Genomic DNA, 72,089 nt, shown 5'->3' on the forward strand with positions numbered 1-72,089 from the left:
TGGATTCATGTTACAGCCCACCCAGCTTTGTAACATTTTTAAATAAATCAGTTTGAATTGAGAGAGGGTGATAGGTTATCATTGATTGTATTCCAACTTGTTTGCACTTCTTATAAACTCTTTGACGCCCTGATCCTAAAGGACCCTAAACTTCAAAAGCCCACTGTCCAAACATCAATCCTCAGACATACCTTTGCACTTTCCAGCTAACTTTAACCTCTTTCCATGTGAACATCAAAACCCCTTCCTCTGTTTTTATATCTCTGCTCCCCCCTACTCAAAACACAGGAAACCTGTCCTGGAAAATTCAGCTCACATGTCACACCACTTTAAAGTGAGAGGTGCAAGCAGGAAAATAAATATGGGAAAGGGAAAGTAGCTTCAGAACAAAGTGACTCTAAATTGGTGTGGCTGCATAGCTTGGTCCTGGCTGATGTCCATACTGATAAAGAAGCTTAGGACGCTAGTGTTTCTACAAAGCTACCTCTGATGCTATCAGAGACATGCTATTGCTTAACCATTAGACAATGAAGACTGTGATTGTAGCTTCGATTATGCTGCTTTATGAGGAAGGCAGTCACTCTGAATGTCTGATTCTTCACTGAGTAATCATCTGGAAAGACAACACAGATCAGCATGTGCTCCCAATACAACAGCTGGGTTTCACTGCTTACACTGGTGTCAAGTAAGGCCATTACGCCAGTGTCTGTCTCCTTTATAATTATTAAAAGATGTCCCAATTGTTTGTCAGACATAGACAAATCTAGGTGCTCCTTAAAATTTGTAAAAGTTGTGTGATTTAACCACAGCCTTTAATTTATCTTTTTGAGAATTTTTTAGCCATTTAATGAAGTCCAGTCCTATTTATTTAATTTAGAAGTCATCCGATTTTTCAACAGAATCAACTTGTATGTGTTATTCTTGTATAAATATTGCTGTTCTATGAGACCCTCAGAGATTCATAAAAAACATTGGCTGACAAAGATACTCCGTGAAAGAGGATTAAGCTATTGTTGGAGCCATTTGTTGTTTCATTTTTCACTTGCTTATGTTTTGCTTTAGGTTCACTGCGGATGGCAGTAAAGAGGCACACCAGGTTTATTAAAAGGCAGCCGCAGGTGGTGCGGGGCTCTTAATTATCCTTGCTGTGGGATGACACACAGTTTTTCACTCCTTTTGTTATTTGCACTGATTTGACTTTGTTATTAATGTAACCTGGAAGCTACAATGTTATCAATGATCAGTCAAATGAGATTCTTGTTCAACCGGGCTGCACAGTGGGGCAGTGGGTACCACTGCTGCCTTGCAGCAAGAGGGTTCCACGGTCTTCCTGCATGGAGGTTGCATGTTCATGGAAAGATATATTTTTGGAAGTTTGTGAATTCAAATATCGTGATAATTCATCTTGCTTGCAAGGTAAACCCTTAATAAGAAAAAAAATATAACCCTGCAGCCAGAGATGGAAAAGATAAAGTTTAGACCTCATCTAAAATACAATTAAGAATTTGGAGCAAGGCATAACTTTACAGGTATAAATGTAATCTGACTAAACACAAACTGTTAAGCAAAAAACTAAATAAATACAGTATATCTAGTTGTGCAAAACTGGTAAAGATATAACTAAGAAGAGTTGCAGCTTTTTCTGCAGCAGCAGGTGGTTCTATACTGTGTTGAGCCAGGTAAGCGGAAAACAAATGCATGCCACATTGTTTAGATTTTATTTGTAAAACATTTTGAAATAATTTATCTGTCCTCATTATTACCGTCACATGAGGGTTAATAGCAGAATGAAGAAAAGAGAATTATGAAGGGGTGAGAATAGGCACTGCATCCTCTGAGACCCACAGTTAATCACTGTTAATACCATCAAACATATAAGGCAAAAAGGTGTTAGCCTAAAGAAGTCAGGAAAAGCCACTAAAGGTAAGAATAACCATTTAGGTTTGTCAAGGCGTTCAAAGTGTGGATAAACTTAAAAGCGGCTTCTTTAAATCTTCATTAAAGTTGCCATTGTTGAGGCACGTTCTATCTTATTCTCTTCAAAGACACACATGTGCCACTCTGCTACCTCTGCCAGTGTCTCTGCACAAAAACCACAACACAGAGGCAATTTAAGAGATTAAAAACAACTCTTCAACTATCATCTGAGGGTAAACTGAGGGTAAACTTAAAACACACTCTTTAGCAGGTGCTGTTTTGAAAGGGGGAAGATTTCCCAACAAGTCAGAATGGCTTTGCTCTGAAACGACGCAGAGTTGATATTTATCTGGTGGAATGTGGGGTGAATTCACAGCCTGTATATTAAGCAGCCTGGCAAAGGAAAAATACGATACAGAGGACAGATATGTTTAGGGGAAAGATGAAGGAAGCGTTGGGGAGGGCTTAAGAATTCCTGTAAAGTTGCTGTGGGGACAGTCGAGGCTATGTTCCAGGACCGAGTCCACATGTTGACAGCTTTACGCCTGTGGTCCTGGACGATAACTATAACTGCTGCCACGGATAAACCTAGAAGCCTGCGTCTTTCATTTACTGGTGTGTGTACTGAAAGGAAATTTGGTGTAAACCTTATGGCTCAGTGAAGAGCACTTTAAGGAGGATTACCAAAAATACATTCACATTCCTGGTAATTTATGTTTCGCTTGAATAAGGTGGGGGTAAAAAAAAGAACGAATATTTCTCTGTTTTCAAAAGGTGTTTTGAATAATTTCCAGACAAGTTCAGGAATCATATATCAGGTGGTCATATTATTTAAATTTGTGACCTTTGAACCTTTATAAGTCAATTTTTTTTGCTTAGATTTACAGTAATCTATGAAATCTGAGACTTAACCATTGTTATCTTAGACAGGTTTTTCACCAATGGGTCCCTGTGCTACACAGAAACTAGTGCTCACTAAAGATCAGCGCTTTAACTTTTGTCTACCAAAAGCACTGAAAGACTTTCAGTTGGATCCAAAACAGAAAAACTTTGGTCAAGGAATGGAAACAAGTGCTCTGAAACTCAACCATTTTAAAATTCTTGACTGAGAGGAGTATTACATCTTAAAATGCTCTTTTTATATTTAGCAATTATGCACCAACTTTTTTTTTTTCCTTAAGCAACCAGCAGAATATTTCAGCTATTACTGGAAACATTTGGAGACTCTAACGTTATTGAGTGAGAACTCCTCATTAGTAATATGGGTCTCATCCCAAAGCACACAGGCAGCCCTGTCCATGCACACAGTCCATCCCTGCAGCTGCATTCTGAGCAAATAGGTATCTTCACCCCTCTGCATCCAGGAATTGACTATTCACTATAATTAGTGTTTTATTTTAAATTATTATTTTAAAATCAGTAACATCTGAAAAAATGCATGGTTAAAATGTTGATGTTTTATTATTCTGTTAAACTGGATCATAAAACTAAAACCCAAACCAGACTTCATTTAGAGAGAATTCTCCCCGTATTTCATTCAAACATTTATTTTGACTTATCTTATAGACGTCTAAATAAATATCAAGTCCTGTCATTGTTAACTGGTTTATCAAATCTAACTCTGTACCTATTTTTTCTGGACAAAGATTACAAAGTTAAAGAGCTAGAGAGAAGTTTTTGCTATATTCTTTGACATTGTCATGCAGTAACATTAAAAAGTACGGAAAACACAACTTTTGTGTGAAACATTAAACCCAAACAACATTTTGGATTCACAAAAAATAGAAAAAGAAAAACATTTGAGGGCTCTAATCTAAGATTGAATGAACATTACATGCCTGGTAATTAAAATGCCATTAAATATATGGCTCTTTGTTTGTTTAAGTTTCACCAGAGAACTTGCCACTTGTATGTTTTCATCCATGCATTACATTGTTTTTCATGTATTGCCTTCTTGACCACCATCTGTCTAAATAAACATAATGAACCTTTGTAATAGTGACCTTCTACGCTGATGCTCAATCCCTTCCAGTCCTTCTTGCTGCTGCTGCTGTTATTGTTCTTGTTGTTTGTGCTCAGATTCTTTAAGAGGTACATACATATAGCGAAGGAGTCATGATAGCCCTACATAGGATACAGGACAGTGGCAGATTTTTGCAGTGACCCTAATTAAAGGCGCTGCATATTTCTTCTTTTTTCTGCATACATTGTCATCACATATCCCGTATCTCTTACACAGCATCTCAGAACTTCCTTAGATCAATGTGCTACTGTACATTATAAATGATAATAAAGCCTGACCTCTATACTAATATTAAAATCAGGGTCAGATATAAGGTCGTGGGCCCCTTAGCAATAGTCAGTTTTGGTGCCCTAACTATGGAATATTTTTTGCTCTTACAAATTTGGTTTGTATGTAGAGCAGCATTAAATTTATAAAACAAACCATATAAGCAGAAATATACCCCTTGAAAATTGTAAAAGACAGCCATTCTAAAGGACCATACCCATTATTTTTTATATTTTTTTATATGTGACGTTTCATGAGTAAAGTAGTAACAAGTCAGAGGAGCTCAAACAGTAAAACACAAAATGTCTAATTCTTAGAAAATAGTGATTTTTGTTTAGTGCAAAATTTGCAGGTTTAAGTTATATACTAAACAGTGCTATAAATAACAGTTGCACATGGCTACTTATGCAGATACTGTAGGTAGTTAAAGCCAGTAGTAGAATGGTTACAAATAATAAAATAAAACACAGCATATACAAAGTGGGCTTAAAAAGCTTATAGCTTAATAACTTTCAAATAGATAAATGAAATTACAGCAATATTAAAACACCTGCTATGAGTATAAACATTTTACACAAACATATACTGTAGCATGAGGTATGCAAAACATTAATTAATAAGGATTTAAAAAACGTAAAGTTTTTCCCAGGTTAGGGGAATATGGTACCAAATAAAGTTTGCATTAACCTGAAAATTTCTTATGAAGATAATATGCGAAGTATCTAAATGTTTCCTCTATCATTTTGTATTTGTCAATCATCCTTTCAACATAATTTCCTGCTGTCCAGCCAACAGTATACTCTATCACAGTAAGTTCAGTTTAAATTTAAGATAGAATTTGATCAAAGTATATACTTTTTTTAAGTATATGTGGTGTAAGTGACTAGTTGGACTGGCTTTCTGTAAAGCTGCAGGTGTTAATTTTATACTCATAAAGTTGTTGCTTTCTGGTCTGCTCTTCCTCAAAGGGTGTGGACTATAAAGCAAACATGCCCAAACCAAATACAAACACAAACCTCATAGATGATGTTTTACAAAGTGTCAGCAGATGAATTCAAGTACTTTTGGTGCAGTTTTAATAGGCTGCATTAAAGCTGAGGGGAAACATTTTCTCTTGATTCTGGGTTGAATGATATTTCAGGCAAACTCTCTGTTTAACCAGCTGCTGATGTAAGTTAAATGAAGCTTTGCTGAAGCACACAGAGTTTTTTTCATGCTAAATCTGATGCACTTGTAATATTAGCTCTATCCTACCCTGCACACATAAAAAGAGCTTCCTGAAAAACATAGAACTCAGGAGGTGAAAGTTAATGACTTGATAAATTGTAATATTATGTGATGTGTAATAAAAGTGCAGTAAAAACCAACATTCCTTTCACTGTAATCCAAAATTCCTCTTCAAAATTATTGGCACATGTAGGAAAGATAGAAACAATACTAAATTATTGCTGGGATTTTATGATGTCACATTACATGCAAATATTATTAAATACAAAGTTGTCACAGCTTAAGTTGTTCTGGAGTCTTTGCTCTGTTTAAAGAATTACCATTTGAAGGGTGACTAGGTAGAATAGACCTCTCCATCAGATCTGATTAATAGCCTCAAGAAATAAAAATGTACCCCATGCTTCTAAAACGCAAAGTGTAAGTTAAAAAATTCTTTGAATACATTTATTTAACAAAACGGTTAAGGCTACTAATATTTAGGGCACCAATGATTTTTATCTTGATGATTCATCACTGTTCATCAATTTTAAATTATGTACCAATTTTGGCATTTTAAAGGCTATAATAAAATTGTCAAAACAAGCACAAAAAAAATTAATTAAAAAATAGCTATGCTTCCTACCTATTTAAACCAATTTACCTTTTAACATAAAACTTGAAACCAGTGCCTCCAGTGACAATATTTACTGTATATTAGCTTGACCTCCAAATGTCATGGTAGGTTCAAGTAAGCTTATGTACAAAAAAGAACACCTAGTTTGACATTATCGTTAAATGTGTGTCTTTGTCTAGAGCACTGAAAAAAACATTATTCAGTAATGTAACTCACAATGAAAGACATAGCCAAATATTTTACTCAGGCAGTAAAATGTAAGAGTAGCAATACTTTATGAAGATTTTTCTCAAGTCCAAGAAAAAAGTATGGTGAACTAAAACTACTCGCAAAGGTAGATTTCTGTCAAAAAATGCTTTGGCCATACTACCTTCTGATATTAAGAGCAATTGAAGTTACATGAGTAACTGGACCTAGTAAATGTTACTTTAAATGACGCATTTACTAAGGGAAGAGAAGAAATTGTTTATGTCATGAATCAGACGAAGGAATCCCCCCCCCCCCATCTAAAATAATATTTTCTCAATAGGACTGACAAAAAAAACATCAAATAATAGAGGTAAATATGAACAGCATTGTAAAATTCCACCCCAGGAAGACTGTTTATATTGTAATTTTGTTCTGAGCTTTTGTTCTTGATTGCATGTACAAGCTGAAGCAGTGTTTCCTTTTATTATCACAGGGCAGAACCGACTGGTTGGATCCTTTTCTAGTATCATTGTAGGACTCAGATATTTGAGTATAAATAGCGTGAAAAGAGGAACTGTGCCAGACAGGAATGTCCTTCTCAAGGGCATGCCTTGGACAATGCCCAGAATACTGTGATGGATGTTCAAATTTGCAGGAAGACAGCCAAAAGCAAGAGGCAGAAAAAAGAGACGTGGAAAAAGACATGAAAGATTGACCAAAGACAGGCCTGTGTAATGTTTTCTCTCCTTAATCTATTTAGAAGGGATGAATAAAAAAACATATGAAGATACATATGACAACAGTTTTAGAAAATCTGTTCAGTTCAAACTCAAAGGGCAAAGTAGGTCAATACAATATCTACCAAGAGGAATGCAAAAGATTTACATTTACTGATCTTTACTGGCCTTAGCTTCAAACATGCCTTAGCCAGTTTGTATGAGTGTATGTACAGTATGAGGTACAGTAGAAAAATGCAAGCCAGTCAATCAGAGGCTGCCATGTAGATAAAGTGATCAATAAGTAAAAATGAACACATTTTATCTAAATCTCTTGACTAGCTCTTCTACATTTATCTAAGATTGTACTGTCTTCTAACTCTTAGAGAATTTGATTCTCAAATATTCTGTTCAACACTTTCCCATGTTACATTTACAAATGTCAGTACATTTTAACTTTGACATTTTAAATTAAAAAAACAGTCAGAAGGATGACATTGATATAAAGTGAGATATTTTTTTTTACAAAACATAAAATAAAACAAAATTTAGAGTGTAACACTAAAAAAACAAACTAAATCCTCTAACTGAGAATTGGTCACATAAGAGAAACCTTAAATTATTTATGTTCGACCTCACACTTACAGTATTCTCTCAGGCATGAGTGTGAAATAATTTATCACATAAAACCCCAATGAAATAAAGAATAAAGTTGAAACATGACAATAATTTCAGTAGATATGAATACTTTTACAAAGCGCTGTATGGCATGAACTGGGGACTGATTTTGTGCATATCTCAGAGTGTTCAAGCCCTGTGTGGTTCCACAGCTGTCTATCTATATGCATGCAGCCCCAATACCCTAGTTGCCTTGTTTGTAGCAACAGGAGCTCCTGTCAGTCGCAAAGTGAGCCTCCTATTTTACGGAGGTCAGGGGTGAAAGGTCAATTATGTGACACTGGGATTGTTGGGGGACATGTAGAAAACCAGCTTAGACCTAACATGACAGCATAGGGCTTTGAGCTTACTCTCTGGGGAGGTTTTGAATGTAGGGATGCTGATTTTGATTTGTAATCAAGGAAACAGAAACTGTGATTACTGAGGATGTTTAAACATTTTTCCACCACAGGGAAAAGCCTGAAAGGAAATGACTAGCATCACTGGGGATAGTAGCGTGACAACTTATGAATCACATTGCTGACAATGCATAGACGCCCTGCACGGTCTAGCAACAGCTACATGCTGAAAAATTAGGAAGTTGATGTTTGTAATTGTGAAATGTAGAATTATTCGATTGTGACAGAGACCAAAGAGGTCAGTGACCTGACTGGACGAGGAAGAATCATAACTGCTTTCACTGTTTCTGTTGTATACTATTATGACACATTTTTGTATCATGAGCGAGTGGTTTGCAGACATTTTTGGTGCCCCCTCTTTGATTTTTAAAGAAAGTTTTTGTTTCTCTAAACGTATTTTTTTACATTTGAAAAAAGCAAAGTCAGCCACAAACAAGACGCAGTGGTAATGATTAAGGGCCTGTCCATCCAAAGCCAATATGTTTTGGGAGGATGGTGGGTGCAGATCACAGCACAACTATTAACAGAGGACGAATTATTCTGCCATTCATTGATGCCCCACCTTGCCACCAGTAGTGGTATCACATATGGCTCTTGGAAACGTGCTATGAGGAAGTAAGGAAGTTGCAGGTCAAAATAAATCACACATTGAGTAAGGAAAGCCTGGCACCGATCTGGGTCCCCTTTAAACAACTCTGGAGGGGCTCGCTGGAGGTTCCTTCCTATTAAAAGGGAGTTTTTCCTCTCCACTGTCGTTACAAGCATGCTTGGGGTGAGGGATTGCATTCGAGTCAATGAGTCGATACAATCAACTGGTTTTCCTTAGATAGAAAACTCTGAATCAATTTGACTGTATGGTCTGGTTGAGTTTTAAAGTGCCTTCAGATGACATGAGTTGTGAATTGGCACTATATAATTAAACTGAATTGAAATGAATTCAATTTGTGTCCCTGGATAATATTTTGAATTACTCATCTGGAAACCCATCAACACCATGACCACTCATCTTTCTACATCTAGGCCAAAATCATCTGTATGTTAAAGCTGAAAAATGTGAGTTTTACACCACTTGTATCTCCTTCCTGGGTTTTATCATTTCACCAAATAAAATTCTAATGGATCCCTCTAAAGTTTTCACCTACTCTGAGTTGTCATGGCCAACTGTTAAAAAATCTCACAAATTACGAACAATTTATTATCCCAGACATGGACAAGGGGATGCCAATTTTGGAAGAAGAGAAGAAACCAATTTTGTAGGATCCTGGCCATCCTTATTAAATAAACAAAATGAAACAAAAATGTTTTGGCAGAAGCTGCACATATGCTGCAAGCTGATAGTGAGTTTTAGTAATATCATATTAAATTAAGCGTCCATTACGTTGCTGGTGAAGATGCCCAGTCATCAAGATCATAGTCATTCGAGAAAAGTAAAAAAAAAAACTATCCACTGGATTGTCTTTCCAAGTTTGAAGACGTTTCGCTTCCCGTCCAGGAAACTTTTTCATTTCAAAATGTCAGAAATAGCGTTGAGTTTGAGGCTTTATAGAGTGGACCTAAAACAAAGCCTTGTTTTGGCTTAGAAAACATGCAAATTTAACCGGACGAACCCTTAAGCCGCCCCTTAAGAATGGGAGTCGTTTGGGTCATTTGTTAGCCTGTAATACTTGATACCTGTCTATGTCTCTGAAATGGGGGTTGTTAGAGGGAATTGTTGGCCTGGCTGAACAGGCGAGGTGTTCTGTTCCCCTGAATGCAACAATGCAGCGATACAGTTAATTCCTTCCCGGTATCATCAAATCCTCTTACTTGTGCTGCATCATGTTTATTGAATGTTGTTAGATCAGACACGACTGGCGCAGTGTGTTGACGACCTTACGTTGCACTCAATGATATCAGGAAAATTAGCGGGTTAACCCGGGTCTGATGTTACCACTGTATTCTGATCGGAGCCGAGGCAATTTAAGGCTTCGACACAGGTCAGTGAGTCACTACCACTGCCATTAAAACCTGATTGTTCCCAGGTTTATATATATATTTTATTTACCAATCAGAAAGGGGTATAAGTCATGGGTCAGTCAGTGACTTTCTTAATATGATTGGCAAATGGTCTTGGTCAAGTTTTTTTCTTCAAAGATCTTTAAGTGAACAATAAACTGTTCATTTGTGCTACATATATTAAAACTAATAAAATATATAAAAATACAAAGAAATATTTCGAAGTGCTCAGTGACCAGAGTAATTATTGTTATAACCTGGATCTAATAACAATTAGAATAACTATTTCTTTCTACTATCAAATATCTAAACAACATGCTCACTAAAGGATTAAGTAAAATATCTAATTAGATTATCTGGTTAATTTAGACAGCGCAAATCTTCTTTCAAATATTATGTTAATGCACTTCCTATCCAGTTACAAAAAAATAAACGATAAATAACAGTTCATCAATAACAGTCAATCATATAGACAATAAAAATTCCCTTATTCCCTNAACTTTTTCATTTCAAAATGTCAGAAATAGCGTTGAGTTTGAGGCTTTATAGAGTGGACCTAAAACAAAGCCTTGTTTTGGCTTAGAAAACATGCTAATTTAACTGGACGAACAGGTCCGCCCATTAAGAATGGGGGTCGTTTGGGTCATTTGTTAGCCTGTAATACTTGATACCTGTCTATGTCTCTGAAATGGGGGTTGTTAGAGGGAATTGTTGGCCTGGCTGAACAGGCGAGGTGTTCTGTTCCCCTGAATGCAACAATGCAGCGATACAGTTAATTCCTTCCCGGTATCATCAAATCCTCTTACTTGTGCTGCATCATGTTTATTGAATGTTGTTAGATCAGACACGACTGGCGCAGTGTGTTGACGACCTTACGTTGCACTCAATGATATCAGGAAAATTAGCGGGTTAACCCGGGTCTGATGTTACCACTGTATTCTGATCGGAGCCGAGGCAATTTAAGGCTTCGACACAGGTCAGTGAGTCACTACCACTGCCATTAAAACCTGATTGTTCCCAGGTTTATATATATATTTTATTTACCAATCAGAAAGGGGTATAAGTCATGGGTCAGTCAGTGACTTTCTTAATATGATTGGCAAATGGTCTTGGTCAAGTTTTTTTCTTCAAAGATCTTTAAGTGAACAATAAACTGTTCATTTGTGCTACATATATTAAAACTAATAAAATATATAAAAATACAAAGAAATATTTCGAAGTGCTCAGTGACCAGAGTAATTATTGTTATAACCTGGATCTAATAACAATTAGAATAACTATTTCTTTCTACTATCAAATATCTAAACAACATGCTCACTAAAGGATTAAGTAAAATATCTAATTAGATTATCTGGTTAATTTAGACAGCGCAAATCTTCTTTCAAATATTATGTTAATGCACTTCCTATCCAGTTACAAAAAAATAAACGATAAATAACAGTTCATCAATAACAGTCAATCATATAGACAATAAAAATTCCCTTATTCCCTCCCTCCCACATTCCAGTGTGATCCTAAATGTCATACATGATACTCCAGCTGAGTTTATATCATTTATCAGACAAATAAGTCCATCTATACTGTATAAGAGAAGCCAGCCAAAAGGTTTGACTCTCAATTCTGCACTGATTTATCCTCAGCAGTTGATTTGCAAAAATGTTCCTTTTACTTTAGTAATATTTTATAGCTGTCAAATCTTGAAATTTTGACTTCAGGACATATATTTGTTTAAATTTATAATTTTGCATTTCAATTTTTAAATGCAGACACAAGATACTGTAAGTTTGATATTTCTATTGCCATGACAGAAACTGGACAGTGCAAGATGTATTTTAACATGGAGGAACTAGGAAAGCCTAATGATTACTAATATGACCATTAAAAGTTTAAAAAGAACTTTACAAAACCCTGAAACACTACATTGAAATAAAAAACTAGAAGGAAAATGCCACCCATACTTCAGCCTGGCACCCATAATCCAATCCATTTGCATCTGTCGTGCAAGATGAGTTAGATGGCTCTTAGTGTGAAAAGAAAACAAACAGGAGGAAGATGACAGGATGAAAGAAAAGATACCAGTCACTCAAAGATTCGATTTATGTGTTATCACAGTATGGATGTAAACATAACGAGATGAAGAGGGATGTAAGGGTCGGGGGAAGGTGGGGGCGCAGTAATAAGAATAGTGTGAGCATGTTATTCACTATTATCTCACTTCTTCATCAGCCTTTAAAGCTAAGGGTATTTTTACTGCAGCAAAATAGCTGCATGAACATTTACAACCAGGACATCTTGAAGCCGCTCTTTTCACCCTTGCTCATGGGTGCAGCTAATGCTGGTTTTATTTGATAAAGGTAAGCTTTTATTTGCAGGTGCCCTCTATCCTTTGTTTTGCAGTTCTGTTAATCCCTCTTTGATTTAACTAAAGCTTCCATTCTTTACCTCCTCTCCCTTTTCTCCCCATGTACCCAACTTCTATCTCATCCTGCTCCCCTCTCTTCTTACATGTCATTATACTGTACATTTACCCAGGTGGCACCATGCCAAGCTTTCACATACAGGAGCCATTGTTCCAATCTGCTCTGAGACAAGCGTTTAAAACCTTAGATATCCTCAAATTATATTACATAAACATTTCCCCCATTGAAGTATTGGTTTCTGCTATACAAACATGTTATCAGTGTCTTTTGACTCTCACAAATACACACACAAATAAGCCTTCAAGCATTAGGTGTCTTGGATGAACTTAGCGTTGAAATGCATACTTGTGCCATTGGCATTAGTGCAACAAAGGTCTACACAGGCCCTGTTGTCTTGGGACAGTGAGGTAGTTATCTGTGCCACAGTAGGAACATAAAGCAGTCAATAGATGAATGCTATCTTTATATCTACTGCACCAGAGGTGAATTGAATCGCTGCCACTGGATGTCATGGAGGCCCACTCTGAAGCACTGCCTTTGAAGCACTGACAGCACAGACAGAATCAGGCCAGCTCTTTGATACGGCTGGTTGGGAGAGGGAAAACTAGAACCTTAAGAAGGAGAATGATTTATTTAAAGCCACATTTGGTTTAATATTTCTGGAGGGCCATTTTTATTACCTCCTTTTACAATGAATTGGCTAATTAAATTACTGAATGAGATGAAAAAGCAGAAAGAGAAAGTGAATGTATCTTAAAATAATAATATACAGTACCTTTAAGGAGTATTCGGAATGAATTATACTTTATCACTATTCAACAACACAATTTAACAATCTATTCCTGTTTTATGAGCTAGATTTGGAACATTTGGAAGTTGCAGGACTGTAGTTTCAGACATCTGCTACAGATTTCAAAAACGGTAGAGATGTACCCTAAAGTACATGCAGCTATAGGTGCTTTAAAAGTAATGTAGTAGTAGTTTTATCTCCTAAATTAAATATCCAGGATTAAAGCAGCAATGCCTCAGCAGAACATTGAAATACTAATTGATGCTTGCATCTGTAGAAGAACTGATACTGCAATAGTGTCTTCAAAGGTCTGCCCAAAAAGTTGATCCAGAATGCTGCCGCCTGCATCCTCACCTAATTTAAATCAAAGCACATCACCTCAGTTACCTCCCCTAATCTCAGAGAATAGACTTTAAGATACTTTTGTCTATAAATCACTGAAAAGCTTAGCTCAACCATCTACAGTAGACCTCAGGTCTTCTCTGCAAACCCAGAACCATGAACCAAACATAGAGAAGCAGCTTTTAGTTCATATACTTCACTAATCTGAAATAAACTATATAAACATATTTATCTAGAGTTTCCTTTTAATTTTACTACCTAAACAATATTAGTTAGTTTTATTCCAACTTTACTTTCATATACTCTCAGTGTTTATTTTAATCATATTTTAATTTGTTCTCTTTAATTATTTGTGTTATGATTATGCCATTGAAATGCACTTTTCTTTTTCTTTTTTCCAGTTTACAGCCCGTTTAGTGTCACATTGCTGTAATGTGCTTTAAAAAAAAAAACTGTCCTTGCCTTTTTCTTAAATAAGAACAACATCCCTTAACATGATGCTGTCATTATACTGTTCCAGGAAGCTGATTACACATACTCACCATTCTTTTCTTATGCTTTTATTCATAAACAACTTTTTGAAAATTTGTTTCATTTCCCTTCTAGCTCACAGTCATTCCCTACTTTGTCACTGTCTATCACACAAAAAAACAATAAAATACAGTGAAGCATATTATTGTGATAAAAGAAAAAGAGTGAAAAGGTTATTAGAGGCACCCTATTTGCCCAAAGGAGTTTAATTATCTTAATCGGCTTGTTTTACCCCAACTTCCTGTTTTCCAATCTCACACCATCTAAAGTCTCTTTTTTCACTTCCTGCCAACAGCACTTCAGGTAAACCAAAACATTACATCATTACAAGGAAACTCATGTTTCATCATTTCAGACCCTGAAGGCTTTTTTGAGAAGAAGGATAAACACCATTGCTGGCACTCAGAGACACTTAATTGCGGCCGCTGATTCACTGGCTAATGGCTGGACCACTTCTGCGGGGTGTTTTTAGAGGGCTCCAGGAGTCGTGCAAGCAGCAACATCGATTTAATGGGACCCTGAACATTTAGAGCTGGGAGCAAAAATTGAGCCACTGCTTTTACTTGTGGTGCAAAGAGAATGATCTCATTAGAGGCTGTGCAATAAAAGAATCCTGGAGTGATTAGATCATGAGGAGCAGAAAGAAACTCAAGAACATTATCAACAGTTTTTCACTATTCAACACACCCTGAAGCTTTTCTCTTGCCGCCATCGATTCCAACTGTTCAGTAGCATGTTTGATTTCCACTGTAGTGATTTTATTTAATAATATCTCTCACCTTTGCAGAAACAAGAAACACTGGAGGCTCAAAAATGATACCTCTAGTTTATAAACAAGCTTTTATAGTCTGTAACCTTTACTAACAGAGCCATAAATAACATGAACTAAATAAAAAAAAACATACTAGTTTTTAAAGAGCATACTAAATAGTTTCACACAATTAAGAAAATTTTGTATGAGATGAAAGCAGTCCAGTGTGGAAAAGCCTTTAATTCCACAGCTGTTGCCATAAAGCTATAAAACCTAAATTTGGAAAGATGAAAAATAGACGAAAAATAAGCAGCTATAATATATGAAGGTTGGCTTAACTAAGTCTGGTCTCACAAACGTAAATTTACTTTTTAACGGCAGATTTTGTGGTCGAGGCATGTGATGTGTTAAATTTATGTGCCAGTTCCACAGAAAGGGTTTCCTGTATTCACTCTGTTACCAAAGGGACAGGTCCCAAGTGGAGGCTACATAAAGCTCCTGCTTTAAAAGAAAAGAAAACGAGCAAGTGCGAACTGTTGATAGGAAGGAAATAAATGCTGCGGTTGAGAAAAGGATGTCTTATTTAACAGAAGACATACTAAAGAGTTACTTCACCTAGCATTAAAAAAAAATAGGAAATAAATAAATAAACATGTTTTTAGTCCTGTTGGTAATTTATTTTTAATGATTTTGTTCCTTTACAAATATCTTATAGAAATAAAGTTCATCAATGCATTTTAACATGGTTCTACAAGATAAAAAGTATTTTTCTGCCTCATTTTTAAAACTAATCTTTATTGGTTATTGTTTTTTTTTCTTAACAAAACTTTATATTTTGCTTTATGGTGGTACTTTAAGGCAACAGTTGAACACGCCGTTTATTTTTTCTTATTTCTGTCACAAACACACATACATGAACAGCCTCTAAACATTGTCCAGTAATTTATTCATCTTCCAAACGATATCCTACAGCTGTGAGCTTTCAGAGACGAATCCCGCCATGTGGAACACCAGGAAGTGCAGTTATAAACATTTATACGATTATATTCAAACATAAGTACCATGGAAATATTTAGCAATCGTGTAATTTAGGATCGATTGTATATGCAGGCTATATAATGAGATAAAACAGTGTTTAAATGTTGTGGGTAAGATGATTCTCTTTCATTTTTGAGTTTGATCTGTCTTCCTCTACACCTGTTTATTAAATAAGAACAGCGAAAAACCATATACTGTAGGTTTAGTTCCACGGTAGAATCATTGAAGATAATTATTCAAATACTGAATTAACCCTATTAATGTTCCAAAACCTATTACAGTGCATTTAATGTAATATTCTCAGCCTGACCTCAGCTAATTCAATTTAACATAAAAGACTTTGAATGTGCTTTGAACATAATACTTCCATCAAGTCTAATGTTTATCACAAGTCTCTGTTCTATTGAAGGATTTTGGTCAGCTCAGCTATGGAAAAGACAACACATATATTCAGCTTTAACTTCTCCATCTTTGAGAAAGGAGATATTCATCTTGGATTTACTGAGAGTGATTGTGTCAGGGTTACCAGCAGTGAAAAAAAAATTGTTATGAAAAACACCTGAAGACATTATCAAAGGTGAGGTAATTCCTTCGCATAAGCAACCTGCCTGTGATGTAACAAGAAAAACACCTCTTGTCTCAGTGCATTCAATACAGTAAGCTTGTTTAAGCTGAACACAGCTTTTCTATTTAATGGGAGTATCCTGAAATCTCTCCTGAAGTCATTTGCTGCCTCTCCTCATGACTTACCTGTGAGTCATGAATCTTCACTTTGGACTAAGTAGAGGCTACCTTCCAAGTGGAAAATCACATTAATGTCTGATTGTCAACAAATGCTTGATGTGACAAAAGGAAAATGTTTAACCCCTTTTTGGCAGCTGGGTAGAAAACATTCAAAACTGTCTGTTATGAAAATGAAATTAAACTTAGAAAGTGCATGTCATGTTTGACTCTGATTATTTAGTGAGGGATAAAGTACAACAAGCTAGTAGAATATGTTTATTGCCTCTCACTTTTGAGGAAAGAGAAAAGGAGTCACGTTGATCAACCTGAATTCAACATCTCAGCCTCTTTGACTAAAGGGATTTGCTTACTTACCTCCAAATGACTCCGTCAGTGCTTTGTTGAGTCTTTGTTAAGGCTGAAAGAAGGCCTTAGAGTCGGATCAAACCAAGAAGAAAATAAATGTTTGCTTTGTTTTTTTTATTGAGTGAATTTAAACACTATTACATTTTGCAACTTTAGAGGGAAAAACTAATTGCATCTACTTATGACTAAAGATTTTTTTTTTTTAACAGTCTCCTGTCTGGCAATGTGGCAATAAGAATAATTGTCTTGATGCCAAAAAGAGCCCAACAGATTTTATTTTCACAAGTGGAGCAGTAGGGCTATTGCCATAGATTCATGCATATAAATTGCTTTATTATAATTATGTAGGGAGTTTTACAGATTATATGGACACTGCAATGTAAGTAGAACAGAAGAGGAAAACAGAAAAAAAGGAGAAAAGATGACAGAAAGAAGAGATAAAAGGGAGATAATGATAAAACTTTTTCAGTCTGCTTCATCAGCTGCAACGAGATGTAAAAAGAACAGCGCAGCCAACAGACATGGCATGAGACATACAATAAAGTAACACCTAGATACTATCACTGAAGTAGAATTATTGTATATTGACTAAAGATTTTGCAGTTCTGAAGTGCTTTAAAAAATATCGATCAAAGTGGTATCAATTTTTTTTTTTTTTTTTTTTTTCTAAGAATCAATTAAAAATCAATCAATTAATCAACAAGCTTAAATTCCATAGAGGATGTTTTCTATAGTTTGACAACTATAGACAACATAAAGTTTCTTTTGTTAAAAAATTGCATAAAAATCCCTTATCCTTAACATTGGTCTCAGTTAAACACGGTTTGGTATTTTGAGTTACGTTAAAACCTCAGAGAAGTTGTAATCCTCTATGGACTGCAGTTGATTAAAGCCACTTTTCTTAGTGAAGAGTCCAGAAAGTCAGCGAAAATATAGTTCTCAAACATTTTATCACAGTAATATAGAAGCTGCAGATCATAAAGATGTTTCATATTGTGTCTTTTTGAACTTATTTACGTTTAAACAATGCTTTTGGAAAGGAACTATCTTCTATGCAGGTTTTAAGTACAAGTGATTGCCTGAAACATGTGAAAGCTGCACTGACAATGACTCATAGCAAAACAGAGAGGCTAATGATAACTTTAGCCTTGCACTTTAGGAATCTACTCTACATCAAAACATTTTTTTCCTGGCTAACTAGCAGTGTCTGTGATCCATCTGACAGAAAATTTCCCACTCCTCACTTTCAGCCATGATATAAGGGATTTATTGATTGCTTGAGCCCATTTAAAATTACCTATCAACATGTCAGTGAAATTAAGATGTGGACCTTGTCTTGGCACAGGACTTTCCTTTTTTCTATTTATCACGTGTTCTCGTTCAATTTAATCACATAGGGTTTTATGCTACTAAACTTCAAAGCAGCTGAAGTTTTATGCATTGATTGTATTTACGTTGATGTACTGGATTTCTCATCTTGATGTTAAATAATAATATTAACAAAAAGAAAGACAAGAAAATTAATCTTTCAAAGTTCAAATTACACGTTTTGGGAGATATATTTGCTGCATTTTAAAGCTGCTTATGTTGATTCTTGTTCATTTTTTCTATTTCACAGAGTATCCCAGCAAAAAATAAATAAATAAATAATTCATGAACACTGACTAGAGAAAATATAGCATGTAACGAATGTGTCTACTGTGAGTAGAGCAGAAATAAGAAAGGAATGGAAAGGAATTCCTGGATGCAGAGCACATGCTCTTTTGCTCTACTTTCACTGCTCACAAGGTCAGGGGTGTCAGTCATTTGTGCTGGGGTGCTACACATGGTGACTTTTAATGATTTACACTTCCAACAATGAATATGCCATTTAAAATAGCAGGTGTTCACATGCTGCTTAGTACATGGAAAGCAAATTAAAGAGGAATGGTGGAGAGACAGAAGGGTGTGGGTGTCTGTGAATGTAAGGGAACGAGGACAGGATGGGGCTGATTCCTGAATTAAACCTTTTAAATTGGTGCAGTCAAGCTGGCATGCAGTTCACTGAGTTTCCCAACCACCAACGGGCCTGTTTCTCATCCCGCCACAATAACTTTGCCAGGCGGCTTCCAGCAGCCCTGGTAGCACTTAGGTTGCTGTTATTAGCTCATGGTGAAAGTCATCTCAGAGATATGCAGGTCAGACTAAAACCGCTGAATATAAAACCTTGGGGTTGGTGGGAACTTTGCATGCATGTGTCTGCATGCTTTTGATTTTACTCAAGCAGTGATGACATCACCCTGAATATTTGAAAACAGAAACATTAAAAAGGTGTGATAGAAGCAGATTGGCAGGGTCGGTAGGGCAAGCTTAAGCTTTGAGGGGTTTAAAAGAGAATGTGTGGCAAAGAACTTGAAGCTGGCAAACATGAAAACCTAGATGTTGAAAAAGAAAACAAATATTCCTTTTAAGCCATTATAAAAAAAATTTAAAATTGTGTTTTGTGAAGCCCTCCTTTAAAGCGGCATCCGTCCAGCATTTTCCACACTCCCCTTCCACCAAAAACCGTCATGAGAGCTAAGTAGTAACATTCTAAATAAACTTTTATCTATAAAGGTTTATTTAGAATGACCTAGTTCCTCAGCTGAGCGTCCTGTCTTAGTTCACATCCTTGGATCAAAGAATGAGGATGGATGGATGGATGGATGGATGGATGGATGGATGGATGGATGGATGGATGGATGGATGGATGGATGGATGGATGGATGGATGGGCCTTTCTTTGAGTGGGCTGTTTTGTTGAGAGCTAAATTGGAGGAGTTTTCGGTAGAGATTGTGTCTTTGAATCAAAACTAACTTTATTTGGATGAAAGCACATGACCCAAATGTCTTCCTGTTAAATTACATTGCATCAAAGTACAAGATGTTTATCTAGACTGAAAACTCGTGGGAGAATTTGGTTTATAAGCATTTAAGTAATTGCAAAAGTTAGAAAAAGATTTTTTTAGTATTTGACCTGCATATTAATAATTAGAGAAAAGGGTGTCACCGTTTGTCACATCTGAATTGCAATCCCATGTGTTTTTTACTACATTTTAAGTGATAGACCAAGGCAAATAGTACATGCCAGCAGTAGGAATAAAAATAAGGAATATAGATCAATTTTACTTTTAACCCCTAGCTAGTTTGATCCCTAAATCTAGTTCCACTCAATCCCTTAAAGGTCACTTAATTAGTTGATAATATTCAACAAGTGAATAACAGTTAACTAATTTAGCTATAAATACAGCTAATTGCTAGAGAACATATTTGATAAATTAGATCATAACAACAAAGAAAGACAATAGACAAGTCATGGATAAGACGTGTAGAGGCTAGACGGAGGTAGGTTATAATGTTCCAAACTTTTCAGACCTGAGGAGCACTTAAGATCCTAATCAACAATGGAAAACTGTAATTTAAAATTTTTTTTCCAAAACTTTAAAGGAAAAATCTAATTAAATGAACAGAAAAATATGTTACATAATACATCCAAATAGTAAAACATGGTAGTGGGAACATCATCCTGTGGGGATACTTTTCTTGAAATAAAATCTGTATAAAGCTTGACTTGAGACAAAGGTGGAGGTTTATCTTCCTGCAGGATGGTGATCTACAGTAAAATGCATTTTTATAAATTAGAAATACATTTTTAATATATTTAAATCTGTGGTAGTGGCATGACAAACTATTAAAGTTAAAAGTTCTTGTATTTTGCTTAAAGAATTATTCTTAATACTTACTGTATGTTTTACTGAAACACTTTGATTACACTTTTTAAAAAACCCTTAAATCATTTATAAATCATAGAGACAATTTACTAAGGATTTGCAGATAGTTTATTAATTTTTTCTTCATTTATAAACTGCATCTAAACCATTAATACAATGTAAATAGATAATTTATTAGAAAGTTAAATTAAAAATAGAGGCTAGGTTCAGGTCTTCAGTCCACTGATGTTAGGGTTAGGGATAAACATGACAGGACAATCATTTAGATGTAGTTTATAAATTATTATCAATCATTAATAAACCATCTGTTAATCATTAATAAACAGTCTTTTTACAGTATATACATGAACAACAATTCAAGTGAGAAGAGTTCAGTTCAGTAAAAAAAAAAAAAAAAAACATAATTTAAAAAAATAGTAATCCATAAAGAAAAGTTCTCACAGAGATGTATTTCTGATCTTTTTTTTTTTCGTAAATATAATGGTTGATGCACTCTTTGACACCAGGTGTGTTTGCCACCTGCCAGCTGGGCTGAACAGTGTGAGGTCTGTGATGCTCTCATCATACCCTCATCAGATGGATCAGAGGGCGCCTGCTACCTCACTTCTTCCTCATGCCATTTTTTTCTTCTTTTTGTCAACACACTGAGGTCTATGTGTGCGCCGCTTCCCAATTTACTCACAAGATTTATCCTTGAAGATAAGGGAAGGCTGGGTATCTGTGTGTCCATCTGTGCCAAACCAGGTGGTCTTATCAAACGGTTGAATTAAGAGACTTCAGATTCTGTTCAATGCATGCTTTTACTAGGCCTGCGTCTTTACGGAGCTCAAATTAAAAAAGCAAAGAACATCCTGAAAATCATCATCTAGATGAAGTCAAGCATCTCTGGGAGGCCAAGTTCAGCTGAATGCATTACTCCTCTGATGATGACGGATCAAAGTAAACACTGATAATGGTTACACTGCAATCAATAATACTTTGGGCTCAGGAATGTTGGTTGTGCTGGCTACTCCCGACCTCACACATGCAATCGCAAACATGCACATAAGTCCTTCATTCCTCAACAGCAGTTACACATTCTAAGCTCTCATACTTTCTTCCAACAACCTAACACTTCTCACTGCTTCCCTCTAATTGTAGACTGCTGATTTATTTGAGTGGCAAAGGGAAAACTGTCTTCCCGTTCTGTGCTCTCATCAGAAAACATGCATGCTCACACACTAATCCTCTTCTGAAAACAGCCATTGGGTAGCGGCGCTTCTCCCTTTCTAATTACAACACATGCAAGCGTCCTCTCCCATTAGAGACTGACTTATCGCTCTCAAGAGACTTCTACGCTTTCTTTAGTTCCTGTTCTACACCCACTTTCTCTCCCCTGTTCTCTTGAATCTTCACTCCTTGAGTTTTATTGGAGCTGACACGAGGCCCTACCAGACTCACCTCAGCCAGACAGAAAAAAAAGTCTCTTGTAATAGAGAAGGAGGTAAATTTTCTGCAGGGAAAGTGAACCCTAAATTTAATACTGCTGTGTTAAATGATGATTCCAGTTTAGCTGTGTGTTTTTCATATTTATCAGATAATACGTAATGAATTCACCAAGCTTAGGTCGATCTACAGTTAATCAGCAGCATCTGTTGGCTCTTTTCACTTGATCAGAGTCAAAATCTTATATTGAGAGCTGCTTTTGTTCCTCCTCTAATGCTGTGTCTGACAGATAATGTATAAAGGGTGATATGGCATTACATTACGCCTACAATACAAAGATGCAATGATTGTAGACCAGAGGTGTTTATAGCATTTAAATAGATTGAACTTTTATTCAAAAAGTTTTAATTATTCCTAAAAGTATAAAAAGTAAATGAAAAAAATCCACCATGTCTTCAAGTGCATAGACCTTTGTAAGAATTTTTAAATTTTTACTTCTTAAATGTTAAAGTTTTTACTTTCCTTTTTAGGATTAGTTAGCATATCTATAAACTTTTTATGAGTGATCCATGACTCTCTGTAGCCTCTGTATCAATATCAAATGCACTTAGGCCTGTTTCTTATAGCCACTATTCACGACACTATAGAAAAATCCTTTAGTTACCTCGCTACCATACACAATAGGCAGGAAGATAAGGATTTAAAACTTTATTGCAAAGGTTGCAGCTAGAATACTGCACCAAATACTGGCATCTTTTGGTCTCCAAGTTCTCAAAACAGATATAAAATGCTACAGTATTTAAAAATTGGTGGCTTTTGGTCGTATGTCAAAAAGAAGCTTTTTGTGTCATACAATCACCATCTGTGGTGTTTGCCAAATTGTGCAAAGACAAAGAAAAATTGTAGGATTGAAAGAAAGGGTTTCATATCTGGTACAATAACACACCCCAACTGTTGTGTACGGTATAAGATGATTGATACTTTTTCTGTTTCCTTATCAAAGACCCCTGTTAGATTAAGTGGCATCACAGATATTTTAAGTACTCAAAGCAGAGCCTTTTGTTAACTGGTGTTTATTAAGATGATAATTCAACACATAAGCGCAAGACAATGAAGAAGGAGTTTAACAGACCCCAAATCAACCTTCCTTCATGGCTGTTAATGAATACTTAGATCTGAATAGTGCAGAAAATTTGTAGGGGAAACAGAAGGAAAGATAACCCTCGACCGCACACTAGAATGGTCAAATATCCAACTATCTATATGCTCCAGCCTAACTAATTATTTTATTTAGAGGGTGCTGCTACCCTCCTTATAAAAGAGGGGTTAAAGGTAGTGCGGATTTTCGCAAATTTTTTAAAAGATCCGCCCTCTCCATGCATGCATGAGCCCATTTCTCCTCATGCACCCGCTTTTTAAAACTTGCTGTTCTCATAGCTCATTCACGTTTACTGTGTCCGAACATCCAGGCTATATCTGCCTCTTCTGTGACCTTTCTTTTATTTTCCTACATTTCGTAGACATTTTTTCTCTCACGACCATCGACCATATTCAAAGAACCGCAGTGAGAAAGGTGAGCTTTAATGACTGTCTGAAACCTGCCAGAAAAAGATGACTAACAGAACGAACACGTAGGACAGCTTTACGTAAATATATCACCAGAATGATTGACAATTAGAAGGACCACTAATTTTGATGATCCATCCGGAAATGAAAAATCATCCTTTATACCTTTAATTTAAGTTAATGAATAGGTTTTTTAAAGCATTTTTAACACTGCATCATGCTCTTCGTATTTGACCTTGCACATGACATTTAATCATCTCTATCAGTGGGCTAACAAATGTGCATGCATCTATAATGTTTTATTGAGTTCTTCTTAGACCTCTAAATAAATATGTGAAACATAAGTATCAGATCGCCTTATAATTAGCAAGTCCATAACATTTTGTGGAGTTTGGAGCAATGGTAAAGTGTTTTTTAATTGTTAATGAGAAGGTGAAGATTTTGAATAGAGCCAAGAATATTAGAAAAAAAATGTATATCAAAGCAAATCTTTGATTAATAGTAAAATTTTATTTTTCTATTATAATCAATAGTGCTTTACTAGAATGAGATAAGAGATGTGAGTGTTTCTGAGGGGATTGTCGCCAGGAGGTGAAACCAGAGAGTAAAAACTCCAGAGCACATTCAGAACACATAACCTCAACTATCTGTCACTTGAATAAACCATTCCTGCCCTAATCCAGTGTTTACATTCAATGCTGGGCAGTAATGATAGCCATGAGACCATGGACCTCACCACGGGCCTTATACACCTTCCTCTCTCCAACCGCCGCGCCACCTTCCACCACTAACCCCTGAAGCTGTTTCACAGGAGCCAAATACCTTAAATACATAATTAGCGGGGTCATTTGTACAAAGTGGGCCCCAGCAAGGGCATGAGGGTGTTGGTGTGAGTTTGTGGGGGGCAGATGGAGGATACTGAGTGAAGCAAAGGGATGGCGGGGGGGAGTAGGATATGAAGACGTAGGAGGACGGCGAACAACAAAGACATTCATTCATGGCTGTGGCCCCAGACAAACTTGGCTGCCGCCTTCATCAAAGGCAACCTCTGCCTTTCCTCAAAACCCGGAGGCCACAGGTTGGGGCAGAAAGGAGAAACATAACATGGGGGAAGTTGGGGAGAACATTAAGGGGCAGATGGGGGGTTGGAAGTTATGATGGCAAAACCCATGGCTAATCCTGACAAGGCTGCTAATTAAGATCTAGATTAAGGTGTTTAACAAGATATATTCAGGATATGAGCTGAAAATACAGAAATGAAGAAACTGATCAAAGCTTGACGATTCATTTAACACCACTTGCCACATCCTCCTATGATCTGTGAACCCTGAACTTCGACCCCCTGTATTGTAGGCATTAAAATCCCAGTTTGCTCTTTAGAAGAGCCTTCAATTCCAGCCGACCGTGTTTCACACTGGGAGACCTTCTCTGTATTGTTCATCTGCATGCACAATCACGCACATTTGCAGATTTTCACATGCACAGGCCTACATGCATACAGCAACATAAAGCCCATTCAGCAGTCCCCTCTTCACACCTTGCCTGACCTTTGTGCTCCTCTGGTATTGTTTATAGAAGCACGTCCACTTAAGAGCTGACCTGTCTGGCCTCTTTTGCTGCAGTGCCGATTATCCACATCTTGAGTCCACGCTGTTCCTTCTTTTCTTTAACCACCAACCCACCCCACACCCCATCCCATTGCACTCTCACTCCTCGTGGTATCTCCACTCCTCCTCCTCCCTCTTTCCTCACCATGACATATTGCTTTCTTTTCTCTGTGTGGCGAGCACGCCGTGCACCCTAAATCCCCACTTCAGCCTCTCTACTTGCCTTTTAAAATTAAGCTGTGCATGTCAGATAAAAACAATGAAATCAATCAACTCCTCTGCTCTTCCTTTTATCTTTACTTTTTTCTACTTTATCCCTCCCGTTACCCCGGCTTGTCGAATTGCTGTCTCTCTGATCCTTTCTTCTCTTTCATGTGTTGCTTTTCTTTATCTGGCTTCCTATTGAGGTAATAAGATGGGTGTATAGCTGGGAAGTGGAAAGGAGAAGAACTTTCATGTCCCTCCACCCTGGGATTAGGGTGAGCTCCTTGGGAAAAGCAATAAAGCTCCCTGAACCTATCGTCTGTTGGCGGGTACAAGAGTAAAGCCCCACTCCATCTCCATGTGCAAGGCTGGAAAGCTCTTATTTCCTTTACACTACCACCATTGCCTGCAGCTCTCAGAATACCTGCATTGGCATTAGCTTTGCATGCTAACGCCACACACTCAAGAGATGGTTAGGGATTGCTGATCTTTATTTGAAAGTCAGCTAACATGGGTTGAAAATAGAGGAGGCATGCAGCAAAAGTCAACAAGTAGGGACTGAAATGTTTGACGGCTACATCAAGGACTAAGGCCTCCAAACATACAGTAAGTCGTGATTTAGTAGTTACATTTTTTTTTAAAGCCTAAAGATTAGTTTTCCGTAAAAGTTTAAAAACAATCCACTGGACTTGGCTTCCAAGGTTTGAAGACGTTTCGCTTCCCCTTCAGGAAGCTTTCTCAATTCAAATGTCTGGATCCACAGTGAGTTTGAGGCTTTATATAGACAAGCCCTTGTATTGCTTGGAAACATGCAAAAAAAAGATGATCCTAATCTAATTACTAATCCTAAAGATTAGTATGAATCCAGATCTAGCTGAAACATTACTGCAATGGATTTCAGTTTTTGTAGAGAGCCTTTGTGAAGACTTTAAATTCAAATAAATACATAAATTGAACTTTATTGATCTCACAATGGAGAAATTTACTCTGTATTTAACCCATCCCCTTTGGGGAGCAGTGGGCCGCAACTGTGCAGCGCCCGGAGAGCAATCGGGGGTTAAGGGTCTTGCTCAGAGACCAAGAGTGCAGTCTGTGGGAGTGGGTTTCAAACTCAACTGGTTAGGGCATAGGGATACCAAGCCTTATGCCCTAACCACTAGGCCGCCCCTACACCTTTATCAGTAATTACCAGTTTGTAGAAACAAATTTAAATCCTCACAGGTTATAGTGGGCTAATAGATATTCAAACATCTCCTATTTAACAGATTTTATTTTGGAATTTAGCTATTTTAAGAAACCTTGACTGTAATCTTAATTAGGATTTCTGCTGTTTGCACAGGTAAACTATATTTAAGCAACAACTTTACAGCTATGTTGGATGAGTTTGCAAAAAAACTTGCTAAAAACCCAAAGACCTGGAAATACATTGAAAAGTTATCTTTTAATATCATGTAAAAGCCTATAAACCATTTGGCCTACCTTATGGCATTAATAATCAATTGAACAGTTTTATATTATTGGAAATATACACCTATAAAATATGATTTTTGGCATATTTGTCTTACGGAAACATGGGATTTACCACAATGGCATTGTTAGATGGCCTTCAACCAAAGATATTTAACCACATATTTAAGCACGGTCCCTGATTTAGTGATAATATTGATTTAAACAGTGTTCAAACATCTACATTATAAAACTTGGCAGCACTCTGCTTATGCTATTGTCATTTACTGGCTACTGTATGATTTTTCAGCCAAACTTTTTTATCCCATGGTGACACTCCTACTTTAAAAGAACGCTGTGGTTTTCTGCTGTTGATGTCACCATTAAAGCACCTGATAGATGATGTTGCTGTTTGTTCTGACAGGATCCAAGGTCAGGCCAGCACTGTAATGTTTTCAGAACACCTCAGTGAACTCATCACTTGTCTAGATTGTACATGAGTGCACAAAGAGCAAGTTCCCTCCACAGGGCGGAGTGATTTGTTCTCCTGTCAACGCAGGGAGTGAAGCCCGACTAAACAAGGAGGGCATTCATGAAGTCGTCGATTTGCTTTGCTCACTCATTCACTCTTTCAAGATGGACTTTGCTCTTTGAGGCATAACATGTACACTTGTTGGGCTGACCGGACAGGCATCTTCCTTATCAGTGTTGGGTTGGAGATATGTGTGAAAAAACAGCCTCTTGTTACAGACACACAATCTACAATTATCTGCGCCACATAGTTTACCTTTCATCTTTATGAAAGTGTTAGCTACAAACTGCAACCACCGAATATGGTATGTTGCAGTGAAAACAAATCTGAAAAGCTGTTTGTTCTGTAAAGTTTTACTTATTAACTTCCCAATAACAGCAATGGCATGGCAAAATCCAAAGTTTTAAACATCACAGAAAATGTTTCATCAAAAGTGTTCACAGAAAAATTTTAGAACCAGCCCAAAATATAGTCCTTAAAAAGCATATATAGATTTTTCTCTTACCACAATCGAGAATGTCAGATAGAGAGGTTTCTCTCACTGTTAACTATTAATTTCAAATTAACAGCAAGTAAAGCTCACTCATTTGGATTAACTTAATTTTCAATCTGTCTGCAAGCAGGGCGATTTGCTTATTCATTATGACATAAAACACCTTTAAATGAACTCCTAGTGTAGAGATCTAGTCTGCATATATTGGAGGGAGGGTTGGCCTAGTGGTTATGGCATTGCGCCTGGCATGGCATTGCGAATTCCAGAGGTCCTGAGTTCAAGCCCCACTCCCAAAGACTGCCACCCTGCGTCCCTGAGCAAGACCCTTAATCCCACACTGCTCCCCAAGGGGATGGGTTAAATGCAGAGGTAAATCTCTCCAGTATAAGATTAATAAAAGTTCAATTATTATATATTAATGAACAATGTTCTGGTATAATATGCTTTTCTTTACTTCTGAGAAGAAGGTCAACTTTTTAGGACTTATTGGGATGTAGGTCAGATGTTTTGCCACAGATTGCATCATCCTAGGCTGCAAGTTGTTTCTTCCACCTTCATCAGTAAAAAACCGTTTCACAAACATTGCATTCAGAGCGAATAATTTTAAAAACAGTTTCTTTCCCAAAGGTGTAAAATCAATCCCCTATCCTGGAGAGACTTAACACTAATTTCAAGACCGATATCCGTTCATTGGCTGCTCTAGCCCAACTTTATTGGACTGGACTATATTTATTTAATGCTACATCCCCATTTACATTATTTCATCCTTATCTTAAGCAATATTGTTTCAGCTGCTGTAAGTCCTCTTTTCAATATAATTTCTATGTCTGTATTTAATCTCTTGCTTAAGGACATACAGATGCTCTATGGTGAAGTGGTTAAAGGCTTTGACTGTACGGGGGGAGCCTCATTTGAATACAGGTTGTCAGGAAGAACATGTGACGTAACAACTTTGCCAAGACTTTAAGGAAGTAGTAGTGACTTTCTGGGGCAGCAGCTGAATATGGGGGCAGCCGAAAGCACTCAAAGATTTTTACAGACTTCCTATGTTGTCTGTTTTGTGTTTATGTGCATTTTGTGCCAAGTGTCTGGATGAAAACAATATTATGGACCAATATGACAATAAATATTCCTGATATAAAATATCATGCTGCATTTAGGACAAAAGCCTGGAAACTAATACTGCAATACTAATACTTTTGTAAGACTTTTTGCAAGTTTTTGCCTATTATCCTCTTAACATATGTAAAGCTCACTCAGATATTAAGGAGAGATTCTTGGTTATCTAGTTTTGGCAGATGTACCTAGATTTAGCTCTGAACTTTTATTTTACCATTACATTACCATTATTGTACCATTGTGTTTCCAACGATATTTAAGATCGTTATTATACTTTTTGGAAGTAACATCTGCTTCATTCTTAAGGCTATTGCAGTCTTTTATTGTTTCTTAATCCAAAGTTATCTTTATTTTAATCCAGGAAGATAACTACAGGTGAATATAGATAAGTCTTTCACTTTTTGACTGGATCAGTAGTAGTTCTGCATTTAAAGAATGCAAAATCTAATAGGTACAAGAAAAGATCTTGTATATGAGCTTATATCACAGAAAAATTACGGGATACAGTAATAGGTATGGGAGTAAACTTAAACTACAATTGCTTTGGGAAGGTATTTGGCCTAGCACAGGATTAGGCATGCTCTATTTGTTCCTTTCAATTCTGTGCACAAAAGAAAATTGCGGAATGTAGAACCATAGTTTTCCAATGGATAGAGGATACAGAGTTCCTGTAACTCTTACTTAATTTTTAATACATTTTAGAGGTATCTGAACCATGATGTCTCTAATATTCTGATAGATGCGATTGTCATCGACATATTGTGATATTTGCTTGTTTTGTTCTGTAAAGGAATGACTGGAGCATTAGGTACCATAAATTACCATTTAGTAGCAATGCTGTAAACCTATTTTAACCCCACTGTATCATCTGTATCATGTCATATGCCTATAAAAATGATCCCATTACCTCCCAACTGTTTAAACGGAAGCTTTTAACCACAAATGTATGAAAGAAAACATCATTTCTGTTTGGATATAAGTATGCATTATATATTTCATAACAAAAATAAAACATCTTCCTTTACTGACTCTCGCATCTCCTCTTTGCACACATACATCCAAACCATATGCAAAACTTGACATCAATCAGATATACTGCAATATAATAAGAAACATGGTTGACAATGAAAAAAACAACTGCTTAAAACAAAATGACACTGAGATTGTGATACTGGTGAGAGCAAAGGACTGGACCAAACATACCACTCGCATGTCTGCAGAAATTATTAAAAACATACAAAGACTGAAAGTGATAAAAGCAAATGTCCACACGCATAAATAGATTGCAAATCAGCGCTGCATCCTGTTTTTTTAAGATTATATGTACATGGCAGGTAAGGCAATTTAAAAATTTAGGCTGTTTACTCAATAAGAACAAATTGTCCATCAGTCACAATGTTGCCTCTGTAAAACCCTCCCCAGCTTTTTCTTTACATTATTATTCCTATTTTCCTTTTGCTGTCTTCCTTTGAATGCAACAGTTTTTTATACAAAATGGGTCACTTTTTTGAGTCTTAGCACTGGACACCCAAAACATTTTGACCCAACAGTCTATTTGCCGTTTTGCTTGTCTTCTGAAGTCTCCATCCCAAAGTCCTTCCATCCCGTCTGAGTCCAAGCTTCATGGCATCTTCTCTTTTCTTTGTAATTGGCAGCACAGTTCAGTTGCCCTCATCAACACTGATTTTTAAAGCACCTTTGGCATTCTGTGATTTACTCTTTTCAGTCTTTTTCATTCTCATGACTTAACGAGAAAGTATATTTTCCTTAAACAAAGTTTGCATGGTGGGTAAGGAGATGGACGCAGAAAAAAAAGGTGTCTTCTGGTTTAGGTCCATCCAAGTCTGCTGTCCCTTAATCGAAGGAGGCCTCACCTCACATCTACTGGAGAACAGAGAAATAAAGGTAAAATTACTAATCATAAAAGCACACATGCATTTTCTCATAAATAACACATAGAATCTTAATATTCCAATTTTAGCACTTAAAACCATGCATTTCTTACAAATACAACACACACAAAAAAACTATAGTTATCTTAATTAAGATATTCCACCAGGATATTAATGGCCTTAATCAGCTGAAGCAAAATCGTGTTCAGTTTCATTTGTGTCTGTCCAAAGTCCAGTGCGAGGCAAAGGAAAAGTGATGATATCATATCCCAAAAAGCTTTTATACCCCTTTGGAATGTTTTTATAATTTATTTTGTTACAAAGCACACTTCTAAATGATTCTTAGTATAAATGTCTCTATGATAGTCCCAATAGTTAAAAACAACACTAGTGAATAAACTGCATCAAGTAGACATTGAGACCCATTAAGCAGGTCAGGTATAGTCTGAATCTGATCCGTAGAAGTTTGGTTTAAGTAATAAAACAATATTACTGTACAGTTTTTCAAATTTTCTGTTTAAAAAGGTTATATAAGAGTGCAAATCTACATTCTTAAAATTCCTGCCCATTTTTCTCAGAAGCATCCCCAGAGCATGATGGAGCCACAACCATGTTTTACTCTAGGTTCAGATTAATGTGCAGGGGCAGTTTTTTTTTAAATGTATTTTTTTGGTCTATCAAGCAGATTACCAATGCATCACAATGAGGCTTGTAGTTGTGAGAATGACAAGTGAAACCTTTAAGGGGTATGAAAGCTTTCACAAAGCATTGTAAAAGCAAGACAAATGAACTTAGAAGTTTGTCAAAACAAGTATGGTGCACACAACATTTTGCAAGCACAGTGCTGTGAGGCAAAGCACAAAGTGAGCATGCTCATAAAGCCACAAATTCAACATGCAAAATTAGGATTTGGGGTGTAAAACTTGTCAGCCCTCCTTCTTTTCAAACTTTGATTGGTGTGCCGGTGATTAGCCTGCCCCATGTTTTGCCTTGTTTGGGCCAGAGTAACACCGAAAGGTGATTCCAGTGCTTAAGTCCTACCTGTGTCCTGTCACAGCCTTCCAGTGGACTTTGGGCAATAAGAGCAACTTTATTATGAGACCAATAAGTCCTTGCTGTGCCTTAGATTTTTAGGTTTCCTTTTTTTACCTTTAACCCTACGATGGCCTGAAAACACAAAAGTTGGGGAGGGTGAAAAGGAAGGAGGGTTTAAAGCAAGAGGCAGGCTTTATGGTAACCGAAGATACCGCAAATGCCCTGGGACAGAAGCAGAGAGTGCAAAGCCATAACTCAGTTTAAATTCTTCAGGTGCCTTATCAGTGCACATTACAGCACTTATCTGAACATAGATATGGAAACCCTTCAGATCAAGGCACGTTACCTGCCGTCAAGCCAAGCAGCCTTGAACACACATCCTTGACACACAGATTTGCACACAAATTCTTACACAGCAAGTGCTTAAAGCTTCCCCTTGCAGGTGTGCAGCTTGCTTGGAAACATTTGGTGGTAAAGGTACATTTAGTGCAAAGCAGACAGACATTAGGCAGGTGTGCACATAGACTAAAGGCGCAAATGCAGGATTTTGGCCAGCAAACTTTAGTGTCTAATTGAGTAAAATATTTGTGTGGAAAATGGATGCTAAAACATCGTGTAGGGAAGGCTTAAAGGAAATATGAGCTCAAATTTACCTGTCTCTGCATCTAAGTGTTCTACCACATGATGTTGTGATGTGCAAACACACTCCAGGTGGTCCTCTAACCGCACAAAGACCTCCTTCAGCTTGGGTCTCCTTCTCACGTACTCCACCTTGGCTACCTAAAGAGAGGAAGAGGAGAAAGGTTAGCTATAGGCTCCTGCACATTTACTCTTTCCTGTGTGCGTTAATGAATGCACGTTCTATTTGCCCACCAGAGAACATCAAGAGACAGAGCTCCATGACTGATGGCATATGCATAAACTAATTCATAAAAAACGCAGCCAAGGCTTGCTTGTTGTGTTTGAAGTGTGACGGGACCATTCCTTACATGCTGATTCATTAGGTTTCACTTGTTGTGTGCTCTATGGTCTGTAAGCATCTGAATGAAGTGTATGACCCTCCTATGAGTTGAAAGAGGAGAGATGAAGGGTGGGATAGAGTATTCTGCACCCTTAGGCCCTGGGAACGTTTATTCTGGCAAAAGAAAAGAAGCTGGGAGATCCCCTAAGCTCAGGCCCAAAGCATCTACATCCAAACATACACCTAAACTCATTCACCTTGCCTCAACATGTTGATTCTAAACCATGTTTCCACATAGATTATGGAAAGCTCTGCTTTGCTTGCATATAAGAAATATTCAGCACCTTGCAAAATATTCACACTGCTTGCACATTTATACATTTTGTCACATTGCAACCTCAAAAACCAGTCTTGAATTGAAAGAAAGCCAGAAGAAGCCCTGTTTGCATTTTACCACAAGTGACACAGATATTAACATAAAAAAAGAAGGTACTCTTTTAAGTGAGATCAAAATTGTATTCTTTGGTTTGCACATAAAATATTAAACCTGCCATCTTCTCCATGGTAAGACACGGTGGTGGCTGCATCATGTAATCAGAAGGCATTACTTCATCCCCTGCCAGCGGTTTAATTTAGAAGCTACATTTGAGATTGCTGATATTCCTTTAAGTCAAACACATCAACAGAGGTAAATGGATACCCAATCATTTGCACTATGAAGCATCTCTTACAGTGTAATTAATCATCGACTGTACAGAATTTTTATTTTCTCGTGAACTACCAATTGACAAGAACTGTTAGATCAGGACTTGTGTGTTAGAGGGTGAAAATGATTTGAGACAACGCGAGACGTTTATGAATTAGCAGGAAAACAACCCCAGGAATACATCCTAAACTACTACGGAATAGCTTAGATCAAAGTATATTAATGTGTTAGAGTGGCCCAGTCAAAGCCCAGACCTAAATCTCCTTATATGTAATGCAAGACATGGAAACTTTGATTTGCTGTTGTTCTCTTTACTTAGCTCAACATTAGCTGCTTTGCCAACAAAAATGTGCAAAATGGTAAAGAAACAATTCAAAAAGATTTGTAGCTATATTAAAACAAAAGCTGGTTCTTCACCATTTTAACTTGATGAAATGAACCTGAATGTTCACCGCAAATTACAAGTTATTATTAATTCCCTTGTACTTCACAATAATAAACCACCTGTTGGCCTGTCATATAAAATCCAAATAAAATGCATGAATGTTTGTGGGAAAAGCAAAACAAGAATTCCTGTCATTCCAAGCAACACCCTCACAGCTTCCCCTTAATCAGCTTTTTACAACCATCAGTCCAAGGGATATGAATGCCCTGAGCTCTCATCAACAATACACTACTGATTAAAGCACAGATGAAAGTTAAATAGAAAAGGTTGCATGGAGGTTATATTGTTGTGCAACTCAGGAAAGGTGGGCACATGCTTTTGCCCCTCTGATCTAAATGCCAAGAAAGGTAACATCTCAAATCCTCCCTGAAGGCCCTAGAGTCACACTGAAACAATTTCCTCAGCTTCACCTATTCCATTTGTAGCACAAGAAAGGATATTAGCTGAAAATCTTGGTGCACACTCTGGTATGAGCAACACAGTGCCATAGTTGGCATGAAGCTTCTGCATGCATATAACCAATGATAGTTTGTTTTCCTCTATTCTGTAATGGCGCACCGCCAAGCCTGGCTCTTGGTGGTGAGTCAGTCATGCAGACAAATCAACATACCAATCCCTGTCTGATAAAACAAACAATAATGTTGAAATTAAAGGAGAGAGAGAGAGAGGGCTGCGTTTTGTTGTTGATGTAAAAGTGGCTGCAGGGCGGGGGGGCACGGTGCGACTGGAACTGAGGCAGTAAAGACGCAAAGGGCAAGCAGTTTTTAGCAGCCACTCCTTTGCAACAATTTCTAACAGTGTGAAAAAAAGTAGAAAAGAAAGGGAGTGAAAAGAGGATAAGCAGGAGAGAGAGGTATGCGGAGGGCAAACAGAGGACAATAGTGTCTGGGTTATTGGTGGTGTGTTTGCTGTTACCCAGCCATGAAAGAGAAGAGGAGCGGGTGAAAGGCCAGAATAAGGAAGAAACTAGGAGTAGGAAGGTTAACCACCATTCTCATTAGCTCTCACAGGGGTGTGTATGTGTGTGTGTACAAATAGAGATGGTTATTTAAGAAGGGGGAGGAGCACCGAGCCATGATCATGACTTGCATTAGAAGGCATTCATGTGTTACCTATTAACACTTAGTCTCTGGGTAACCCATTTGGGAAATTTATTAAACCAAAACTCAAACAACAGATAGAGAATTTATCACAGTGTTGTTGCATTTATCAGCCAAAAGTGTACAAAACATCCCAAAATAGGACAGGTTTTAAAAGAAATCTGCCGCCAGTGCTTAATCCGATTATCTGACTGGAAAGTACTGATGAAAGGAGACAGAGATGAAAGATGGAGCTGTCGTTACTGACAGCTTGTCTGCTGATGGCAGGTATGGGAATGTCTGTACTGAGGGGCTTCCAGAAGTTACTAGCAGGGAGCAAAAAAGAGAAAGTCCAGTCCAACATTAACTGCTGACACTGATTCTAAGGACTAAAACACACACAAACTCTGTCGGGCAAAACAAACAGCTAATGTCAGAAGGATGAAGCAATGGGATATAAGACCCAGCAGTACATTTGTCTTCTTAGTTTGCACACAGCAGGACTAAAAACGCTCACATATCAAGCAAGCAAACACGTCTATAAATCTCTAATAGTGTTATTGCGGCAACTATAATAGGAACACCCCCCTAACACCAAACTGGACATATGCGTTTTCCTGAGGACTGCAGTAATAATTCATTGCCTAAATTCAAAAAAGTGTCAGAAGCTTTCAAAACAGCATTTGGCTCTTATATTCCTGTGTGAAGATTTGTTGGCTGTATGAAAAACTTCAGTTTAACCTAATTAACATGCTACTCTATTGGTTAGTGTAGCCATTAGAAGACCTGATTCCCCGTGGCGGTTAAGGGTTGGACACAATTAGTACCAACAAAGAAGCAGGCTGCAGCCCTTAAATAATGCCAACCACTAAGAGGCCCCAAATCTGGCAGCAAATTTCTGCAGACCATCACCAATGCAAGCCGGGATCACTGTGACAAAGAAGGAGAGATCTATATTTTCATGTTGATTATATCAAATGCTCATCCTATAATCTGAATGTTGCAGTTAAAATGGGGACACTTCAGTCTTTACAGTATTTGTCTGATTTTCTCGAGTCTGGGTGGATTATATTCTCTGTTTTAGTTTTGGACTTCCAAGGCCATAGCCCATCAACTTCAATGCTTTAGGTATTTCACATTCAAACATGGTAGACAACATGCCTTGGTTTTAACTAGTTGTTTTTTTAAGCTGTGCCTGATATCCTGTTATTAAACCAGTCGGCACTTTCTGGTCAAAGCTCAATGAGGCCTTTTTATCAAAATAGCTGCCGTGTTCTACTCATTTAGATTGCTTTGTTTCCCCATTCTGATACTCAGCACAAACATCAGTAAGCTGTGCTCACCACATCTAGACGCCTTAATGTTTGTTTCCTTAATCTTCCCATCTATACATTCTTGCACTTTGTTGCACAGCCAGTGACTTCCTACTTGAAACATAGATCAGAAAGAGCCTCTCTCCCATACTACAACACTGGGCCCCATGCTCTCTTTGTATAAATCAAACCGCTTGAAATTCCCTGGAAGTCAATGGCCCTGAGAAAGAATCCCCTGAGTGGCAACGGATATCCAATCCAGAGGGTTTGGGGTGAGGCATGAGGCTCTGGGAAGCACACCCCCTTTTGCTTTTGGCTTGTCCCCAGTGTCACCAGCAGCCTTTCTGTGTGAAGCCGTTTGTCCAGGTCGGGGCTAATTGGGAATTCCCTGAGCACAGAACACTGACGATGAGAGCATGATGAAGGAAGGGGAAAGTTTTGCTCCAGACTTCCAAGCAAAACACAGCAGGGATGTGGATGTGCACCGCGGGCCATGGCAAACTGGAACAGTGACAGATTGAAGCAAAAATAAATAAAAAAGTTCATGTGTATGTTTGCAGAATGGAGAGGGGTGGAAAGAGGCTGGGCAGGGTCACAATTCATCCATCAGGAGGGAAAACAGGCAACAGAGACACTCTGTGTTTACTGCCCAGAAAAAAAGAAGAGAGAGGAAAGGCTTTGTACATCTCCATCTGTTACTATAGCTGTTTGTGCCATGAAATAATAAAAAGGAAAAGAAAAAAACATTAACACGGCTGACTAATTTGCGTTTAAAATTTTCTTTTTATTTATTTTTTCAGAGTATTGCAGTAGGGTAAGCATCAAATATAGCTCTTAAAAGTAATGGACAATTTATGTTTAAACGTACAGCCTCTCACTGTGGGAAGGATTTTTTTATGACTTCAGAGCCTCACACATCGTTATTTCTGCACCCTTCGGCACACCATTTGTCAAACAGGAAGAGCAGAAGAGCTTAATCTAAACACACACCTTTTTAACAAGCATGTGGATGGATAACTTAATGACTGAAGGGGATTTAATTGCAAACTTTTGTTTAAACTTTTAAAAATATGAAAAAAACACCATACCAAGTCCAACTGTGCAGATGCAGTTTTACATAAGAATTATGCTATCACTTCCCTGGAAACACCATTTGCAGTATATCTTTATTTGTGCATGTGTATCACCAAATTTGCTCTTTTTAATCTTGAAAAATGGTAAAAGCAGCTTTACGGACATTTTCTCACTCTTTAGTTTATACTATTAATACCAGTACAATCAAGTACGACAATATTTTAAACACAGCCACTAAAATAAACATTGCCTTTAAAGAGAGTCGATACATCTCATTTTACATTTTTGTATTGCATTTTTTTTTTTTACTGAGATACTGTGAGAATTTCATCCCATTCCACACCTGATTGCAGTACTTAAGAGAGAATTAACCCACGTCTTTCTGTTTATTCCCAACTCCAATTCCATCGGCAGAAACCATAATTTTAGAAAGTGACATTACTGAGCACCCAATGGATGAAAAGTGAACAGATTATAATGAGAGAGAGCACAGATGATGCAGAGACATGACATCTGGGGTAAAATTAGAGAGTTGCTGTTTCAGGGGAGACAGAGGGAGTGAACAGTTATTTCACACAACAGACAATCAGACTCCAACATTGAAGCGTGCAGAGAGGAGATGTGGACGGGCTGAAGGATGAGGAACAGGCAGGGAGGACAGCAGGGGAAGAGTGAAGTAAAAATACAGAATATTGAGTCAAATATTATTTTAAAAAGACTGCTGCCCTTTCTGCTGAAGCATTCCAGCCGCTGTAGCAGTAGCCAACATCTCAGACACTCCCATGGTCTGCGACCTGCCCCACCATGTTCACACAAACTCCCTCACCCGGCTTCATCCAACAGGAGAGTTGACTGAATCAAAGGGTAAATAATTCACAGCTGCGAGGCACTTCAAACACAGAGGCCCCTTACTCCCACCGAACCCCCCTACCCTGTCCCTCACATGATCATCAATCATTCTCACTGTATCAACGCCACACTTTTTATTTATGAAACACCCCGTAAGTCAGAGTCCCACACAACCGCAGGGGCACCGCTACTGCTACCCCCCAACGCCCCACCATGACCCGCCATCGGCTGAGGTAACCATGTGTAAGTGTGTTTGCAAGCAGGGGTCAGGGACCCGGAGGCTGGCGCTGAGAGATATGTGGGACCCCCACACTCAGCGCTGGGGCCATTTCCGCCTGGCCTCAATTGTCCTCCACTTTGATCCAATCGCCATCAACACTTCATTACTCTGCGGTCTGTCTTCCTCTTGCTGCAGCTTCACACAAAGAGCCTCATCTGGGTTTGCATTGCATTAAGGATTTACTCTCTCTCATCCACACTCCTGTTCTATAAAGATGAGCCCTGAAAAACCCTCTCTGAAAAATACTTGGGTGAAAGTCAATTACAGGTTTCCAGCTATTAAAAGATATTAGATTGAACTAAATTGTTACAGCAATATACCACTTAGATGAGATTAAGAAACATCATGGGGTTAATTTAAGAGGTTGACTCTCATGTTTTCCTTGTATTTTTTCAAGTTGGCCTCAAAACATTTATGCATGTAAGTTTATATACATTTGTCTTTCAATCTGATTACTATTTTCTAATCATTTTTCTCTCAGAGAGCCACTTTATTTGATTCGGGTGTGTGCATTGCACTTGTTTCTCTATGGGGCTTTTATGGAGATACTGTAAGTAATAAATCTCAATACATTAAGATAATAGAACTGCTTTTGTTCCAAAAAGAGACAAACGAGTTGTTTTAATTATTATGGTTAGAGTAATGTTACCATGACAGCCTCTTAATTGTCTGAATTTTATTTTTAGTAAGTAAGGGGATGCCTTATCAGGCAAGCTGACTGGCAGTGCACAGTAACAGGTGAGGGAGAGGAAGTTCTGTGTTACTCTGTGCCAAAAAAAGCTGTAGAAAACTTAAGTCAGTTTTCTACTTTCATTGTCTTCTAAATAAACAGACTCTCAATTTCAAGATAAAGAAACTGAGGAAGCTATGCCAATTCAAAGAAGCCTTAAACAAAGTGCAGAAAGGATTATTTTCCCGCAAGTCATTCACCATTGGACTTTTATGATAGATGGGATGGAAACAGTCATTTCCACTTTCATTTCTGACAGTTAGGCATTGGTCGGTTACCATTATAAAGGATTAGCATGGTTTGAAAAAGGGGAAGAGTTTCAAAACTATAAACATTTTTGCTATGAACTGTGAATCATAATCACAATATTGTATTTTCTGCTCAATAGCATGCAGGTTGCCAATTCCTGCTGGTTTATATTTTGTCTCTGATGGAAAGGCATGTACAAGACCTTTGGTCTAGTACTTTAAACCATACAAGTCTGAGATGGAAATTAAAAAAAAAAGTTGAAAAAGAATGAGAGTGGAGCAAAGAGGACATACTAAAGAAAAACAGAAGGTGACATTGCAATTGAGTGTTCCTCTGGTTAGATCTTTGTAAATTAACTGCTAAACTAATGAACAAGAAATGCCTTAAAAGAAGTCCTGAGCAGACCTCTACTGCTTCTCTCGAATCCCCAGCCTAAAAATGATGGATTAAATATGAGGAGAGGTACAGATTTAGATGAATCTAGAGTAGTTTGAGGTGGGAAGAGAACAGTAGAAGCCCTTTGTACTGATCCTTGGATTACAGAAGAAAAACAATCCAGACCTCTGGAAGACAGATCATTTTTAGCTTTTTACTTACTAAAGTGAGAGGAACAATCTGAACTACTGTTCAAACTCTAATTTTGGAATGAGATAATGCTCCTTACAGACAATGTGGGGAATGTCTCTTGTCCAGAGAAAGCCCTGAGGGATGCCCTCTTTTCAGACGCAACGCCTCTCACCCTCACAGCAACCTTCAGAAAATCTGTCTGTCTGTATGCCTATTCTATCGCCGGTGTCATGAGGGGGACACAAACAAAGCTGCATATAGCATTTTGGGAATAGCTGAAACAAGCATCTTGCAATGTGGTTGTGCCTTTCAATCCCTCTGATCACAGACAGAGATTCTATTGAGGATGGCAGTCAAAGTTTGGTTGAGCTGCTTCCATGCAGACAGATGAAGCATCCCCACAACATCACACCCCGACCATCATGTCTTAAAATGGGGGTGGCATATTTCAGATAACTTGTCAATCCAATTAAGCTATAATTAGCTTTTTGAATTTGGGCTAAAAGGGGAATTTTTTTATTTTTTTGATAGCAGAAAAGAGCCCCCATCTTCCACAATTTGGCTGTTTCTTTTAATAGATTTTAACTCCAACCTTTTCCTGGCTTTATTTAATTAAGGCCAGATTTGTACTGTAGACTGTGTTTCCATTAGACAAATTCTTCCACCAGAGCTACGGATCTCTGCAGTTTATTTAGAATAACAATTAGGACTATTTGCTGCTTCTCTGATATCATGTCTTAATAATATTCATCCTCCTGTTCAAAGCATAAGGGACTGATTCATAACCTTACATTGTTATTTGCTAAAGCTGTTGAAACTCATGCATCCTCAGTGCACCTTTGTGTCAGCCCATTCCACAAAATCCCAGTAAAATTGCATGAATAAAAACTCCATAGCCAAGATTGGTATTTGTTTTATGACTCTGCTAGTCTATCAGGCGGAAATCTTTAAAGCCTTGCATGAAAGGCAAAAGAAAAACAGCTCTGGCAGTGCCAGTGCCTGGGCAAGATCAAGCTGCTGCAGCAATAATTAAGTGCAGATATAGACAAACACAGCCAGAGTATTCTTGGCTATGCTGTTTATACCTTGGTTGTCTCTAGCTTCCACGGGGGCAAACCACATAGTCCCCATACCTCCAAACAGAGCAGATCACCAACTAAATAGCTCTACTGTAAATATAACCAGAAATTCATCTCATCTCCTGCCACCATGTCTTCTCTGATCCTGAACAGAGGGACATGCTTTCAAGCAAGCCATGCCTCTCATTCTTACTGTCATTTCGTCTCCAGTGGGCACACTGCTTCCAGAGAAGACAAAAGGATAAACAACACTAAGATGAAGAAGCAGTCCTGCAGAATGTGACGCTTGGACAATCTCAGGCATTGTTTTTTATGCATTGATCTTGGCAGGAGCTTCCCTCTCTGGGTAATTCCTTCAACAAATATCCCAGCCAACAGCCTTATTTGCACCATCCCTTATGCCAAGCAAAGGATCATAGGATGGGGGTTGAACAGGATAGGGTGTAAGGGTAGGTCAGATGGCCACTATGTGGGAAATAGTAAAATTAGGGTGATTGACATGGGAGTTCAGGGTTCATCCACATTTCTCATGCCAACATTCCAGACGTCTTACGCCTTTTTTTTCAACTTTTATAGTAGATATATAAAACTTTACAAGGCTTTAATGGCAGAGTTCCACACAATGTTCAGGCTTTAGACATAGGACCTCAAAATACAGCAGACTGCAAGTAAAACCATTGGTCAACACAGTCAGTCCTTAAGCACAGGACTCTTACATATCTTAGATCTTTGATTTAGTGAATAGGCCATTAGTAGTGTCCTGTTTGGTGGCATGCTGATTAACTTATGTAGTCAACTAACTGAGCTGTAAAAAGCAAGGACACGTCTAGGCCATGCAGGGTGTTGGCGCTTAAAGACTACAGTTTGATACAAATGAGTAAAACAATCAATGGATAAATGTATGGATATATTTGGTATGCTTACACTTCCTGTCTTACCTTAACTGTGCGGTGGTGCTTGCGGGACGGGTGACAGCGCATGTTGCTGGTGTTGCAGCAGCCTGTGCAGCGCTTCACCTCCACACAGGGTGGCCATATCAGGAAGTTGGCAGACGTGGAATCCACCTGGCTGCGGGGGATCTCGTAGATCACTGTCCTCGTCTTGCACGCCGCAGGGACGGCTTCTTCAACTGGAAGTGAGACAGGGTCAGCTTAATGCTTTTTTCATACTTGTTACATCTGGTGACGCATTTCCTAAAAAAAAGTGCTTCTGTTTTGACGGAATCAGATCTTCAAACACATAGCTGCTTGGATTCTTCATGACTCACTTGATGTGAGAGCAGTTTGTCTTGCCTCAAATCATACCTAACATCTTTTATGAGTGTTAAGAACACAAGCTTTCTTTAAAACTGATCTCATATCAGCTAAAAGTCTAAGGTGCATGTGGGACTTAAGAAGACAGCTGCATTGTTAAGGACCCTCAGTACAGTTAACGTAGCATGACGAGCAAAGGCAACCTTTATTTACACAGGTGGGATATTTATTAACCACGTGTATTGGATTTAACAGCATTATAACAAATAAATTCTGGTGGGATTTATAAATAAGTCATATTTTTTACATGCAGTAAGGTATTTCTATGGTAAATTCTAACATTTTTTATTCACTTAAAATTTTGCTTTAACATTTTGATAAGAATTAACTTAACTATCGGTTAGATCAAACAATTAGCTTTGCCTATTTATCAATTATACTGTCCAACAGACAACAGTAAGGTGGTTTTTGGGTTGTTTATAAGGGCTGGCAGAATGCTAAGTGTGACAAGTTTCTCTGTTAGACTGAGAAGACTGTATTCTGCTCTAGCCAATTTATCAACAACATTAATGTTAATCTCAAATTTGCTAGTAGGCTTGTGTTCTTAACCCTAGTCTGTTAACTAACAGTAAACCTAAGCTGTAGTTCTCAGGAGAAAGGCTTAAGGTTTAGATCATCTTTTTATTTATTATTCGCAGATGTTTATTTCTCAGTCACGGGTTTATTCTTTTTGTTTTAACATGTGGAAAAAGCTCAATTATCTTAATAATTGGGTTTAGAGTTTGGCCCTATACTTAAATGAGTACATTTTAAAAGACTGGTTTGAATTTAACACATTTCTCTTTCTAACTTTAAAAGATACTCATTAGTTTCAGAAAAGCATACACAATTTCTTTCTAAAAATATTGGCTAAATATGTTGAAATTAAATGTTTACAAAATGTCACACCAATTTTGTTTTATAGTTGTTTTATCAGTGAGTTAAGAGGCATAAAACTGTTTGCAGTAAAATAATCATCTTGTAAAGGTGAAATGCCAATCGTGCATTGAATGTAAGGGCTTCTGTTGAGCACTCCCAAAATGCTATATCTTATGGTGCAGCACAAATAAATGAAACACGACCAGCAGCTTCAATCACTTCAGTTTCTGCACTACTGTGAGAGCATGCACTCTACACTCTGCATGGTATTCTCCACGCCTCGATCAGATATCGTACCGCGTGGCGTTTTATGAAGAAATCTGACTGGGAGCAGAAGCAAGCTGCAACTTGAACCCTGAATGTCTGGAATTTCCACGCTCGAGGATATATCTCTGCCTGACGTGTGTGTCTTTAGATCTTAGAGCCTCAGGCCAATTAGAAGGCTTGGTGTCAGACGTCCTCCTCAACCCCGCGCACTAGCCTCCCTTTCTCATGATTCCTTGATTGCAAATAAATACTGGGTAGATGTCTTCATTAGGGTGCCTTTTATCTCTCTTTAAAAGCAGTATAAAAACCACTAACTGTTAGCTTTGTTGGAAATGAGTGTAAAGTGAAGTGTTTCATCTCCTGGGAACCAAAGTGAAATTTTAGATTATTTTCTTGCCCTGCTCACACTGCGTGTACCAGTTTCTCATGCGTGACACAATAATGCCTCCTCTGGGCTCCGAAGGTCTTACCAAGACTCCTCTTGCGTCGGCTGTGTAGCTGCGAGCTCTTCAGTTCATTGTAGTAACCATGATGATTGGAGGAGTTCTTATGATGATTGTGGTGCTTGTGATGCTTGTGCTCCTCGATAACATCGTTTCCCGTACCTCGTCAGAACAGAGGGACACCATGTTAATAATGTCACAAAGACATTTAATAAAAGAACAAACTAAAAGCATGCAAGCCATGTTGAATAACTTGGTGGACTTAGATTTAAACTGCAATTCTGCTCAATTTTATTCAGGTCAGTTTATAAAGCAAACATTTCCAATACGAAAACCGATATTGCAGCCCTGATTAATGACTGGTACCAATATTGACTCAACAATTTATCAGCATGTGTCAAACATACCTTTATTACTTATTTTGTTGTATGTGGAATTTTAAAAAAACAAGCCTGATTAAGTGATATTACTCAAGCTGAGAACAAAAGTCAACAACAATAGGTATGAGAACAGCTGACCCGTGTATTATTAACCAATGGGATACAAAAACTTTAAAGAAAATTCTGGCTGTTATCCGACCAATTTTCCAGAATCAATATCAGATCAGGAAACCCCTACTAAAGACAAAGAGGTTCAATCTGTATGCTACTATAGATAATCAAGCTTGTTTTTGGTTCAGCTCAAATAATCCAGCTTATTCTAGTCCAGCCGGGTTATATAGTAACACTGAGATCCAATCGCACAATGCAGTTTGATCCTTTAATAACAGCACAGTCAAGGAGCTTTTAACAGATTAGTAAAGGGCGACTGCTCGCACAATTAGCTTGCAACCTTGTGAAAACTGCTGATGTTTCTTTATAAATTAATAAGTTAAATGTTTTTTAGGGTGAAATAGGAATTTTCAGCTACAACGATAACAACAAAGCATTGGTTGGTCACACACCCATAATGACATGAAGTATCAATTATAGGGTTTACACTTCCCTTCAATGTGCAAGCATGGCAACTCCTATAAGGTTACAAACAGTTCAGAGTACATTGGCTGCAGGTAGGAGGTACGGCTCTACACAGCGCTCTGGTTAATTGCTGGGATTACGTGTCAGCCTCCCTCAGTGACTGGGCTAAATTTACTTTAGCAGTAGCAAGACGAAGGTGAGTCAGCATGAACTTTAACAAACAACCAGCTTTCACAGACACGCAGAGGCTTAAAGTGGTCATTTGACAGGTAGGGCCCGGTCACCTTTATTTCAGGCCAAATTAGTGGTTCTGTGTCCCTCATTTACTGAAAATGTTTGCTTTTCAATCACTCTGTGGTTTTTCGTTGAAGTACGTGTTTTGCTAACACAGCCTGTTCATTTTTATTCATATTCACGGTCATCTGATAAGACTTGCTTGTTTTGGTCTCCGCCCAGACTTTCAAGGTGGATTAAGCAAAAGTGCCAGACCAGCAATAAAATGATAAAGCTTCTCCGTAGGATCCTGAGAATGTCTGACTATGTTTGCAAACTGGGTGGGTCTGCCACTTTCTGGTTATAGCATACCTGTCGAGAACAATTCTGCACACGTACACTAAACAAAAAGACACGCTAACAATTGGAGAAACTCTTCTCGTTATCCTAAACAACATGGAAAAGCCTTAAGCACACATGTATCAACAGAGCTTAACCATAGGCAAACACAGTCATCTCATCCAGCTTTTTTTGTGCATTTGACCAGAGTCATTAGAAGGGATTTCCTCAAACCATACGCCTTCCACCACTAGGATCGGTTGTTTATTTGACTTCTGATTTCTTTTTCCAGGTCTGTCTGTCACAAAGAGTTCAGCGAATTTCTTTCCAGCTTGTCAGAGACTCAGTCAACCAGTTTGTGACCCAGAACCAAAGGTTCACTGAAGGGAAGCGTTGCCTACAGCAGAAATCTGGGAGTCAAACAGAGGGCTGAGCTATCATTCTTTCGGACCATTACACATGCACATACTGTACATAACATCCCAATCTACAAATCTTTTAAACTCTTACTGTCAGGTTAAAGTAAAATCCCGGAGAAAAATAAAACATATACGGAAAGTTTTATGCAAGGGAAATTTGTCTAGGATTTGACAAAGAGACCTCTTAAGAAATGGGAAAGAGCATGAGGTGGAAAGACTACAGATGAGGAGCGAGGGGGCTTGCTCCTCTCTTGGTTCCATGTGACTAATAGGTATGCACACACCCAGAGCCTCTAGACAAGAGAACAGAGGACAGGAGACAGTCTCTTACCATGAATCAGTCTTTCAAGACCGGCAAATTAGCTAAGAGCCTTCACTCCCTCATTTTATTCCTTCCCTTCTCCCTTTCTCTTCATCTCCTTGAGCAAATCACCAGTTTGGTGGCTTCTTAAGAGTAAGTGACTCTCTCTTCTTCTGTAATATTTCCTTGTGTATTTCTTTTTCTAACAGTTATATGGCTGAATTGACAAAATGCTGGCTAAGGTCTTATAGGCGGAAGGGAATTTCTATGGTTTTGTGTAATAGCAGGTGGGAAACAAGTTATCTTACTTAGTCTCAGAGTTATCTCTGCTAGCTGTGCAGGAGACAGAAGACAAAGCAGATTGCACAACAACCTGCGGTCTATGTGATTGAAGCTGGTGTCTCAAGATGCCTCCAACTCCCTCCTCCACCTCTGCCCCTTGCCGAGAGTCAGGTTCCCTTTTCTGTCAAAGTTCCTCTCTCATAGAGATAAGAGCAGGCAGGCGAGGGGCCACCTCAAGAGAGAGACAGAAGGAGGAGTATAACGAGGAGAGCAGCACCTTAGGGGCCAGACCGCTATCTGCAGACTTCAACAGGGTCATCTCATCTGACAGTCAGAGCTCAAGACTGGGAATTTGCAAAAACAAATGCAAGCCTGCACTGAGCACAGGAGTACAGTAAACCATCTCAGGGCGTCCTATTGATACTGCCACTTTGAAACCTCTGCCTTTCCAGGGACAGAAGATACAGATACTGACAATCAAATGCTACACATAATTATAAACAAAATCACCTGCTTGTTAAAATCGCCCCATCCTAACTTTGTTTACATTGATTGCCTCTCTGTGCTGGGATTCTGCAAAAAAAAGGTCCAAAAATACCCTCCTGGCGTCTAGAGTCTTTTAATGGCCTGGCCAGGGCTGACCAGCTGACCCTCAAGACAGATTTATGCCCTTGTATAAAAATCATTAGCCTACTACTATTACTCTGCAAAGTATTTATCTGAATGAAGAAAGACATTAAGAATAAACACATTTTTACACCCACAGGGCATCATAGCAATCTATACTGGGCTCAGAGTAAAGTGGCGTAATGGCTGTTGTGGAAAAGAATTGATTGCTTTCAAGTCTGAGATTCTTCCATTTATAAAAGCTCTAAAGAGTTGTAAAAAGCATCGAACTTGTCCAAACTTGGCTAGGTGGCAGCTCCAAACAGTGTATTTCATTAAGATGCAATGGGTATAAATGCAGCTGTTGTTTTAAATCCTCAGAGGTGTGTTGGAAGAACATGAGTTAACAAATAGCATTGTAAGAACCAAGAGAGCATAAAACTCAGGGAGGAAATTGTGGAGTAAATCAGGAAGTTGTATTTAAATTTGGGGTGGGAAAAAAATCTCAGTTTTGAATATTTAATGTACGACTGTCCTGTTTATCATGTCAATTAAAAAGAATATATGGCATAAATGCAACTGAAAACTGAAGCAGCAAGACACCACACAATAATGAGTCATGGTGGTGGCAGCATCATGCTGTGGGGGAATGGTGAGAATCGATGAAAATGCTGAACAAGCTGAACAACAACCTTAGATGTAAAGCAAGATTTGCAAAAAATAATTTCATTCTAAGCAACAACAAAAAAAGAGTCAAAATCCACAGCTGATTTTTAAATAAATGCTCTGCATGCAACTTAATTGAGCTTAAACTATTAATCTGAGTAATTTTGGCATTTTTAAGTGCAAATAATTTGCAGACATAACCTAGAAATATGTATCTCCAAGTCTCAAATACAAAGTGCTAAACTAAAATGTCAGCTAAGGTCCTTGTTTTCATGAATATAAAATTTAGGGAAAAAATCAGCAGAAATCTGCAAAGTTGGAGCCCTGAGCTTGATATATGACAGCAGCCTGTGTAAATAGTGGCTCATGTGAAGGCAAACAAATTCTTCCGCAGCACAAATGTAATTTAATCAGTAAGACAGTCTGGGTCACAGAGAGAAGAAACCAGCTTAACATGCAACCTGCTGCAACTATCCACTGGATTTATGGCACTAAAACATGTGGCCGTCTGGATGCACGTTCATTAGTCACCCTTCATCACACATATGCAGTATATGCAACTTTCTTGCACCATTCTTTCCTGCATTTGCATTTAGGTTGATCATGAATGCATGGCATAAAAACTTTACTTCTCATGTTTATAGATGATGAATACTAATGGAATGGGACTATTATAGAAAAGTGGAGCTTAGAAAAGTATCAAGAGGCAGAATTTACCTACGGAGTCAATCTCCAGTAGCCGCTGGAGGTCGCTGATGCTGTGGATTTCACTGTTGGAGAGCCGATCGATCAGCTCCTGGGGAAACTCTGCTTCCTTCTGGAGCAGGAGGAGGGTGACAAAGAATCAAAGAAAGGAAGGTTAGACACACATCGGGTCCTTGCTTGAAACTCTCAGCTGATTGTAAATAGTTTGGATGCTTGTTTCATTAGATAAATATAGGTTTAAAAGTTGAAGGAATGTCCAATGTTCCAGCAAGGTGTCGGGGAGGCCTGTTATAATTTAGTAGAGTAATCAGAAGCTTTAGATCTCTGACAAATTAGACAAATACACTCTTTGCTTCTGGAAAATCAGACGGAAAGCTGGCGGAGCAGCACCTCGCACCCTTTGCACTTGTCGCGCTTCATCCAGGCACCTCGGACTGAGCCAGACGTGCGCAACCCTCACAGGAACAGTGACTATTTTTATCATCCAGGACGGTTCCCATGGACGCGCTTGGCCAAACCAAAACCTTTGCCAAATTTGCCCTCAGACTACAAACAGATTTGGAAGAAAAATAAAGAACAAAAATAACAGCGTTGCGCGTCAAAGCGCACAAAAGCAGGACTGGCACTGATGACTCAAACTGCTTTCAATTTAACTTTTGAATGTACTTATTTTTATCTTTTATGAGACTTTTGTAAAACTTTCAGATAGTTACATCAAAATCTTTTTTCTTTTTTCATCTTGAAATTACCTTTCAGTGTTTTGTGTCTGAGTGCGTGTGTGGCACTCGAAGAAAGGACCTTTGCACTCTAAATGTGATAAATCTGGAAACAAAACCAGTCACTTTACCTCAGCAGTGGCCAATAGGTACGTCGTCCACAGCAGGAAGCAACAAATTGTGGCTCTCATCTCCTTTTAATTGGAAAGTCTTCCTCAAGCACGAAAAAAGAGCTGTCGCTTAGGAGCCCCCGAGTCGCTCCTGGCTCCAGAGGATCCACAACCATCCCCTCAGGGAGGGAAGCGGTGTAGAGTCACAGCAGCTCGCCCAGACGCCTCGTTTTCACTTGCTTGAAACCTTTAGGCTGAGATGTCTTCTTATTATTCACATTCGGCTGCGTCCTCTTCAACAAACCCTGCGCTCCAGCACAGAATAAACCTTCCTTTACGCGCACGGGAGGCAAATCCAATAAACAAGTCTGGCGCGCATTGCACTTGTCCTTCACCTTTGCAAAAAAAAAAAAAAAAGATTCACACTTTGACCCAACGCAATGGAAAGTCAAACATATTAGAACAGCTCCTGTTCTCTAGGGGACCATTTAAAGCGCGTTGGATTTTCTCTGATTTGAAAGTTTTGCGTCAAAATAATCCAAAAGATGCCCCCCCAGGAAATCACAATGGAGTAAGTAAGTAAGGCGTCCGTGTGGAGCTGTTGAGAGCGTGTTTGAGCGCAGGTCTTTGAACGTGGAGGACTCTGGAGTGAATGGTGTCAGAGCGCCTCTGAGCAGCTGAATATAGAGAGCCAGCAGCTCTGTGCCCATTGCGCCTCCCCTCGCGTTTGGCCGATCATGCATCTATTCAGCAAGGGGAGCTGGTTGGCTGGCTGCTGACTTAAGACTCCAAGATCCGTCCCCATCCCACCCCTCCTTACCCCCCTCACCCTGGGTGAGAGTGTGTATGTGTGTGTGTCCTCAGAAAAACACCGCCCATTCACAGATATGATGCATAATCGGTTTGGTTTACAGGAGGGCGCAAAAGAAACGGATCCACTTCTTAAGGAGATTACCTTTATCTCCTCCCTTATAATTAGGCAGATCGATAGCTGCATATCATTCAATTTACTGGTCTGTTAATCTTCTTTAATTATAGCCAGAGTTCTCTGGATTTTTTGCATCCTCCTCTGTTTATTCCTCACTTCTTAAACATTTTTTTTTTCACAATATGTCGCATCATGGGCTAGATTTGCATAGGGACCATAGGAACATGTCCCTACCAAAATTTTGGAAAGACCTACTTGTCCCTACCAACAATTAGATGTGAATAACATGTTTATAATTTACAATACAGCTTTGTTGCAGCAGTAGAGGGGATGGAGAATATTGACAGACGAAAAAATGTTTGTTTATATATATTTTTTACAATGGTATTGGTATAATTCCTGCTTTAAGTGGGTCACTCTGTGAGCTAAAGACATGTTTTAGAGCCTCTATACCAGTTTATGATTAATCGATTACTAAATTTGTTGACATTTCAATAATCGATTATTCCGATTAATTGTTTCAGCCCAAGATAAAATACATGATATGGGTTAAATAGAGAACAGATAACTATACAATTTATTTGGTGTCCTTCGAATCTATTATTTTGCTTTATTTCATGATACAGAGAGAATATTTTAAAGATAGTTGTGGGTTTTACCTTTGCACAATTGTATATCATGAAAAAAAACAGGATAAATCCACATATAAGAGACATGTTTAGACTATATTTTGATAAAAAGGCACAGATTTACTTTCTGTCTTAGTCGCTGGTAATTTCAAATGCAAACCTTTTCAAAGTGGAAAAAAAGTCATAATTCCTTATTCATCAGAGCCGATGATGCTTCAAACATTGATAGACAGCATCTAGTGTGTGTAGCGCTTATAAAAATTTTTACAAATGTAGCAAGAAATGCTGCTTTTCCTTTTAAACAAAATACACCCTGATTTTCACATCAAGCATAAAAAACAGAGCATGCATAATTTTGCATAGGACCAATTACATCAGACTAATAGTGTCCCTACCAAAGTTGAAATCAAAACTATGCCCTTGTGTCGCATTAACACCACAGATTTTTTGGTAAAGCATATTTGTGTAGGAAAAGAAAGGGACACACATTGAAAAATAGAAACTTTTTAAATTAAAACCTGAAAAATCGATCTAATTACAGCCGTCATCGCTGAGCATAAATATCCCTGCATCATGATGCTGCCACCGTTTCTACTGTGGGCATATTTATGGTGAGGTCTGTTTCCCTATCATTCAGAAAAATCCATTGTATCATATGGGTTTAATTAGGATGCTCAGTTTTTAGTGTAGGATGAGTAAATAAACACTACTACTACAGGTTCTGTGTTGGTTTTCCAGCAGATGCTAACCATTTGCTGGAAGTTCAATGTTATCTTTCTCCTGATGCAACTATAATGTGGCTGAATAGGAAAGATTTGCAAGTGTGTGTTTAGTTTCATAAGATGATGTAAGTTATTCATGACTTTTGGACACATGCAGCCACTTTCCTAACATGGAGTTTTAAAAACAACTGGTCCTAACTTGTCATGGGGCAATTCATTCTGTGCTGGGAGGTCTGGTAAAGAAGCCAGAGGGTCGTCACGGAGGAGATAGACATGCAGTAGCAGAAACACAGACAGACAGACAGACAACGTCAGACTCATTATCAGCCAGAGGTGCCAGCACGATCAGCAGGGAGCCACAGGTCAGCCGACCAGGTGGTCTGGCCTACACCTTGCTCCTTTTAACCTGGAGGGCGTTTTGTCTGGAAAGCCTGCAAAGAGAATCACCTCAGCAGATGCTACGGTAATTAACCAACACTTTTAGAATTCTGGCTAAGCTTGCTTGGTCTCATAAAAAGAATCAAATATTTTTACGGTGAAATTTCCTTGGCTGAAATAATTTATAACACTTTACTGCAACTGAGCCCTCCTCCCTGATGTACATCTCTCCTTATTAGTTCTTTATCTCTTCCTGAACGGTATGATAAGCATGCATGAAGTATGTAATTGCTATAGTAATAGGCAGCTTCATGATGTTATGCAAATTTTCCACTAAAGGTTTTACTCTTTAACTTGAGATCCATAGATGTGTTTCAGCTATAAGATGGAGAAAATGATACAGGGACATAAACAAACCTAAGCAAAAGAGAGGAAAAATATGTCTAAAAAGTACAGAAAAGGATTATCTTTTGCCCTCTTTTGCTTTCTTTTGCATGAGCTAATAAGCAACATGTTTACTGGCAACTGAGGCCTGTGTACCTAACAACATTAACCCCATTAAATGACTTTATAGATGCTGTTGCACAGTAAATCGAGCCATAAAGACTCTGCAGAGAAGACGTCGGGAGTGAGGTGATGACTCCTGTTTTGCCCCCGAGCAACACATAGTTCCCAGTGATCGTAGAGAACGGTAAACAGGGGAACATTTTTGAAGAATGCGTTAGATATGAGTTACATAGCCTCTGGAGAGCTGATGTGAGCCTTTTAGTCTGGATGACCTGTCAGTTTGAATCATCTATTTCCATTCTTGGAGGAGGACTTACTTTATTTCTTGTCACTTTAAAATGTAGTTTTTATTATTAAACAATTGTTTAAGAGCTTTTTTTTTTTTTGGTCATTTGTACGGTGGCTAAACTCTTCTGTAAGTTTTATATTGAGAAAAAATGAAGAACGATTGAGAATAGTGAAAGATAACATCTTTCATTTCCCAGCTCTAACTTCATGCATTGAAAACTTTCTGAAATCCTTATTTAGTATGTTGCATATTAATAAACTGACCTCTACAGTTAAAGGGGGAGCAATGATCAATGAAAAATGACCCCGACTGCCCGAATTTTTCCCTCTTTGCCACAAGCCAAGCTGAACTTAAACATCGAGACTGAAAAAGCATGGCTTTTATCTATAATAATGTAAATACAAACTGGAAGATGCTTGAAACCCCTTTGTTTCTGTACTAAATTAAGTTGTTTTACATCTTTAAGCACAGAAACGGTGCTGACTATGGAAGAATTGACCAAAATTCCCACCTTTAGGTGTATCTGTGATTTACCACTACACATGGAAAAATCAAAAGCCTTATGAAGCAAATTTTTCGCTGCAATAAAAAAAAAAAACTGAGCTATTTGACCAAAGAACAGTAGGTATCATTTTGAGGAGGCTTTCAAACCAAACATTTCTATTCCAACTGTCAAGAGTGCTTCAATTGGTCATTATTGATATTGCACAAATAATAAAGAAATAGAACTTTATTGATCTCATAATGGAGAAATTAACTCTGGGGAGCAGGGAAATGCCACTGTGCAGCGCCCGGGGGAGAAGGATGAGGTTAAGGGTCCTGCTCAGAGAGCCAGAGTGCCAACTGTGGGTATTCAACCAGGTACTTGCAACCTTCTAAGCGTATAAGCATACTGCTCTAACCACTTGGCAGTCCCCCATATACTGTCTTTACTCGCCTGTTAGATGCATAGATGCAATTATGGATTCCAAAAGGACAATGATCATTGTGATGAATTTTATTGCTATTAGAAGTGTGGCAGATTGTAGCATTGTTGCCTTGCAGCAAGAAGGCCCAGGTAAATTCCCAAACGGGGGTCTTTCTTCCACATAACCAAAAACCATAATGGTTGAAACAGTTCTGTGTATGGTGGGAACCCTTTAACCAACTACAACAGTTCATTGTCCAGCTCTGGCAGCTTTGAGAGCAAAAACATAACTATTCGTAACTCAACCTTTGCTTGAACTCTGATCATGCAATGAAAGCAAGAAATCTCACACTTTAAAGTGCCAAAGAGCTATATAAAGATAGTAGCGTTGACAATAGAAACTCTGTGACCCGATAGCCGCGTGTTCCTAAATGATTTTATAGCCCTAACTGTGACATTTTCCTTCCACTCAAAGATTATAAATGTTTTCCACAGGGCATCCCCAGTCTATGACACTTAGTGATGACACAAGGCAAGTAGATTTCAGACTGGATTGCCTTGCAACAGAGAAACAAACACCGATTTTAACCTGGTGTCCCCCCCTCCACCTCCAGCACCACCCATTCGTATCATGAGCACTTATGAGTCATGGACTCACGGAGTCAGGCCCTTTGTAGACTACTGAGTGATTCCTTCCCTCCTCCCCGGGGCAGCCCTCACCAGTTTATCACTGTCCATGATGACAAGGTTGATGTCATTAGTGGTTTGATGTTTTGTAGTTTGGAACCATTTTACAAGAGCTGCTGTAATGTACAAATTAGGAGTGGTGGTAACATTTATGGTTAGGTTACTCATGTGCACGTTCAAAAGCACACGAACACAAACTTTAGGTGAGATTTCCCAGGAGCAAAGGTGCATTATAGATTGGACTTGGAAATTATCCAGAGCAGAGTGCATATCCAGGGCAACCTCCATTCTCATAAGCAAACACACAGTGTATTTACACCATGAAGGCTCTAACACGCGCTCTCATTTCAATTATTAAGTATTGGCGACAGTAAAGGTGCAGAAGTCACATGTGCAGTTGGTTCTGGATGAAGTTCCTCTTTTATAGGGATGATTACTATTACTAGCAGCCATTTAAAGGACTTCAAATATCTAACATGCGCAGCAGCCTGAATGCAATGCACTGTGGGGCCTCACAGTAACCCTTCAGAACCGTTTCCCTTCAGGTGCAGCTGTTCTGGGGTACCGTATCCAACCCCTCTTTTATAAGTCACATTGGAGTCAGGAATTCTACCTCTCAGTATAAAGAAAATGATGCCACATGCACAAATTAATGTACAAAGATGTTGCTACAAGGTATGCAAGGCAGCTTTCCAGATGGGACACATTATAAATTACAGCAGCACACTGAAGTTATTCGGGGATGGCAGCATCTTCTCTTTGCGATCTACAGATATGTCAAAGTGTGGGATGGTCTTGTCATAACTCCACTGTGATGTTTTCATTCTTAATGAAATATATCTTCAGAGAATGATACTTGATCATCAGGAAAGAGAAACTGTGAAAGCTGTACCTTGCAGGTTTGCACAGTTTGTTACATTTCAACCACAAACCTCAATTTTTGCATTTGTATGAGGCTTCTTTACAAGTATACCAGTAATATCCGGTATATATCTCAGATTACCATTACATTTTGCAGCCTTACGGAAAGAAAACAGTATAGTAAAAAAAACAAGAAACACGTGGGCAAATTTCAGTCTTTACACCTAAAATATGAAAATATTCCAAGTCTAAAGACATATTGTCCCACATAAACTATTCAGCAGACCAATTAAAGCATTGGGACAGAAACCAAGTCAATGGCTCTGTGGTAGTTCTAGAGTTAATCAACACCCTGTATTATATTATATACCCTTTATTACGATGGTAGTGGCAGCACCATGCTATGGGGATGATGCCTACATAGTAGACAGCAAATGTGGCCAGGTTTGATTTGAGGATGGATGAAGGTAAAAACAAGGCAACTCTCGAGAAACAAAACGCTTTTGGAGGTGGCAAAATACTTAAAATGGAGCAAACAGCCAGACAATAGGAGGGGCTTGGATATCTATATGTTTGAATAGATCAGTCAAACTAAATATCCAAACCAAACTAAAAATGTCTGGCAAAACACTTGCAGTCCAAAAGACCCGTGGTTGGAATTATTGCAAACGGTAGTTTTACAGCATATTGTGTCATGACTGCTTTTTGTGGGTTGGTATTAAATACAATCCTTATTGTGCTTGTACCTCAGGCTGCATGAGTACTTTTGCAAAGCAGCTTCTTTGCAGAGTCGTATTAGACACCAAGGCTGTCCCCAAAAAATGACTCTTGACCACAAAAGTAGAAAGAAAGGATTACATAGCAAGATTCAGTAAAAAAAAAAAAAAAAGAAAAAAAAGATCAAATTAAGACATCTTAATTCTCTCATGCTTACTTATAGGTTACATTTGGGAACCTTTACACATTTACACACCTCCATTCCCTCATGCACATTTACCAATTTCTTTAACTGGACAGACAGACATGAAGCAATCTGGGCACAAGTCCCTGCAAGCAGCTACCCGTTCCCCCTGTCCCAGCTCATTTTCCCCTTAAAACACTGCCTCTTTATTCTCTATGAACGAAAAAAAAAAAACTTACTGCACACATAGACACACACACTCATAGACTCTCTTGCACATGAAACAGGGGACTTCCAGCCTCTAAGAAATAGCAGCGTAATTGCCGGTGCTCTGTTGTCTATCAAGACCTGACCTTTTCAACATGTGTGCGTTGTGGCGGGGAGCGATGGGAACCAGTGAGGAGGAAGACAGGGGTCTCCCTAGCTCTGCGGTGGTCTGACCCAAATCCCCCTCTTCCCCCCCACAACAAAACTCTGGGAACTAAAAGCGTGTCGGGGCGTCGGGTGAGCTCGGAAGCTAGTGCAGGGAGGACGTGGCTTACCCACAAATCAGGTTCTTGGCGGCACCAACATCAGAGCTGGGACAGGACGATGTGGAAACGGCAACAGGGGCACAGAACTGCTCTGTCTCGATGGGGTCTCAGGGGGACGGAGGAAAATTGCAAGTCTATAAGTAGAGCCCAGACTTTATGGTGGCAATGCTCTTTGCCGGTGCCAGTGGGAAAGTTGTGGACCAGTATTTCCTTACATTATCTGGCCCTGGACAGAGTACTTTAAAGAATGAAACATAAACAAGGACACATTCATAATAAAGATGTGGCATTTTGCATTAAGAAACATCGAGAAAACCCATCCAAACAAACATAAAGCTCTCCTTAGAAGGTAATAAAACTATACAGACATAATGAAACCCAATGCAATGTCATCTTCACATTCATACATGACAGACAAGCCCAGAAGGGGCACAATAAGCCGACCTCAGTGGTTTATTTGGAGACTATAAGCTCATGATTACTGCAATTCACAGATATGGTTTTCACCTTACCCTTCATCCTACTTGTCTTTCACTGGCTATAGGCAGACCCAATCTTTTGGACTTTAAATTAGGGTCAATAGGGGTGGTTGAGATGATGGTGGTGATGTATGGGATTAGAGAAAGATTTCTCTGCTTCACTTGAGTGACGGAGGAATGAAGATGACTAAGCTGGAAAAAGAAGGGGGTAAGGAGATAGGAAAAGATTTCACTGAAAAGACCTGGATTCAAAGAGGACCCAAGAATCTACTTCAGTTGCTTTATGTCTTCAGCATCAGCAACAAACGTGCCTGGATACAGTTTTGCAAGAGGCCTTAACTGAGATTTTCCTTAACATTGTGTTACTCCCATAGCAACCACACCAAACGGAGCTAAAAATGCACTTTGACTCCAGGAGAGAAGCCCCTTCCTACTTTATGGGCCGTACTGCAAAGCTGTTTCGCACGCATCATGCTAACGATTAACTGCAGCTAATGTAATCCCCCGACCCCCTGCCCAGGTAGCTGCTCTGAAAACAGCACCGCTGCTGCTTTTAAAAAATAATTACAACAGGTCTTTGGTGCTTTTATTGTAGTTATTATTGGAGGCTTTAAAAGCGGTAGCAGCTACGATCCAACCTTTGGGAGCAGGAAAGATTTTTTTGAGTTTTTTTTGGCATTCTTGTCTCTAACAGAAGTTACAGATGCAGACACAAGCGTGTGAGTGTTAAGTTCCTGTAGCAGTTACTCCAAGAACTGAAAGCTGACTGATAGGAACAGTAAGATAAAGATGCTGCGACCAACTCTGCCATTTTTTGTTTAAATTATCCCAGTAATCTGAACTTCCTTTAAGTTTTGATCACTTTAGATGATGAAGAATCATTTTACACTATTATGTATTTTAGTCGTATATACAAAATTGGCAAGTACATTTTTTAAAATAAATGATTTATTTATACAATAAAAATGAAAAAGATTGCCCTCTAAACCTGATAAATGTTTATGCCCCCTGTTTTTAGACTGGTACTGACTGTATTTTGTCACTGTGATGGTTATGAAATTTACACCAAAGCTTCACCTTTTTGTCCTGACTACAAAATATGAATAATTTCTTTTTTTATTCATTCCTGTCGAGGTAGACTTATAGTTATGATTCGGCTGATTCGCCTGCTTCATAACTGAAGTATGCTGGAGAAGAATTCATGTTTCCATCATTTACTGAAAGTAGTCAAGGTTCCACCAAAGTCAAGGGATCATCAAGCAAGTATTTTTTTTTTTTACACCCCTTTGAATCAACTGCTTGGAAGGTTCCCACCTGCTTTAGGTTTTCATCAGTTCTGTTTTTCTGGAGTCCCAAACATGACTTTCCTCTTGCAGAAAGACTCTATTTCCTGCTTTTGAATTTCTTTGTATCCTAAAATTATGCAGTTGTTTTTTTTTTTTTTACATCTTTTAGCCTACTGTAATTCATGCTGTCGGACAGGTTCTATTGAACTGCTTACTTGACCTGGATGTGGCTTGTGAAATTACCAGCATAAATTGGGTGACTTCAAATAGAACCAGGTTATTTTGGGTAGATTTGCATAAAAAAAGATTCCCTTCCTTTTTTTTCCCATTATTCATGTCTGATGTTAAAATTTATTTTACAATCAGAAAAAATCTAGAGTCAATAAAGCTGAAACAGAATAGATTTATTCTGCGCAAATATTAAATATCAAATATCAAAACTACACATTTCTCTTTCCAGCTCTTCTATCCTAAAGTCAAGCAGAAATGACAAAAGGGAGAGTGATCACAACAAACTGATTATCAGCAGGAAGTGGCTCCATTATGGGCTTAAAGATGGGAGAGAGTGCTCTTTGGTTACAGCTCTCAGTCAAATCCACACATTCCAGCGGGGTTTAGGGTAGAGCTGGGTCACCCCTCTGATGGGTCCTGCGGGGTTTTTTCCAGAAAGGTGGGCCACCCTCACTTCTTCTCCAGCTGCTGCCCCGGCACCTGGAGCGCCGCTTTGGGCAGGGCTGAGGATGCAGAACAGATTCTTGGACACTTGAGGAGAAAACAGAAAGTGTGTGGATGTCTGTCAAGAGACACTTGACAGCTTTTTGCTTTGACCTTGTGAGAGGCTGTGCTGAAAAGGAAGACATTTTTAAAGGGGGGGGGTTGAAGCACTCACATTTAATTATCCTTGAAATGTGGTAGTTCCTGCAGGGACTGAAGGTTTATGCATCAATCAATACAGATTTACTGTATGTAATCCATTCTAGAGAAAAAGAAAAAGCAAGAGCAGACAAGTGGTTTACCTAATCTTAAAATTAATCATATGAACCCCTAAAATATCTCATCATGATCATGAGAGAGCCTTTGTGACTATTCTCCTAACAGCCCAGTAGGGAATTTTTTTCTCTTATTGCATTCCTTCATCTTCCTAATGTGATTAGAAAAGAGTGTAAGCATTTTAACGATCTCCACTCTAATCCTCAATGATTCCCCTGAGAACAGGAGCAGCGGAAAAAAGAAATCATTTAGACAACTGCCGAGCTGCCTCCCCTGGGAGTGAAGTCAGAGCCCAGCTGAAGAGATGCATTGTGCTGGTTTGGAACGATGGAAGGCAGGAGGCTGCAGAATCATGTGCATGATGGAATATCTTACTCTGAAAACTGCTTCTGACTCTTTTTGTATGCGTGCGTGTTTGACTCAGTGATGCAGATTGTCGAAAGATATTTCTGTCTTCGATTTGTTTTCTCTACACGTTGTTCGGAGGCTTGGCTTACTGGGAAACAGCTTTGAAACTGAGGCCAAAACTCAGGCAAGATGGGGAGGCCCGGTCTCAGTGTTGGTACATGTATACATGTGAATTATTTACTTGTCGTCCAGCAGGAAATGAGGAACGATAACAAGCTTGGGAAAAAAAAGCAGAATAACAAACAGATGATATCTCATCCACTTGGTTTTTGTAGCTTTCATTCTTTGTCTTTTTTTTCCTCTCCATTTCTCGTCTTTAATTTCTTTTATGTGCCTCAATGGGGGTGAGCTGGCTTGACCTTAACAGGAAGTGGGAAAAAAAAAGTTTAAAGTAAATAAGTGATTATATCTTATTCCCAGCTTAAATTCTTTGGTAACTTTAACAAGAGTCACAGAAACACCTTTATGGCTGAAGAGGGAGCATCACCAAATACTGAAATGTTTTTTTTAATTGTTTTTTTTTAACCAGAGACCTTTTTTAGTGGGAATAAAGACAAGAAACAAAAAACAATTATACACATTTCAAATAGTTAGTGTATGGTGCATAGCTGAAGAAAATCATCCCCATAGCATGATGCTTCCACCACTGTGCTTGATCATGGGGTTATTGTATTGCATGTTGTGCAGCTTCCTTTTCCACCACAATACGGTTTTGGTCATGAAGGTCATGGTCATGTACCAGATTTAGTTTCAGGTCGTCAGGGTAAAAGGGGCGTAATACAAATATGCATAATTACATTAGGATCAAATCAAAAATAAAAAGAAACCTAGATACATCTTTTTTAAACATGCAGTTGCGAAAATATTTAAATAAATATGCAACAGCACAATAGAAATTATATTAATAAAGTATTCTACAATAAAAAGCCCCAATAGGAAATAAGGTTTTTATTCCCTATTCTGTTTTTATTTTATGTTTTTTTTTTCTTCCTACTAAGTATACATGAAACATTTTTTTTAGCTTTTTCTACATAATTTTCAGGGTTTTACTCCTTTATCCGTCTATCCATCTTCCTCCCTCTGATATTGCCTCGACATCTCGCTCATCCAATCAATCCCATCAGCCTGACTGTTGCTCAGCCACCTGTAACCAAGCCTTGGTGTTAGCCTTTGACCTGAGAAGGTCACGATTAGAGTGGAATTAGAACCAAGGACCCAACAGAAGGATAGTAGGCCGCTGGACTGAGATTTTTTCACTCAGCCTGGCTAAACCCAGCTCTGAAGCAGACAGGTCGCCACACCCAATCTATCCTGACAGCTGTGTTAAAAGGGCCGCTGACCATGAGCGCAGGTGGTTGGGAAGGCGTGGGTGATTGGATCAGAGATAGAGAGAGAAAAAAAAAAGGCAGAAACAATGGAGATCACCAAGCATTTTAATTAGCCTGAATCCCTCCACTGAAGAGGAGGGGGGAGATGGAAGAGAGGTGGAATCTGTGGGAACACAGAGAGCAAGCAAGAGGGCAGAAAACAAAAGAGGGAGATTCAAGGAAAAGGAGGTGGGGGGGGTTAGTGGTGATGCTCACACACCCAGTGGCAGTGAGCCAGATTTAAATATCTTCTCATAAAAGTGTGAGTGCAAAAAAAATCCACAAACACACCAAATTCCTCCCTGAGAGCTAATCTTGTAAATTTTAGGCACTCATTATACAAAACTTGGAATCTGGAGGGATGCGCATGAGAAGCCACACTGTAAAAGAGTGAGTGGGTGGGGTGGGGGGGGATCTTTCCGTGATAGGAGAAACTGTAAAGTGTTTATGTGAATGATTCTCACAGGAATTTTCACTAAAAGTATAAAAAGATGTAGAAATGGAGCTCCAGTGTGTGTCGTGATCTTCCGCTTCTTTTACTCACAAGTTCCAAAATTTGAAAGATTATGTATAATTCTGATTTGCATTTGATAGACAAATTTAAATGATGGATAATTGTAAAATGGAAACCAAATATAAAAATAAACCACTTTTTAGTTTTATTTTCTAATATTCTCACAGTGATGCACCGTTTCATGTTTTCTGCTGCTCTTAATTTTTCATAGTCCACCTCTGTCTGCTCTGAGAGGCATGACGGCCAAATGGAACCAATGACAGATAAGAGCGTAGGGATTGAGCTGGTGAGATATTGTTTTAAAGTGGGGTCTGAGGAAGCTGTGTGACACACTGAGGGTCATTAGGAGCTCAGCAGCAGGGCTGAATGATCTAATATAAAAGTAGCACAGAGAGAAAGGGTGTGTGTTTGTGTTTACTCTTATACTGGCTCTGTTCCACCGTGTCAGGGATTCATAACACAACCCATGTGACAGTGCCAAGTTTTGTCCTTAGCTAGCCCACCCAGGATGGCTCAGTAATGGCCGTGTCTAATCGGGGACTCTGGACACATAGCCACTCAAACAAAAGGGAAGGCTTAGGTGACCAGCTCTGCTTTTCTTAATTTAAGGACACCCTGTCATATAAATGCTGGATTATTTTTGATAAATCATTGAAAAATAGCAGGACATAGTTAAGTTTCATTGAATGGGTTTTTGTGAAGTTGATGCTTTTCACCTGCCTAGAGGTAAACTAAAGGGCCTTAAAAACACAGTAGCTAAAACAATTATTTTCCATTGCTCACACTAACTTTAGTAAAGTTTAAGTCACCAATGTTTCTGTTCCCAGTCAGTCGTGTGCAGATCTATGAAACTCACTGCGCCTCCTTCCATATTCCTTCTGTTTATGCTTTTTTTTTTTTTCACACTCACCTTCAAGATCAAACAAGTTTATAATATAGAGCTGCTGACCAAATACATCAGAGCAGTCCTAAAATTATCACACTACCGCCTCCATGTTTGACTGTGGCTACGCTGTTCTTTTTCTGAAACGCTGTTTTAGTTTTAGTTGTGTAAAAGCTCAGGCTTTCTGAGTCTGCTTCTGCAGGGACAGATCACCACAGTTCCATGTTTTCTTCATTTGTATATAACGTCAAACTGTGGTTCCTAAAAAAGACCCTCTAACCTTTTCCACACCGATGGATGTTAACTGGTTTGTTTATTGATTTTTTTTAATGTTCGATCAGGGCATGGTGTGTAGCTTCTTTAAGCGTTTTATCCCACTTTATTTAGTCAGACTGGTTTCAATAACATGATTTCCTGTTCTGACAGGTTAGGCAATAATCAGGTCTAGGTGTAGCTATGGAAACCATAATCAGAAGAAGATATGGTTGTTCACCACAAACCTTGACATGGGAGACTCTAAATTGCTTTTTTATAAAAAAGAAAAAAATATTTTTTTATTTTAACTTTTAAATGTGGCGAAACTGCACAAACATAAAAAAAATTCTGTACAGGATGAAATATGGTTCTTCATGCATCATTTATCAATATACATCTTCAGTTTGATCTGCAGCTTCAGTATCTGATGCATTCCCACTGAGGCTAGGAAAGTCAGTCAAATTTGGACAATTTTTGGACTAAAACTGTTGCATCAATGGTTTGACATCAACCTGGGAACCTAAAGGGCAGAAAGACAAAAAGATTTTATATCATTTTAACCTTTAAAAAGTTAACTTCTTAAAGTGTGCTTCCGTACATTGTTTCATTCAGTGCCTGTGTGGAGAGGGGAGTATTAAACTGAATGTCAGTGAGTTGGGGGCACATTCCTCAGTTGATTTAGTGGACATTAAGATGAAGAGGAATGTGTCAAAGCTGCAGAGGCTTTAGTCCAAGGTGGTGTAAAACCGCCTGGGAGGAGCTCTGAAGCTTTCTGACAGTCCCGCTATGAAGGATGACTGACACTTGGCTTAACGTGAGAAGGAGAAAGATGGAGAGCTCACAAAATACAAGAGAGGAGGGTGGAAAGAAGAGGTGGATGCCAGTAGGAAGTAATATGAGCGATGTGATTGAAGAGTTGGACAGGAAAGAAAAGGGAATTAACAGACATATACCCACTAGGTCAGAATATGAGGGGAGCAGAAAGAAAGTTCAGTGAGGATTGAGGGAGAAGGAGCCAAAAGAGGAAGTCACACAAAATCAAGGACCACAAGGAGTGGAATAGAAAGAAAAACATAAAACATAAGAGTTCAGAAGCTTATCTTTATTTATTTATTTGCCAGAGATGGTTTGATAGTTGAAAAAAAAAAAAAAAGATACAGAGAAAGTGAAATACAGAAAGACTCTTTTTCAGGAGGTCCCAGTTTTACAACATCTGGTCAGTTGTGCAATGTTGACAGAACTCTAAATTAAAGGAAATCAACACAAGTTCTTCGTTTTCTCAACTCTCTTATCCAGATCATTTGAAAATATCTAAATCGGATTACTGTGCTGCCCCCAAAGTTTTAAACTCCAAAGTGGCCCGAAAGCATTAAAACATCAAACAAGAATGTGCTCAGAAAACAAGCCACAGGTAAGATGTGCGTGTTGAATATATATTCATTCAGTCCTGAGACGATGTCAGCTTAGAAGGTTTAGTGGTGTGGAGAGAACACCACTGAACCTTTGAAGAAAAAAAAAAAAAGAAACTTTAAAATCACAGAATATTTGTTGATCTAACAACTAATCTGACAGAAGAGTTAAAATCGGGAATGAAATGAAAATTCCAAATAGGTACCATCTGTGTGTGAAAAGTCTGATGTCGCTCATTGGTGACGGTGGAGTTTTTCACAGGCTGAGGAAAGATTATAATCATAAAAGAAGATCTGCTTAATTGGGCTCACCCCAATTATTCTATTTAGCCAACTTCTTAAACTTTATATGTTGATCAGGATAAATAGCTCAGCTATGCAACCCACTCAGTTATAGGATTATTAGTTGTGCTTTTATAAACCACGATTACAGAGGTCTACAAAAACATCCACTTTTATTTTACTAGCATAATGTAACAGTGAAAGATTGTAAAAAAAAAAAAAAATCAGAGTGCCTTAAGTTTTAGTTAGAAATCACTGTCTTTCTGTTTCACTGGGGAATTATTATGAGGTGACACAGAAGCCAGGTGCCAAAACCAATCTTTAAGGCCAGTAATAAGGGAGAACACAGTTCTCTCTATAAAAAAAGACAACCTACAGTATATATCGAGCAGTGTCTAAACTTTTATGAGGGAAAAAACAAATATTACTTTTCTATTTCTCAAAGTTAAAGAAAAAATCTTTCCTTTTCCACATCCTTAACTCCTTCTTTTAAGTCAACTCTACATAGAAAACTTGCCTTCCAATTATAGAGCGGCTGAAATTTTAGCAGTCTGGCATATTAATCCCAGAGTGTGTCATCGTTACTACAAATATTTTAATTTATGGAGGTCACATGTTAAAGACTATACCTGGAATCAAACTAAGTGTGTCTGACTTAAGGCAGATGTGAGCAGATCTTTATAAGTTGGAGAAATGGCTACAGGTAAATAGCTTCTAGTCTGAACTTGCCCGGATCTGCAGTCAAAATATTAATTATGAAGATTTAAAAAAGTGGATCTCTGACAAGGCTGGCTGGATGAGGTTCAATGTTTATTTGAGCAAGATGGTGTGTGTGGGGGGGTAAAACTAAACATCCCAAATGCTTAATTTGAAAATCAGCCTTAAAAATTCTGATCTGTGCGCCTCTAAGGGGAGAGCTGGAAGCAGCAGAAAGTAGGCGAGAAGGTTTTAATGGAAAAATTAAGAAACGTTAAAGTTAATGAGTTAAAAATTGTCTATTTTAGACTTTTTAGACCTAAGTTGGCTCCAAAACAGCAAGCATACGGAAACCAGTGAAGCTAAAAGCAACAATGAGCTATATCACACCCTCGATGCACAGACAGTACAAGTTTTAACTCAAGATATTTTAACGTTCATTATTGTTTCACTTCAGTTTTAAAAACAATCTACAAACCAGTCCCAAGCTACATTTAATGACCTTCAACCTGTTAACCGAACTGAAAGCATCCTTTAGAAGCAAAGAAAATAACAAAACAGCCAAAAAAAAAAAAAGTGTTCTTCATACCTGTCTGACTACAGTACATTTCAGCGAACAAAGACTTGTGTAATGCCTTTCTGTTTTGATAGAGAAATGATACAACCAACAGGTAGAGGTGAAAATAAAATCCATTAAAACGCAACGACATCCAGCGAGCATAGAAATGTGACGCCACTTTCTCCCGCTGTGCGTAAACATGACCTCACTTCCTCTGTGATTCCTGAAGGTATCCACATGCTCTCTAAAATACATCAAAGTGCAAACACCATTTTTGTACGAGTTCCCCACGTGCATCATGACTCATAACTTCATGAATTCGATGGTTTCTGTCCTTGTTCAGCTTTTTTTCTGCTCCTGCGCTGTTTATGACATAAAGCTACATGACAAAGATAGAGTCAAAGTGCACAAGTAAAAAAAAAAAGCGATAAATGAAAGAATCAAAGGTAGGAAACAAGCTTTTTGTGTCATTTAGATTTAAAATCCCCGTTTCCCACACTGTGTCCTCACACACCCCAGTTCCCAACCCTTACGCTAGACCTGTGATGCTGCTGATGATGGTGCACACCCTGCTGGTGGAGTGGGAGGGGACCCTCACACTGTGAGGGAGATGAAGCTGTTGTATCTCTGGATGTTCCTCTTGAGGATCTCAGAGCACGGCCCCAGCACGCGCTCAAAGCGGGGTCGGTCCAGCTTCACGCACTTGAGGGGCCCACGGGCGACAACGGTGGCTGCTCGGGGGCGGTTCAGCAGCAGGGCGATCTCGCCTGAATGCAGCCGAGGGGATCACATATCAGACAATCTTAATCTTTCTAAAAGGTTCATTTATTCCAGAAATGCAATTCATAAAATTAAAATATATACAGATTTATTCCACAGAGTATTACTTGTAAGAGACTGCTGCCAGTTTATATCAATGATAATAGCTTACAGCTAAATAAATTTTTTTTTTTGTTTTTTGCAGAAAATCTTATATTTAAAAAAATATAAGACATAATTGTGAACAAAGAAGCCTTAACAAGATAGTTAAGCCCTAAACCAGGGTATCCAAACTGCCATTTTGCAGCCTCTGGACTGATTCCAATGGAAAAAAAAATTTTCGAAAATGCAAAAACCCTTGATTCCCGTGACATTATCTCTTGTTTTTTCTGGTGTTTTTTGTACACAGTATTCACAATATGTCTAAGTTTTTAATAAGATTTTTTTGCTCATCTTAAACAGAAGTTTTTTAGAATAATATTAGAATTTCCAATGAAAGAATGAAAAAATAATCCAATTTCTGGATAAGATCCAGGAGTAAGAGTAAGACCACTTTAACAACTCTGATTTAGAAATGTATTCCGTTTTTCTCTCAAACAAGTATTTTGATCCTATTAAAAAATATTTGGCCTATTTCAAGTAGCAGATTTTGTGCAGTGTCTGTCATTTTGTCATTGGCTACTGACTGGCAATAGAAAAAAACAAACAAACAGAAGAATTTGACCCACCAGCACAGGTGGTTGATAAAAATAGAAACGTTCTATTTTTAAGTAAAACTATTACCGCGTTTAGATTTTCTGCTTGTGCTTTGGAGAGTTTTAGATTCTGTGGAAAGTGTTTGTACTTCAATAACATAACCTTAATTTTATAGTGAATAAGGCGACATCTATCCATTGACTTTTATTTACAAGCAGCCTTTGGTGAACCAAAAGCTACTTTTTAATCACTTTATTAAACTGGGCTTAATAAAAAACATATAAAAACAAATAGTTATTGCTAAAAAAATATGGCTTTTCCACTGTGTTTATCTATATTAAATATAGTATTTCATTTATGAAAGGAATTAAATATAAGGAAGAGGAGAAAAAGAACATTTAGAAAAGTCTCACCAAAGTAGTCAGAGGGCCCAAGGCGTCCGACCTCCACATACTCTTCATTGTCAGATCTGCGCTGCAGAACGGAGGCAATTCCCTGCACACAGTAAAATGGAAAAGTCATTAGCTGTGGAGAAGAAAGCAATAACGAAGGATGAAATTAAACAGGTGACAATGAGAGGAATAAATGTGAGGAAGATTTTGTTGAAAAACTATCAGGAGGATTAGGCTAAGGAGAAAATTCCTTTGCTTCGTAAGAAGGCAGGTGCATTGGATTAAGTCCTCTGCTCTGTGGAACGGACACCTGTTGAGTGGGACACAGAGGAGAAGGAACGCATTTATTGGACAGTACACAATAGAAAAATCAATTATCTCTGCTTTGATTCCTCCAGTGGATAATAAACACAAACATTTAAGCCCAATTGGGGATGAACTGAATCAGCACTGTCGCCATCACAAAATCGTCTAAATCAGAATTCATCCGTTAACTGGAAACTGCCGTGTTCTCCAACAAAGTAAAGCTTTAAGTCCTTAAATGACCCAAAGAGCTGCCATGCTTTGTGTATGGACACAGGGGGAAAAACCCCTGCAAATTTGTCTCAGAAAACCGGATCAGAAAGAGGCATGGCTTATATCAGCTGGAGGCCCCACAGCTTCAGGTGATGCATGTATTCATGCATTTTTGTTGTTGTGGGAAGCCTGTGTGAGTCATTTCAAAAAGCACAAGAAAGGAAAATAATTTAGACTCTACTTTGGCCAAAAAAGGATAAGTCTTGCAGCTGTTGGCAAACTTCACACTACATGCCTGAAGATATATCTTTTCCCTCAATCTCCCAAACACGTGTTTGAAGCTGTGCTTGATGTCTGCTTTCCAAGCATACTCAGCGCTTTGCAGACGTAAGGGCTACTGTATTTGTTGGTTGGTAAAAAAGGAAAATCAGGAAGGGAACTTCCCAGCTTGTCTTGGACTTCTTTGTAAGACAGCGTTGACTGTTCCAACAATCCCTCAAACATTTCTAATCCCTTTCTGCTTTGTGTGATCCAGGTTGCTGACCAGGCTAATAATGCTAAATATGAATATAATGAGGCTTAATGAGAAACCCCCTAAAACTGCCAGCTACTCACTACTGGCAGACAAAGGTGAGACTGTGTTTCAGCGAAAGAGATGTGTGTGTGACCGTGTGTTTATGCTAGAAATGAGCTGTGCAGAGTATTTCATGCAAGGAGTAATTTGAAAATGTTCGTTTCAAATAATTTCTGGAAAATCTGTGGGGTGATGTAGTTACAACGTTAACATGATCCAGCAGAACAGTCTAAGAGATCCTATGAATGTTTTAATATAGAGAAAATAAAAATTTCACAAAGCCCCGTGATGGTAAAAAAAAAATCAATAAAATTGAGGCACTTGCGTCAGGTGGTACAGCAGAGCAGGGACCCCACCCTGGTCCTAGGGCTGGGGTTTGTCGGCGAGCGTCTGGTGGCTGGGTTCATCCTTGTGGGACCCACCCAGGAACAGCCCAAAGGAGTAACGCAAGACCCCCAGTGGGCTCACCATCTGCAGTGGGAACTGTGAGGGACCGGTGCAAAGAGGACCAGGCAGCAGTCATGAACGGGGGCCTTGACCACCCAACTGTCCGGCACTTAGACTGGCTCTAGGGACGTGGAATATCACCTCACTGGGGAAGGAAGCCCCTGCTTGTGTGGGAATCTGAACGATACCGGCTAGAAATAGTCGGGCCTTCACGGAGAGGGTGGGGGTGGGACTGCTTGTATTCCCCCAGATCAGCTGTCTCATGTTGGGGATTCCGGGGGAGGCTGGAGACATGGAGTCTGAGTGGGCCATCTTCTCTGCCTCTATTGTCAATAGCTGTGGCCATAAGGTCTGCGGTTCCTGTCGTGGTGGCAATCCCCAAACTCTCTGGTAGACACAGGTAGGGGATGCTGTCAAGCTGAGGAAGGAGTCCAATCTAGCCTGGTTGGCCTCCGGGACTCCTGAGGCAGCACACGGGTATCATGATGCCAAGCATGCCACTTACAGAGGCAAAAACTCTGGCCTGGGAGGAGTTTGGAGAGGCCACGGAGAAAGACTATCGGTTGGCTTCAAAGCGATCCTGGCAAAACGTTTGACGTCTATGGATGGGAAAGCAGTGCTTTGCTAACACTGCTTTCAGTAGGAATGGAGAGCTGCTGAACCTGAAAGAGGACATTGTTGGATGGGAAAGGAATACGTTGAGGCACTAATCAATCCGGCTGACATGCCTTCCATGGTGGAAGAAGAGACTGGATGCTCAGGGCCGTTTTTTTCATGATCCAGGCTAAATTTACTAAGGTGGTCAAAAATACTCCATGTTGGCAAGACTTCAGGGAAGGACGAGATCCGTCCCAAGTACCTTAGTGCTCTGGATGTTGTCAGGCTGTCTTGGTTGACACCCTTCTTCAACATCACATGGAGGTTCAGGACAGTGTCACTGCATTGGCAGTCTGGGCTGGTGGTTCCCCTGCACAAAAAAGATGTGCTCCAACTATAAGGAAATCCACTCCCCAGCCTCCCCGATGAGGCCTATGGCAGGGTGCTGGAGAGAGTCTGGCTGATGGTTGGACCTCAGCTACAGGAGGAACAGTGTGGTTTTCATCCTGGTCAAAGAACAGTGGACCAGCTCTACACCCTCTGCAGGGTGCTTGAGGATTCATGGGAGTTTGCCCAAGAAGTCCACATGTGCTTTGTGGACATGGAGAAGGCATTCGACTGGGTCCCTCATGGTGATTTAAGGGGGGTGCTTCAGGCTTATAGGATAGGATAGAATTTCAAGGCACAGCCGAGGACCGAAGGTGGTCTCGTTCAGCGACCAGCAAATCTCATCCCTGGTTTTTGCGAATGACATGGTTCTGCTGGCTACCTCCTGCCAAGACCTACAGCATGCACTTGGATGGTTTTCAGCTGAATGTGAAGAGGCCAGGATGAGAATTAGTCATTCAGGTGGGGCTCAGAGAAGAGCAGGTTCTCCTCCACGTCGAGGAGAGTTAGCTGAGGTGCCTCAGACATCTTTCTTCCTCTGGACACATCCCTTTAGAAAGGGATGTGACCAGCTGGCCTGGCAACTAATCGGGCTTCCCCCAGCAGAGCTGGAGGAAGTGTCTGCGGAAAGGGTCTGAAAAGTCTCTACTGAGACTGTTGCCCTCAAGAACTAGTCCCGAATAAAGCGGGAGACGAAAAGTATCAGTAGTGAAAGAGTCTATGCATAGTAAAATCAGGTATCTTTTAGTTTATTTAGTATAGTGTGATAAAATAACAGGATGTACTTACTGCATATCAGTGAGCAGGAAAAATATATTCTTGATTTTCAACATTTTGTTCGATGAATATGAAACAAAGAGTAAATTCCTATTCAGTTCCTTTTAACTTGATAGACAACAAGTTGCGTTTAGATAGTACCTAATTTAATAGTAACTAATTTAATTTCACTATAAACCCACTTGTTCTGTTTAGGCCTCAGAAGTTTGTTAGAAAACCTAGAGCATCATTAACCATAAATCTTTACCTGAAAACAGAGAGCACAGCCCAACCTACCAAAATATATCAAATAAGAAAAATAACAGGGCAGGGAGGGAGATGATTAATGAGAAAACAGGCAAAGAGAGGCAGCAGAGGTCTAGTTTAGCTAGAAATCATAAAAACCAAATCCTAGGTGTTGACGAAAACTGAAATTTCAATTAAAACACGGTGGTGGCAGCATTATGCCTTAGGGATGCTTTCTTTAACATGGACAGATGGATGGAGTTAAACACATGGTAAATACTGGAAGAAAACATGCTAAAGGCTGCAGAAGACTTGAGGGCAAGGGTTGACCTTCCAGCCTGATATAGAGCATAAACATTCAACCAGAGCACAAATGCAATGATATAGTTCAGTGTTTATTCATACATAATATAACAATGATCCAGAGAAACTCATAAAATCAATTAAGAGCATGTGGGAACGTTTAGAAAATAGCTGAAGCTCCATCAGACCGGAAGAAGAATGTTTGCTAAAAACCAACGTTTGAATAATTTTCATTCCCAAATTAAAACATGTTTTCTTGCACAACTCTGGAAGTTTAATCGTATAAAAAAAGCAAATAAATAGAACAAAGGCATTTGGATTTCATTTGGCAAAATTGGAAAAGATGCAACGGATATGAATACTTTAGCA

The 72,089-nt window shown here is 38.7% G+C and overlaps 2 protein-coding genes across 4 annotated transcripts in view; both read right to left on the reverse strand.

The window, feature by feature from the left end:
- Window positions 1-28,516: 28,516 nt before the first annotated feature.
- On the reverse strand, window positions 28,517-50,270 carry pdgfa (platelet-derived growth factor alpha polypeptide). Of its 2 annotated transcripts, none has more exons than XM_015391211.1 (6): window positions 49,599-50,270; window positions 48,764-48,860; window positions 44,292-44,426; window positions 42,322-42,512; window positions 32,705-32,831; window positions 28,517-31,008 (listed from the first exon to the last, which is right to left on the reverse strand). In XM_015391211.1, the coding sequence occupies exons 1-6, from the start codon at window positions 49,656-49,658 to the stop codon at window positions 30,995-30,997; spliced, it is 624 nt and encodes a 207-aa protein (XP_015246697.1). In that variant the 5' UTR covers window positions 49,659-50,270; the 3' UTR covers window positions 28,517-30,994. The 2 variants fall into 2 exon arrangements, with proteins under 2 accessions (XP_015246697.1, XP_015246696.1); XM_015391210.1 differs by having other exon boundaries at window positions 28,519-31,008; window positions 48,764-48,863; window positions 49,599-50,266.
- A 14,750-nt stretch (window positions 50,271-65,020) lies between these two features.
- The window catches only part of prkar1b (protein kinase, cAMP-dependent, regulatory subunit type I beta), an 88,535-nt gene continuing 81,466 nt past the window's right edge, over window positions 65,021-72,089 (reverse strand). For both annotated transcript variants that reach the window (XM_015391223.1, XM_015391224.1), the window contains 2 exons: window positions 67,916-67,997; window positions 65,021-66,814 (listed from right to left, as the gene is read on the reverse strand). In XM_015391223.1, the coding sequence (XP_015246709.1) occupies window positions 66,642-66,814; window positions 67,916-67,997 (255 nt within the window). In that variant the 3' untranslated portion in view covers window positions 65,021-66,641. The remainder of the gene's footprint in view (window positions 66,815-67,915; window positions 67,998-72,089) is intronic.

Source organism: Cyprinodon variegatus, unplaced genomic scaffold (genome assembly GCF_000732505.1).
Source record: "Cyprinodon variegatus isolate N-32 unplaced genomic scaffold, C_variegatus-1.0 Scaffold529, whole genome shotgun sequence".
Lineage (NCBI taxonomy): Eukaryota > Metazoa > Chordata > Actinopteri > Cyprinodontiformes > Cyprinodontidae > Cyprinodon > Cyprinodon variegatus.

What these genes read in the sequence shown, in the direction of transcription:
- pdgfa (XM_015391210.1), bottom strand. Translation starts at nt 49,658, where the DNA reads ATGAGAGCCACAATTTGTTGCTTCCTGCTGTGGACGACGTACCTATTG. An exon ending in ACCTATTGGCCACTGCTGAG is followed by an intron (nt 48,864 to 49,598) that starts GTAAAGTGACTG and finishes CTCCTGCTCCAG; the next exon opens with AAGGAAGCAGAGTTTCCCCA. An exon ending in AGCACCACCGCACAGTTAAG is followed by an intron (nt 32,832 to 42,321) that starts GTAAGACAGGAA and finishes TCCTCTCTTTAG; the next exon opens with GTAGCCAAGGTGGAGTACGT.